The 72,089-nt window shown below is 37.8% G+C and overlaps 2 protein-coding genes across 2 annotated transcripts; both read right to left on the bottom strand.

The window, feature by feature from the left end:
- Positions 1 to 43,512: 43,512 nt before the first annotated feature.
- Positions 43,513 to 44,463, bottom strand: LOC127103709 (uncharacterized). The gene is made up of 2 exons (XM_051040943.1): positions 43,614 to 44,463; positions 43,513 to 43,517 (listed from the first exon to the last, which is right to left on the bottom strand). Exons 1-2 carry the CDS (start codon positions 44,461 to 44,463, stop codon positions 43,513 to 43,515), a joined length of 855 nt encoding a protein of 284 aa, XP_050896900.1.
- Positions 44,464 to 51,406: 6,943 nt separating this feature from the next.
- LOC127103708 (uncharacterized) lies at positions 51,407 to 52,661 on the bottom strand. The gene is made up of 2 exons (XM_051040942.1): positions 51,907 to 52,661; positions 51,407 to 51,794 (listed from the first exon to the last, which is right to left on the bottom strand). Exons 1-2 carry the CDS (start codon positions 52,659 to 52,661, stop codon positions 51,407 to 51,409), a joined length of 1,143 nt encoding a protein of 380 aa, XP_050896899.1.
- Between the last annotated feature and the right edge of the window lie 19,428 nt (positions 52,662 to 72,089).

Below are 72,089 nucleotides of genomic sequence, written 5' to 3'. Positions count from 1 at the left end.
ATTTTTGGAATTTTGACAATGAATGAAAGTTATAGAAAATGTAAAAATAAGAAAATATAAAAAATAATTACCTCATTTGGGTCAAAATTGATAAAGTTATAGGGTAGTGAAGTTGGAAAAATGACCCATAACGTATGGACCTTATTCACCCTTTTCTACTCAAAATTGACCTTTGTGTGTGAAGATAAAATGTTCAAAATGGTTGTAAGATTGAATTTGAAAAAATAAACACCTCATTTGGACAAAAATTGAAGGAGTTATGATGTTTTGAAGTTTGGCTCAAAATCACAAGGAACCAAGGATGACCTGTAATGTTTTCCCAAAATAATGAGGGCTTCCACTCAAAATTGAACTTTGTGATAAAACTAAAACTTGTTAGGGATGTCCTCAATATGTATTTGGTGAAAAGAACCACTCTAATTGGATGCAAATTGACCAAGGTATGGTCAATTGAAGGTGGGAAAAAATCAGGGCACTGAATTGGAAGACCTTCAAAGTCAAATGCTAAACAAGGCAAAATATCTTCTTGAACAATGAATCAAACTGGTAAAGGGTCTCAATTTGAGCATATGTGAAAAATAATGGGCTCCATATGAGAAGTATTTCCCAAGGTATGACCTTGGGAAGTTCAACTTGAAAATCAGGTCAAAACCCTAGACAACTTGATATGTTTTTCCTTCAAACATGGTTTTCCATCCACAATTGGCTATTTACATGTGAGTATAAGTTGTGGATGATGAATATTAGAGTACAATGCAAAAATAACCATATTCATAGCTTGCTTGATGAAAACGTTATGACCTTTAGAAGTCAACCTATCTAGTCTTAGAGCCAATGAAGCAATTCCTTGTGATGACTTGCACCGATAATGACCAAATAATGTTGAGATCCATGCACATAATGATTTTCAATACCAAATGATAAACATTTAATGATTAAGACCACAATTCCCTTTATTTTGATATTGAAATTTCTCAAACCTTGCACCACCTAACTACAAAATATACAAGCATAACACAAGAGCAAAATCTATCTAAATGCATGAAGTTAGTGATGATTGATGCAGATGCAATGTACATACCTTTGACCCAAGTACATAGTGATAATAGACCAATCAATTTAAAGATAACACAAGTAAAAGTAAAAAGCAAAGAAATGGGTGATACAATGAGTGAGATACCAAACCCTAGCTTGAGTAAACAACCAAGGAGAGGTTATCAAGAACAAAATAACTTAGATCCATGATTGTGATAATGTTAGGGTATTTATGAATTGAAATTATGAATGAAATGCTTGATTAAGATGCTATGAAGCTTATGGGTAAAAATTGGGGTATGACAGTTGCCCCTATCTAAGTTCCTTCAGCTTTGAGATATGAAGACTGAAATTCTTCGGGATTGAAAGGACTGAAGGTAGTTAGATACAGAGTACCTTATTTTTATCTCTAAGATTAATGGATGATGATGTAAAAATACAAATTGATGGAGAAATGTTATGTTATGGTGTATGATATGAATGCCATCTAATGCGAGATTCGTTGAGGAAAAGAGAAAAGATGTCGGACTCTCTAGGGAAAGGCCCACTACAAGGGATTCCACTGAGGAATAAACAGCAATACTAGTTACTAATTTTTGGAAAAAGAACCTTCATAGTGAAATAAAGACTAGGGAAGCAAAATTAAATAAGTCTGCCAGGATTCACATAGATCCTTTCACAAAGAAGATAAAGAGATATGTTAACCTTTCTGAACTAAAGGGGTAGCTTAGAACATGATGAACTGGTTAACAAAGTGCAGGTTTGGAATTAGGCGAATTTCTGAGAACGAGACGAAATAACATATACCCCTGGACTTAGATGGTGAGCTAAGAACAGATAAAATAAAAACAACGTCATCGGAACTCGATTGCTTTGCCGAGAACTAGATGAAACAAAAACTTCTGGACTTGGATGGTGAGCTAAAAACATAGAAAATGATCAAATTGTCGGTACTCGATTGTTGTGCTGAATACTAGACGGAACTCATGTTTCTGGACTTGGATGGTGAGCTAAGAACAGAGAAAACGAATATATGGCCTCATCAACTTCACGTACAAGTGACTAATCATTATTCTGCCTTTTCAATCTAGGTATTTCTTCTAGAAAGGCACAAACAAATTTCACCTTGATCCCCATAGATCTTGTGATCCACGAACGATTATTCTTTGCCTGAAAGAAATTTCACTACTTAACACACGAGCATCTGCTTCTTCCTTCACTCCAAGTCTTTCTCTTGGAAAAGGCTTAGACAATTCCATCTGACTCCTTGCATGAGTGGCTTCTTTTATCCTTTTCAAATTATCCCTTTGCTTACTGAGAGAGGTAATAATCTAATGTCATCACATAATTGATGAAGATTAAGCTTTCCAACTTTCTCTACTTTCACCTTGAAAGGGACTCAACTTATTCCAAAAACCTCCCAATTTCCTTGACTTTCATCTAGAAAAGGACTCGGTTTAAATTTCTATTTGGTATGTCACCTGGAAAAGTTCCCTCTGTGGGGAAAATTGTTTTTCTTTGTTGGTTATTGCAAGATTACCTACCTTAGCTTGGGAAAACAATATTTGTTGCTTTGCATAATCTGTTGGGGAAACACTGACACAATGTTCTCAAAAATACCTTGAATGTATAATTCAAAACCGGTAGTCGATTGGTGGGGAGTTGCTTACTCATTGAATACTCAGTCCATATGATAAGCTACTGCAAGGGGACCAAAGTTCAATGCAGAAACGAATTGGAGAGAAAGGGTCAAACAAGACTTTGGCTGAGGAAACAAGCTAAACCGAGGGATATTTCTTCTTTATATTTTGGAGAGGAATTAAACAAGACTCTATTAGAGATTAGTCCAGACAAGATATTTGACAGAGCATAACCCAGATGCAGATAAATGAATTTTGTGGGGATGAAAGATTCTGCCAGGACTCTTTATGAGACTGACTCAATTTGGGAGATCAATCACTATGTATGTGAAAATCTACCAGAGTATGATTCGGTGGGGGATGGTTTATTCCTCCATTATGTATATGAATCTGAAAATGATTTAATTATGTAATGATTCTACTGATGCATTATGATTGTTTAATGCATGCAAATGTTATGCAAATACTGATAAAACTGGCGCGATAAAAAGGTAATGACAACAAGAGACAGTAATGAGTAAATTCCGACACAGGAGGTCCGCCACTTCATATATCCATGAAAGCCTACTTCAGGGGATTCAATATATCATGTTTTTCATTAGGAATGAGTTGCATCACTCTCCATTATGCTTGGGAAAACAGTGTAACAAATTCTGCTCTACTTGAGGAGGTAAAGGGAATACACCCTCTTCGCTAGGGGATAATGATGGAAATCCTCGATTCTGCTTGGGGAAGACATAGATTCAACTTCTTTCCACTTGGCTCGAAGGATTTTACAGATTAATTTCCAAAACTGCCGAAGATATATCCAAACTGGATCTATTGAGGATTCAGAGACTCTATTGAGGAGTATCTCGTGAGATTTATCAGTGCCACAGGGAATTCCTATAAAAAATTGTCCCAATTGATGGGAAAAAGATCCTTCGACATTGGTTCCTTTATTGGGTTATGCAAAACCTGGCCATTGTATGGGAATAAGAGATATGATTTACTTTCGTTGGGGAAATTCTACAATCATCAACCGCTCTAGGGAAAATAAATGATCAAACTCCGAGCAACGAAAAAGTTTGAAGAATTTTATAGATCAATTTCTATGTTTAAACAATGTAGCTGCTGGGGGAAGAGAGGATACAACCTTTTGGCAACCCACAAGACTTCACCGAGGAAGACATGGTTTAAGCAATCGAGAATTCGTCAGGGAAAGATATGATCCGACTGATGTTGCTATCGGGGAACAGAATATTCACTTTTAGCATTCATTTGGACTTTACTGAGGATACAATCCAACTTCTAACGACAAACACTTGAAGGATTTTACGAATACGGGTATCTTTTCTCGATGGATATCAAAATGGATGCCCCATTACATGGCCTTTCGGAAAGCTTGCGAATCACTAATTAAGGTAGTACTAATCCCGGTGTGTAGCCATACTGAATCAGATCCCAACAATTTTCAAAAGTTGAATCAAGACATAGGATCAATTCCATCATCTCGGATAAGTAGTATAAAGTCCTTTCGATCATTCTGTGTCAAGTTATTTGAAACAAATTCATTTTGAAAAACAACAGATAATTTTAAAATTTTGTTGCAAGAATTAACATCAAAGATAAAAGAAAATTTTGCATAGAATAAAAGTAAGAACATATATGAGCATATATTTCAGTTTTATTGCAAGAATGGTAGTTCGCAAAGGGCAGAACTCCATGAATTTCTACAAAATTGGAAAATGGTAATTAAGAAGGGCTATATTGAATCACAATGACCATTATTCTCCCTCCTACTTTGAATGCTCGGGTACAAAGTAGCTGTCTTCAATAGAAGTCTTGTCAAGATGCAGTTACTAGTCATTTGTCCCTTTGTTTTGCGTAGATTACCCCAAGGGATATTCAATCTACCAGGATGATTATTCTATTTTTGTCCCTTTCATTTTGACTGGACCACCCTTTCGGGTTTTCAATCCATCAGGACTGCTCTTTTTTTATTAAGTCGCCCTTTCAGGTTTTCAACTTATCGAGTGTTCTTTTATTTTTAGGCATAGTATTTCTTGACTGCATCTGAGTTGACTAGACGCAGAATCTTTTCTCCATCCATAGTTTGGCATCCATTTGCCCCTAGCATCATGTTGACCGGGCAAGATCTTTTTTAGCACAAGATCCCCTTCGATGAATATGCGAGATTTAACCTTCTTGTCAAAAAGCCTTCTTCAACCGTTGTTGGTACAACTGACCATGACATAGAGCTTTGAGGCGCTTCTCTTCAGTTAAATTCAACTGATCATATCTGGCTTGACACGATTCTGCATCAGTCAACTTCGATTCCATCCAGAATCGTATTGATGGGATCTAGACTTCTATCGAAAGTACTGCTTCCATGCCATATACAATAGAAAAGAGGGTTGTTCCAGTTAAAGTGCGTACTGAGGTATGGTATCCATGCAAAGCGTATGGCAACATCTCGTGCCAATCCTTGTAGGTGACAACCATATTTTTAAGGATCTTCTTGATATGCTTGTTTGTAGCTTCTACTGCCCCATTCATCTTGGGTCTGTAAGGAAAAGAATTGTGGTGCTCAATCTTGAATTCTTCGCACAACTCGGTGACAAGATTGTTATTCAAATTAGACCCATTATATATGATGATCTTGCTCAGCACACCATACCTACTGATGATATTGTTCTTCAAGAATCTGACTACCACCTGCTTAGTAACATTTGCATATGATGCGACTTCAACACATTTAGTGAAGTAATCAATTGCCACAAGAATAAATCGATGTCCATTAGACGCCTTCGTTTCAATCATACTTATCATATCAATGCCCCACATTGCAAAGGGCCACGGTGAAGACATCACATTCAAAGGTGTAGGAGGTACGTGTATTCTGTCTGCATATATCTGACATTTATGGCATTTTCTAGCATACTGGTAACAATCTGACTCCTTAGTCAGCCAATAATAACCAGCTCTGAGCATCTTTCTTGCCATAGAATATCCATTAGTATGTGTGCCAAAAGACCCTTCATGTACTTCTAACATTAACATGTCTGCTTCGTGTATGTCCACGCATCTGAGCAAGACCATGTCAAAGTTTCTTTCGTAGAGCACCTCCCCATTTAAGAAGAAATCAACTGACAATCGCCTCAAGGTCTTCTTATCTCTGTTAGACGCCCCAAGCGGGTACTCTTGCTTATCAAGAAAACACTTGATATCGTAGAACCACGGCTTCTCATCAGTCACATCTTCAGCATTGAAGATATATACAAGTTTATCACATGTCTAGATAGTGATGAAATGCACTTCTCTATGAAAACTCACCTTATACATGGAGGGCAATGTAGCAAGAGCATCTGCTATCTAGTTCTCGTCTCGAGGGATGTGATGGAATTCTACTTTAGTAAAGAAAGTAGACAATTTTCTGTCATAATCTCTGTATGGGATCAAACCTGGATGACCAGTTTCCCACTCTCCTTTAATCTGATTGATGATAAGAGTCGTGTCACCGAACACTTCAAGAAATTTGATACGCATATCAATAGCCTCTTCCAAACCAAGGATGCATGCCTCGTACTCTACAATGTTGTTGGTGCAATCAAAATCTACCCTTGCTGTGAAAGGTATATGTGAACCTCGAGGAGTAATAATTACAACTCTTATGCCATGTCCATATGTGTTGACAGCACCGTCGAACATTAAACCCCAAATGGATCCATGCTCGGGACCTTCTTCAATAGGTGGCTCATCATTGTCTTTCATTCTCAAAGCCATAACATCTTCATCAGGAAAGTTAAACTGCACAGATTGAGGATCCTCAACAAACTGATGTGCCAAATAATCAGCGAGGATACTCCCTTTGATAGTTTTTTAGGTGTGATACTCAATATCATACTCTGATAATAGAATTTGCCAACGAGCAATCCGTTCGGTCAGCGCAGGCTTCTCAAAGATATACTTGATTGGATCCATTCTCGAGATCAACAAAGTAGTATGATTTACCATGTATTAGCGAAGGCGCTTGGCAACCCATGCTAGTGCATAACATGTTTTCTCAAGCATCGAGTACCTTGTCTCACAATCTGTGAACTTCTTGCTCAAATAGTAAATTGCGTGATCTTTGTTACTCATCTCATCTTGTTGACCAAGGATACAACCCATTGATTCATCGAGCACGATAAGATATATTATCAAAGATCTACCCTTAACAGGGGGAAGCAGGATGGGAGGCTCTTACAAATATTCTTTGATCTTATCAAAAGCATTTTGACAGTCTTTGTTCCATACCACAGCTTGATCTTTTCTAAACAGCTTGAAGATCGGAGAGCAGGTTGCAGTCATATTCGAGATAAACCTAGAAATGTAATTCAACCTTCCAAGTAAGTCTTGGACTTGTTTTTCTGTCTTTGGTGCAGGCATATCTCTTATAGCTTTTACTTTATCGGGGTCCACCTCAATACCCCTCTGACTGATAATGAAACCAAGTAACTTACCAGACCCTACCCTAAATGTGCATTTGTTGGGATTTAGACGAAGCTGATATTTTCTCAAGCGCTTAAACAGTTTCAAAAGATGATCCAAGTGGTCTACCTTAGTTTGAGATTTGGCTGTCATATCATCCACATAAACCTCGATCTATTTATGCATTATGTCATGGAATAGGGTCATCATGGTCGTCTCGTATGTTGCAGCAGCGTTCTTCAATCTGGAAGGCATCACTCTATAACAGAATGTTCCCCCGGGGTGATAAACGTTGTTTTTTCCATGTCATCTTACGCCATTTTGATCTTGTTATATCCGGAGAAACCATCCATAAATGTAAAGACACTGAATTTCGCAGTATTGTCTACTAACATGTCTATGTGAGGTAGAAGGAAGTCATCCTTCGGGTTGGCTCTGTTTAGATCCCTATAGTTAACCTTTCCATCCTTCTTCGGTACAGGCACAATATGGGCAATCCATTGGGGATATATAGATGTGATCAGAAACCCAACATCAATTTGTTTTTGCACTTCTTCTTTGATTTTGACAGACATGTCAGGATGAGTTCTTCTTAGATTTTGCTTCACAGGTGGGCATTCGGGCCGGAGTCGCAGCTTGTGTTCAACGATATCAGTGTCCAACCCTGGCATGTCTTGGCAGGACCAAGCAAACACATTAAAATATTCTCTTAGAAGTGTTGTCAACCTGTGCTTCACATCAGATCGAGTAATGCCCAAATTCGCACTTCCTTCTTATCTTCCTCGATGCCCAAGTTGATCAATTCCATCGGCTCTTTGTAGGGCTCGAGAGTCTTGTCCTCTTGTTCTAGCAATCTGGAAATTTCATCTGGAATCTCTTCAAACTATTCTTCCTCTACTTCATACACTGTGAATTTAAAGTCGGGAGAGGGCCCAAGGTCATTGCGTTCAATTGGTTTGTTGAGAAATATGCACATGCATTTATGTTTTTAATTTTTAGAAACTGATCGAAATAAATTGCACATGCAGATAAAAGTTTGTCATTATATTTTTGAAAGTTTTATTTACTTTACCAAATTTTTCCAAATAAAGGAAAAAGGAAAAAGACACAATTGAAATCAAAATGAACTTTTATTTATGCTATTAAGAGTTGCAACAAAATTCATGAATACCAAACAAAAACACCTCTGCCTTGGGCAAAGCAGAGGGAAACTTTTGAAAAATAGAAAAAATAGAAAAACATATTACTCTAACACATGCATGACTTTGGGAATATCTACATATGTACAATTAGGAGTCATCTAGCTTGATCCTCCTCTCGCTACAAAGTTTGGTCCTTCATCAACATCATCTTGTAGGATATCACATGAATGGTCCATAAACCCGCCGCTTCTAAATGCCTCAAAAAGCAGCTTCACCTCTTGAATAGTCCTCGATGCCTTGGTCGACTTCTCATAGGGATTAAACCCTAACCTACTATGGTCTTTGTTATCACTGAGTTGCATAATCTTGCCCCAACCCAAGGTTTGGCCACGACTTGCTGCGCATCTTTCAAAGATGCCATAGAAGTTCCCACCTTATCCTCCTAATCGAGGTCCATAATTCGCACTGCATTTGAAATCTCAAGCCCTTGAAATTGGGTGATGACAGCGTCCTCTTCTATGTTAATGTATCTAAAAGCAGATAATTGACCGATCATCAGGACTTGCTCACCATAAATAATAGAAAGCTTTCCATTTCGGTCGAATTTCAATTTTTGGTGCAAGGTGGATGTGACGGCGCCTGCGTCATGAATCCACGGTTTCCCAAGCAGACAACTGTAACCAAGATTAATATCCATCACCTGGATAAGAGTTTGAAACTGCTACAAACCAACCATCATCGGTAAGACAATTTCACCCATTACAGTCCTCCTAGAACCATCAAAGGCCTTCACAACAACCTCGCTTGGTATGATAGCAGCACCAGTATAGAACAACTTGGCAAGAGTAATCTTTAGCATCATATTGAAAGAAGAGCCATTATCAACCAAAACACGTGAAAGAGAATCTTTTTCATATCCCATGGATATGTAGAGAGCGTTGTTATGGTTTTTACCCTCAGCGGGCAACTCATTGTTAGAAAAGCTTAGTGTGTTGCAAGACATAATGTTTCCAACTACATGGTCAAACTGATCAACCGTGACATCTATATTTACATAGGCTTGCCCCAAGACTTTCAACAGAGCCTTACGGTGCGCTTCAGAGTTTTAGAGCAAAGCCATAACAGTATCTTTGCTGGATTTGAAGAAGTTGATCCACCACCTTATAATCACTCTTACGTATCAGGCGCAAAAACTCTTCAGCCTCGACATCTTGTATGGGTCTACTCTTAGGAATGACCAATGGAGATTTACCATTGTCAGGCTTCTCGACCACAGGCTTACCACCTCAAAGATTAGCAGGAGTGAAAATCCTACCGCTTCTTGTGAGACCGCTTGCATCGGAAATATTAGTGACAACTTTGTTGTTGACAAATGGTTTCTCAACACCATTCACGGTGATAGTGGGTTCGTACCCCCGCGGTACAGCTTTATCAGATTTATAGTGGAAAGGAGATGGCATTTTGATGTCCAAGCGCTTAGTAGATTCGGCAGAAGGTGTATTTTCTCTGGGCGGGCAAAATATCTCCAAAGCCTTGGGTTTATTGAAGATAGGCACTGTGACAGATACTTCATCGTTATTTTTATTTCCACTAACTTGTATTACACTGTTGGAAATCAGCATCTGTATATCTTTCTGCACATCAAAGAAACCTTTAGAGTCCCTCAAACAAATAGAACACTTCTCATGATTTTGCTTTAGAATACAGGCCTTGAACAACTTGAGGTGCACAGGCACTAATGGAGTCTTTACTTTCAGGACATCCATAATCAAGTTCTCATCTTCGGTAATCATATTTACTGCCCCATGCTCAGGAAATGGGTTAATTGCCACATTTGGCATGTCACCGAACTTAATCACCCCCAATCTCACAAGTTCTTAGACTTTTCCTTGAATACAAAGCAATTTTCAGTGTCATGCCCTGGCGCGTCAAAGTGGAAAGAACAATGTTCATTAGGTTTATACCATCTAGGCAACTTGTCAGACACTGGTGGTGCGGCACGCTTCTTTATGAGATTCTGGGTGAGCAGAGAAGGTAGTAGATCAGTGTATGTCATCGGGATTGGACCAAACTGGAATTGAGTCTTCGGAGGATGTGGATTTTACTGAGTAGCAGATGTAGATGGTTATTGTCTTCGCTGTTGTTATTGTTGTTATCGCTGCGGCTGATACTGAGGTGGTGGTTGTTATGGATACTATGGATAAGAATGATATTATTGTGGAAACTGCGGTGAAGGATAAATGGGGAACATCGGGTGCGGTGGCAGGGGAAGATTCGGCATCATAGGTGCCCCTGGTGCCACTGCGGATACCAAGGGTTGTTGATAGTAGCCTGGCATAGGCTGTTGCACTTGTGGAGCTAGAGCTACTTGGGCAGCTGGTTGATGTTGTTGTCTTCTATTGCTTGGTGGATGGTGGGAAGCAGCATTAGCATCTCCTTCTTTCTTTTTCTTCCATCCACCAAACATTTTGGTGCAACTAGTAGGTGTTGTCATGAGGCATGCTCGAAATGAATTTGTTGTACACTGACCCCCACCTTCTCGGTGAAGTCATGAGGCATGCTCGAAATGAATTTGTTGTAGTAAAAGGAGTTTAAGGTCCTCAAGAATAGTTTGCATAGTTATTTTTCTTCAACAGACAGAGTGACTTGGGCAGCAACTTCCCGCCATCTTTGTGCGTATTCCTTAAATGATTCACGCTCTTTTTAGGACATGTTGCCCAATTGAGTACGATCTAGCGCCATGTCCAGATTATACTTATAGTGTTGCACAAATGCCTTATCGATATCAAGAAAATTTTGAATTTTTGAATGCTCCAAGATCATATACCATCTTAATGGAGCACCGAACAAAGAGTCTTAGAAGTAGTGAATCAAGAGTTTGCCATCATCTGTGTAGGCGACCATCTTCCTTCAATACATGACCATGTGCGTCCGAGGACAAGTATTGCTCTTGTATTTCTCGAATTCTGGTACCTTGAATTTAGTAGGGGCCCTTACATTTGGAACGAGGCATATCTCGCATGCGTTCTTGCCAAAAAGATCCTTCCCTTGGAGGGCATTCAGTTTCTTGCTAAGAGCTTGGATTTAACCTTGTATTGCATCCTCGGCAGCGTCTGAGTGGATGCTCGGACCATGATATAAATTGGCGGGGTCCTCTTGAAGAGGGTAAGTTACCACAGCAACAAGTGATATACTATATTCAGGGTTTCCCAATGGCATGGAATGTTGAGCTCCATAGGAATTTGTTCCATAGTATTGCGAAGTGTGCGGCTGAGAAACCAAAGGTTGGGGTCCATAAGGAGCATAAGGACCAAAAGGACCGGTGGGAAAGCCTTGAGTCAATTCTAGTGGACGAAATGAATCCTTGAAATCCATGAGGAGGCCCATAAGGATGACCAAAGGAGTAAGAAAATATGGATGACATGCCGAAGTTGATAGTTGTAGCAGCAGTAACCACAGTTGTGATACGAATTGTAGTAGGTATAGTAGTATCAGAAACAACTGGAACAGACACGGTTGTACTCAAAGTAGTTGAAGGTATGAGTTCCAACCTTGCCATCAAGGTGTCAATCAATGCAGCTTGTCTCTCCTGGCTGGATCGGAGAGTGAAAATCTCTTCATGCAGTTCACAGTTTGCTTGTTCGAGTGCATCCATCCTAAATTGAATATTAGCTCTTGTTGGATATCTTTGACGGGTAATAGGCACTTCTAAAGAAGAGAATAGACAAGAATGAGACCTTTGAAAAGTATTTTATTTTGACAAAATATGACAACAAATGATGCAAATGATGCATGGATGCATATTATTTCTTTTTACTTTATCACTTCTTACTTTCAAGGACTTGATAAGTTTTAAACATTTGCAAACTTCTTTCAAACTGAAAGTAGCATTGCATTACAAGGAAATACAATAAGTGGTTACAAATAAAAGCAATAAAGAAAAGTACAAACAGAAACACAACAAATCAAGGAACCCTAGGCCTAGTCTTCAACTCAGCCTTTAGAGCGGTTTTCTCTTCCAATATTTGTCCAAGAAGTCCTTCGGTATGTAGCAGCTTCTCATTGTGTTTATCGGAAGCAAACCAAGACGCCTTGAGATCTCTATCCAGCCTTTGAAGCTTGGAAAGAGTAGAATCACATAATTCATCAAGGCCATGATTGCCTCAAATACATCATTACTCCCCATGTTGGCATAATGCGAAGCTCTTTCCACTAAGTACTTGATGGGGAAACCAAAAATTCCTCCTTTAGTGGTGAGGCCATTTTCTACTTCGACCTTTGGAACATGTAGAGATTCCTCAATAACGTGGGACTTTGGTACCTTCTCTCCTCCAATAAAAAGGACCTTGTTACGGATCATAATTCCCACAATGTAAGCGAATTCTTCGAGAGTCGGGGATAATTGATAATCGGAGAAAGTGAAACAATGATATGTTGGGTCATAAAAATGTGAAAGAACCCTCAAATCCATGTTATCCACTTTCACTTTCATCAAATATAAGATATTTCTATACCTCTTCCTAAAACCATCATGATCTTCCACATGAACAGACAAGTCTTATAATAGAGACAAATCTGGAATGGGGAAACTGAACTGGAACCGACTCCTAGATTATTTTTCCAAAGACATCCTCTAAACAAATGAGAGAAGTTTACAAATGAGTATACTTTTGAATCCTTGAAACTCAAATGATAACCAAAGTTTTTTGACAATTTTCAATGCAAATGCCTTATCCATCTTCAAGGATCATAACCCAATTTATTTCAAACTTGAAAAATAATCCGGACATCGCAACCTTTAGGGACAAACCGGCGTAACATCAATCCGAGGGACAACCGAGGGATATACCGGTATTTTTTATCAAAGGGACATCGAGGGACAAACCGGTATAATACTCCAAGGACTTTCTTTGTCCAAGTTTGCAATAATCCAAGTAATATTTCCTTGAAAATGGATAAAGGATGTTATGATGCATGAATGCATGAACACATAATGCAAGGTTATTGGTTTAGGATCGCAAGCATGGAGGCAAGGTGGATAATGTCAAACCCCCTCCCACAAGGTATGTGATATAAGTTTAGGAGATAAGTAATCGGGTTCTACAAAGGTGCTTGAATGTTAACAATCCATCTCAAAGTTATTACCAACTTATCACGTAAGTGAGGGTCAATAATAACCTAAAGACAATCCTGTTTAAGTGTGGTATCGTGTATCAATCCCATGAGGCCTAGGCCAAAAAGGTATTATCACGCCACGTTCCTAAATAGGCAAAGATGGGTTAATTGGGTTCTATGGTTCTCGGTGTTCAGACCCAAGGGTCATCCTCCTCTAATACCATTACGACTGGATCATAAGGCCTCGAGAAATCAGGGGGAGTCTCCACCAAGTGCGAATCTCATGTCAACCCTACACCACCTAAGCCAAGGGGGTCTTCATGACTATATCACTTCCTATTCTTATGTTTTTCCTTAAGCTCGGGTCAAAGTTTATCTCACCATATATGTATCACCCATAAAACAAACAACAATATATAAGCAATTTGGCTTGACTTTACTATTGAGGGGCGCAAATAGTATGTCCCCAACAGAGTCGCCACATGTCGCGGAGGAAATTTTGAATGCAAGATATTGGATTATCCTGAATCAATTGAATCACTAAAGCATGAGTCTACATCGAACTTTACTGTATCCAAAGACATCGAAAGGGAAAATATCGATAAAACCCTAAGAAAGAGATCTAGGTAAGCAAGTCGATTATGCAAAGGGAAGGTGTTAGGCACCCTTCGCATCCTTGGTACTCCAAGGGAACCATTGATCATATATTGTTTGCATTATTATGGATATTAAAAGGGTGAGTGGGTTTAAAACAAGAAAAAGGAAAGGGTGAGGTTTTATTTTTTATTATGTTTGCAAATATTTGTGTGAACATCTCATGCCTACGTACCCCCTAAGTGCGATGAGGGATCAAAGCTTCGTAGTTCACCTAAGAGGTTGTTTTTGTTTGTTGGTTGATTTTATTTGAGCAAGTGATAATAGGCCTTATCACTTAAGAGAATGTCTATTATTCATAATTTTGTTCTTGCTTGCTCTTTTGTGGTCCACCCTTGTGGTCGTTTAATTGCGAGGCTAAAAAAGACATTTGGCTTACGACATTGGTTGAGTTCTTGGTATATGGACCAAGTAGATGCATGGGTTTAAAATAAAGTGAGTTTTGTGTTTTTTAATCTTCAATTAGTTTAAAGCCTTTATTAGGTGTCTTACAAAGTGTTTTGACATGCAAAAAGGGTGGCTTACTAAGTTATGGACAAGGGAGGTGAAACGTTTTTCATGCAAGAAAGTAACTTTAGTTTTGAGTGGTTGATTTTAGGTTGGTTTTAGTTTAAGGCATTAAAGAATACAACCTCTAACATACCCCTCATGTAAGGTCCCATACCCTTATCTAAATATAGTGTTCATAGTATCCTTATTACATCATTTTGAAAAGCAAGAAAGATAAATTATTCCTAAGGTGATATTTCCCTTCCACACATGGAATCTCAAAGACAAATAAAAATAAAAAAGAAAGAAAATAAATAAATGAAGAGATAAGGCATATCTTGGTATCTTGATGGTCTCACTTGATTTGATTGGCTCTTCCTCTTTATAATTTTCTTTTTCACCATGTTTGAATGGAATACTTGAATGTAACAAGAAGAGAAACAATACTAATGCAATGACTTAATGAATTTTAAACTATAACATAGAATCAAAAAATTTAGTAAACATAAAAAAATGAAATGGGGAAGTATGAGTCCAAAATGACATATTTTTTTTGGTATTTTTATCATGCAAGGAAAAGCACATTTGAACATGATTATCAAAATAAGTCACAAATGGAATGCAAACTAAACATGCTTTCTAAACAAAATGAAATGGAAATGGAAAAGGATACAAATACAAAAACACTTAAAATATGAAATGACACATAGTGATGTAAGAATCAAATACAATTTAAACACATCATTAATCATGCAAGTTGACAAAATGGGAATCAAAACAAGGCATGCTAGCAAGGTATAAACACTAATCTACAACATGCTTGAGAATTGAATCAAATGTGCAAGATATAAATATGATATCAAAACATTTTATAAGATAAAATGAATCATAATGATATTGAAAATCAATAACGTTCATAGATTGCATTCATGATGAGTATCAAACAAGTTATGGTTCTAATCATACAACGTATCACTTAAACATGCCAAAACTAGCTCAAATCAAACATCAGATCAAGTGAAAATGAAAAGGACCTAAAAATGCAAAGTGGACAGAAGAAAACATGTTCCAAAATATCATACAAACATAAATATGGAATCATAAATCAAGCATCAAATTTGGAGTTCCATCCTCAAGTAAAAAACAAACATAAACATAAAAATCAACACCTAAATGAGAACTAAATGAGAAAGGCTTCAAATGAAAAAACTTTCAACAAAAGAAAGTCTCCAAATATCAAATTAAAACCAAGGATGCAATTATTTCACATTGATCATGCATCAAGGATAAGTTACAACTTGAATCAAGCAAAAGGGGAAAAAGGAAAACCCTAATTTTGAACTTTAAGAAATAAGCTTCAAATAAAAAAGTGTTCAACACAAAAAATGTCACCGATCACCCAAGGAATCCAAAAGTGTAACTCTATACCATTTATGAACCAATTTGAACCGCTTAGGTTTTTCAAACTTTAGAAATAAATGGATAATAAACCCTAAAAATCAAACTAAATGAAAAATGCTTCAAAATAGAAAGCTGAAAGAAGGAAAAGTGTCACCTATTGTATAAGCTGAAAAATACATTAAAAATAACATATAAAAGAAAGAAAATTGATTTTCAATTTTCTATTGGTCAGAAAACTAAACAAAAATCATATTATGGAAGAGAAAATTATTCCAAACAACTTTCATGTTGGACATTTTTCCAAATTCCAAAGGGTTTGAGAGATATTAAATAAACAAAATAATTAAAACAAATAACAAAAATAATTAAAATGTAATTCAGTGGAAAATAATGGAGCAAGGTCTATGGTAAGCACGCGCGCAGATCTGTCCATTTTCCTCATTAATGAGGTGGCTCAGTGTGAGCCAATGGATCTAATGCAAGCCCACCATAAGGCGTGTTTCTTAACGCACGGGAACACAACCGAATTTGAAATTTGGAGGGACGACATGTCACACTCCCATTGGTCTATTTTTGAATTTTGGAGGGAGGGACGTGTGGTCGCCTGAGAAGACGACAGGACCATCATGGACGGTGGCCGATTTCTGGAAAAAATTAAAATAGCTTAAAATGTAAAACTCAAAGAAGCAAAGTTGCTCAGAATTTCATGGCGAGTAAGATGGTGGAATCCAAAATCATTTATGAGTACTCATTAAGGCCAATCGAAGATAGGAACAAAATGAAACCCTAAATTGAAAATCAAGATTAAATGCCACTCAGTTCATGAAAATGAAATCAAAAGCTATGTTGATCATCAGGAACAAGTTCTCAACAACATGGCATCAAGAAATTTAAGGTTTGGTTCAGATTTTATACCTCTTAAAGATCACTTGAGTGGCTAATTTCAGAGAACTTGTTCTTCCTCTACAGGTCACTATTTTCCTTGCTTCAAGTTGTCACACCTCCACCATACTTCAGTGAACCTTGCTGAGCCAAAGGAATAGCTTGAGGATGTTTGAGATTTGAAACTTGATTCAAAGTTCAGAGGTTCGGTAAGAAATTTTGTAGAGGTTCAATGGCTCTCTAAGCTTGAGAATGGCAGTGCAGGAGCCTCTATTTATAGAGGGGGAATGTGTTAATCACTTGCTGAATAACCTCAATCAGGTTAGAGGGTAAAATTGAATTTTATACAATCTTACAAATCAAGTTTTGGTGAGGTGGCCTTTATACCTTTGCTAATGGCATGTGCAGACACACTACACTCTTCACTCGTCTGTTTTGATTCAAACTCGTGGTCAACTGTCCTTGCCCTTGGTCATTTTGTGACTTGCTTCAAAAAGGTGCATCTCATGGATGAGTGCAAACAGCAAGTGCAATTGGGCTTCTCATGACCTGTTTGAGGTCCAATTGTAGCAAGGTTGATTGGTTTGGGAGAAAAGAGTTTTTGGCCAAAATCACATTATGGCTTGGGTTTGGAGAAATTTCATGGTGTGAGCCCTCAATTATGGAACACACTCATTCACGCAGACACCACATAATTGATATGTAATGGAATGACACAAAAATTTGAGCTCAAAGGTGTTTAATTTGGAAAATGGCTATGTGACATAAATGAATAACTTGAAATGCAAGGTACAATATGGTCAATTTGAGTTTTGGCTTGAACCAACCTCAAACAATGATGCATACGATTCATATGAATCATTTGTGAGGTGTTTGAGTTGGAAAACCCCCCAAAAAGTCTTTAGATAAAAACCTCATTTTTTCACTTTTGGACAATTTTGGCAACTTTGAGGTTGCACTACAAGTTCTTGATCTATGTATTTTTGTCTTATTGACAATGAATTAAAGTTGTATATAATGGAAAAATAAGATCATAGCAAAATTAACCACCTCATTTTGGTCAAAATTGAGAAAGTTATGGGCTAGTGAAGTTGGAAAAATGACATATAATGTATGGACCTCATTCACCCTTTTCTACTCAAACTTGGCCTTTGATGTGTGAAGATCAAATGTTCATAATGGTTGTAAGATTTATTGTGCCAAAAAAAACACCTCATTTGGACAAAAAAATGAAGGAGTTATGATGTTTTGAAGTTTGACTCAAAATCATAAGGAACCAAGGATGACCTGTAATGCTTTCCCAAAATAAATGGGTTTCCACTAAAAATTGGATTTTGGGATCAAAAGAAAATTTCTTATGGATGTAATCAAGATAGATGTGGTGAAAATAACCACTCCAGTTGGATGCAAATTGACCAAGTTATGGTCAATTGAAGGTGGGCAAAAACTAGGGCACTGAATAGGAAGACCTTCAAAGTCAAATGCTAAACCAAGCCAAATCTCTTCTTGAAAAATGAATCAAAATTGTAGTTGGTCTCAATTGGAGCATATGAGAAAAATAATGGGCTCCATATGATAGGTATTTCTCAAGTTATGACCTTGGGAAGTTCAACTTGAAAATCAGGTCAAAACCCTAGACAACTTGATATATTTTTTCTTCAAACATGGTTTTCCATCCAGAATTGGCTCTTGACATGTGAAGATAAGTTATATGTGATGAATATTAGAGTCAAATGAAAAAATAACCACATTCATATCTGTCTTGATGAAAACATTATGTCCTTTGGAAGTCAACATATCCAATCTTAAAGCCAATGAAGCAATTCCTTGTAATGACTTGCACCAATAATGGCCAAATGATGTTGAGATCCATGCACATCATGATATTAAATACCAAATGATAAATTTTCAATAATTAAGACCACAATTCCCTTTCTTTAGATATCTTCAAATTTCTCAAACCTTGCACCACCTAACTACAAAAGATACAAGCATAACACAACAACAAAATCTATCTAAATGCATGAAGTTAGTGATGAATGATGCAAATGAAATTTACATACCTTTGATAAAAGTACATATTGATAAGAGACCAAGAAATTTAAATATAACACAAGTAATAGTACAAAGCAAAGTAATGGGTGATGCAATGAGTGAGATACCAAACCCTAGCTTGAGTAAACAACCAATGAGAGGTTATCAAGAACAAAATCAATTAGATCCATGATTGTGATCATATTAGGGTATTGATGAATTGAAAGTATGAATTCAATGCTTGATTAAGATGCTATGAATCTTATGGGTAAAAATTCGGGTATGACAGTTGCCCCTATCTAAGTTCCTTCAGCCTTGAGATATGAAGATTGAAACTCTTTGGGATTAAAAAGACTGAAGGTAGTTAGATACAAAATACCTTATTTTTATCCCTAAGATTAATGGATGATGATGTAAAAATACAAATTGATGGAGAAATGTTATGCTATGGTGTATGATATAAATGTCATGCGATGTAAGACTCGTTGAGGAAAAGAGAAAAAATGTCGGACTCTCTAGGGAAAGGCCCACTACAAAGGATTCCACTGAGGAATAAACAGCAATACTAGTTACTAATTGTTGGAAAACGAACCTTTCTGAACTAAAGGTGCAACTTAGAACAGGATGCACTGGTTAACAGGTGAATTTCTGAGAACGAGACGAAAGTGCAGGTCTGGAATCAGGTGAATTTCTGAGAACGAGACGAAAGAACATATACCCCTGGACTTAGATGGTGAGCTAAGAACATAGAAAATCAAAACAACGTCATCGGAACTCGATTGCTCTGCCGAGCACTAGATGAAACAAAAACTTTTGGACTTGGATGGTGAGCTAAAAACAGATAAAATGATAAAATTGTCGGTACTCGATTGTTGTGTTGAATACTAGACATAACTCATGTTTCTGGACTTAGATGGTGAGCTAAGAACAAAGAAAACAAATATATGGCCTCGTCAACTTCACGTACAAGTGACTAATCCTCATTTTGCCTTTTCGATCCAGGTATTTCTCCTAGAAAGGCACAAACAAATTTTACCTCGATCCCCATAGATCTTGTGATCCATGAATGGTTATTCTTTGCCTGAAATAAGTCTCACTACTTAACACACGGACAATTACTTCTTCCTTCACTCCAAGTCTTTATATTGGAAAAGGCTTAGACATTTCCATCTGACTCCTGCACGAGTGGCTTCTTTTGTGCGTTTCAAATTATACCTTTTCTTACTGAGAGATGTAATAAAATGATGTCATCACATAATTTATGAAGATTAAGCTTTCCAACTTTCTTGGCTTTCACCTCGAAAGGGACTCAACTTATTCCAAAAACCTCCCAACTTCCTTGACTTTTGTCTAGAAAGGGACTCGGTTTAAATTTCCATTTGGTATGTCACTTGGAAAAGTTCCCTCTGTGGGGGAAATTTATTTGCTTTGTTGGTTATTGCAATATTACCTACCTTAGCTAGGCAAAACAATATTTGTTGCTTTGCATAATCTGTTGGGGAAACCCTGACACAATGTTCTCAAAAATACCTTTAATGTATTACTCAAAAATGGTAATCGATTATTAGGGAGTTGCTTACTCATTGAATACTCAGTCCATATGATAAGCGACTGCAAGGGGACCAAAGTTCAATCCAGAAACGAACTAGAGAGAAAGGGTCAAACAAGACTTTGGCTGAGAAAACAAACTAAACTAGGGGATATTCCTTCTTTATATTTTGGAGAGGAATGAAACAAGACTCTATTAGGGATTAGACCGGACAAGATATTTGACAGAGCATGACTCAGCTGTAGACAAATGAATTTTGTGGGGATGAAAGATTTTGCCAGGACTCTTTATGAGACTGACTTTATTTGGGAGATCAATCATTGTGTATGTGAAAATCTACCAGAGTATGATTAGGTGGGGGACGGTTTATTCCTCCATTATGCATATGAATCTGAAAATGATTTAATTATGTAATGATTATACTGTTGCGTTATGATTGTTTAGTGCATGCAAATGTTATACTAATGCTGACAAAACTGACGCGATAAACAGGCAGTGACAACAAGAGACAGTAAGGAGTAAATTTCGACATAGGAGGTCTGCCACTTCATATGTCCATGAAAGTCGACTTCAGGGGATTCAATATATCATGCTTTGCATTGGGAATGAGATGCATCACTCTCCATTCTGCTTGGAAAAACAGTGCGACAAACTCTACTATACTTGAGTAGGTAGAGGGAATACACCCTCTTCGCTAGGGGATAATGATGGAATATCCTCGATTCTGCTTGGGGAAACATATATTCAACTTCTAGCCACATGGCTCAAAGGATTTTATAGATTAATTTTCAAAACTGCTGAGGATATATCCAAACTGGATCTGCTGAGGATTCAGAGACTCTACTGAGGAGTATCTCGAGAGATTTATCAGTGCCGCAGGGAATTCCTATCAAAAAGTTTCCCAACTTATGGGGGAAAAATCCTTTGACATTGGTTCCTTTACTGGGTTATGCAAAACCTGACCACTGTATGGGGATAAGAGACATGATTTACTTCCGCTGGGGAAATTCTTCAATCATCAATTGCTCTGGGGAAAAGAAATGATCAAACTCCGAGCAACAAAGAATCTTGAAGAATTTTACATATCAATTTCTATGTTCAAACATTGTAGCTATTGGGGGAATAGAGGATACAACCTTCTGGAAACCCATAAGACTTCACTAGGGAAGACATGCTTTAAGCAATCGAGAATCTGTCGGGGAAAGATATGATCTGACTGATGTTGCTATCGGAGTGTAGCGGTAATTTCATGACCATTAAGCTATGGATAAACTTAACGTCAATAAAACTAGAGTCGCCATCGCGCTTTTATTGTTTCCAAAGGAAAAGGGAAATGTACGAACAAAACTCAAAGATAAGAAGTTTTCAAATCAAAACTAATAAAATGCCAGAGATTACAGGTAAGGGGAATGGTTACACAGAGGGAAGGTGTTATCACCCAAAGTGTCATAGGTACTCCTAGGGAGCCCTTTTTTATGTGTGTATGTGTGTTTGGTATAAAAGATGTTTGAAACAAATAGAGTATGGGGATAGGAAAAAGAATTCATTGATTATATTTTTGTGTCTGACAATACCTTCGGACTTGTGCCTACGTACCAACATAAAAATGAGGGATCAAAACCTCGTAGTTCGTGGTAACAATTTCAAAATGAGTGGATTGCTTTGAACAAAAGTTTAAATTTAAAAGAGGCATAAAGGGCCCAAAAGTTTGAGCGAGTGTTAGTTCGTTTTTTTGTCTTTTGAAATTTTAAGTCAATATGATTATATTCATTTACAAGTTTGATTGAGAAAGGAGTTTAAAAATGCAATGGTATAAGGCCAAAGTTTATAATTTGCAATATGGTCTAAGTTTAGAAATGACAAGCAAAGAAACTTTTGAAAGGGGGGAGATATTTAAAATTTAAGAAGTGGAAGGAGATGAAAAGACTAATCCTAAGTAGAAATTTAAAAGTTAAGAGTTGAAAAGATCTGACCAATGGGATGCAATATAACATACAAGAATGTCATATAGTAACCCATTTTCCCTTTGGACTTTAAATCAATCAATATCAATAAGCAAGTAGCAAAATGAAGAGCAAGGCATCAAATAAATATAACCACATCCAAGCAAGCAACTTCATAGTCTTCTTCTTCTCATGTATCAGATGACATACTCCTTGATGGGCTCAGAATAAGACATTAGACACAGGTTCAAAGTAACAATTTTATCAATACCATGTAGTAGATTAATTCATGTGGATCCCAATACTTGCATCAGATGAAAGCTCAAATCACAATAACTTGATTTCAGAAATGTTGGCATTGGCCAAGTCCTTTAACATAGGGAATGTTACCTAGTTCTAAGTCCAAGAGTTAAGATCAAATCCAACAGCCCACACAAATATTTTTTTTAGTGTTTTTGATGTTTATTTGAGTATTTTAAGGTCCTAAGACCATAAACACAAGCAAAATACACAAGCAAATATATACAATCACAATATATGGCTCAAATGAGCAAAGTGAAAATGACACAAACATAAACAAGTTAAATGATATGTAAATGACAAATGAAATGGTAAATGGCTTGAATTTAAATTGCATAAAATAAATGACTTGAAATTAAAATCAAGAATAAAATAAGTTAGTCACATGTTAGTTGATTAGATGTTAGTGGTGTTTTGCTTTTTAGTTGATTAAGTCATTCTTTGGAGAACAATCAACCCTCTATTCACAAGCATGGATCCTTGAACCAAGACATCTTCCAAAGGAAGGAAAAAAGGTCAAGTTTCCACACAATACCATAAAAGGGGGGAGACTTACAATCTCACTTACTAGAATGTTATGCCTTTGGGTCAAAATTTAGCGTTATGTTAAACAATCGTAATTAAACTTATGTAGAAGTCACAACTATCTGAGGTCGGGCAATAGAAATTTTGGTGTTAATGCATGTTAGAGATATGGTATAATGAACCATACTCCTAAAACATACCACACACAAAAAGAAAAAGATCAAAGGATGGACTTATCTCATCCATACTTGTATTGGTTCATCTAACACAAAGTTATTGATGAAACAATTAGCCTTAGGATATTGAGACTTCATTGGTTAATGAAAGGGATGGGAAAGAATGGGATTGAAGATAAAGAGGGAGAGAAAATGAGACAAACACAAATTGGTCATGGGATGACTTTTATCAAATTAAAATCATTCATTAATTTTGGAAGATGAAATGTACATTTCATCAATTCCCTAAATCCAATGATTTTAATCCAACAAAAGTCAAATCAACCTTGACCATGGCTCAAACACATAGTCAAACTTCACAAGTCAATAAAAATGGCTCAATATAATTTCTACACAATTAATCAATTAAAAATCAAACTAAAATGCATTTAAATTGAATTATGTTTGATCTAAAACCTAAAACCTCTTCAAAACACCAAATAAATAGCCGAGAGATTAATCCTAGGTCAAACAAGGTCAAAGAACCTTAGGCCAAAAAATTCATAATTTTTGAAAAGTCAAAAGTATTTTTAAACAATTAAAAATATGCACAAAAACAATTAAATCATGAAAAATATCAAAATTAATCCAAAAAATAATTTTAATTCAGAAAATAAAAGAAAAATATTTGAAATTTTTTGGTGAAAGTCCCATATTTTTTGGATTAAAAATGAAATAAATATGAATTAATCAAAATAAAAGGATTAAATGGAAAAATCAAAAAATGAAAAAAAACGAGGGCCATCTGATCTCTCTCATTAATTGAGGTGGCAGATCAGATGGCCAGGAGCGCGCATTCCACAAGGTCCTTAGTCAAACGCGTTGCAGGCATGGTAATCAGATTGGACGCATGAGATTAAAACATTTCAAACAGATCATATGTCCTGGATTGATCCAGCGCACCACCGGAGCCCTAGCTCCGGTCATCTTCTCCGGTGAGCACCACCGGTCTAGTCCAAGCTCAACTCAATGGAAAATGAAAAGTGAATACACTAATTAGAAGAAAGAATGCTCAGGAGCACAAATCTCGCCTCAATTTTCTCCAATTCCAAGTATATAAAAAAATACAAGGATTTGAATTTTGAGGATCATGAACTGAGTTGCTTCGATTTGACCTCAAAGAAACTCAATCTTCTTGCCTACATTGATAGAATTTCAAACAACCAAAAATCAACAAGAATGGTGAAGAATTGAGGGAGAATCGAAGAGATGGAAATTCCGAAAAGTCACCTTCAATGGAGCTTCAGATTGGCACGATCTTGCTTTCAATTATGCTTGGCCTTGCTTCAGATGCTTTTTGTAAGTGATTAGGATCAATGAAAGGTATGGACTCTTGGAGCTTCAATCTCAAAACAGATGGAGATTTGAAACTCGATTTTCAAAGAAAATCTTCAAGCTTATACTTTAATGGTGAGGGTTTGGGGTTGCAGGTTCAAAGCTTGGGCATGAGGTCCTTAATTCTAAGCAATGAGGGTTGTATTTATAGGCCATGAGATTGATTTCTACACACTTCCAAATTTGGAAATTTTGTGAAATTCTCTTTGCATGTTTGCATGGGCATGTGATAGGCCCATCAAGTGATGCAATTAGGTCCAAAATTGAGTGTGAATCATGCTGAAACCATGTTACAAAGCCATGCAATCGTGTATGAAAGTTGAATTTGAATTTGATCATGGAACTTAAATGGATTTAATATCATAAAAATTGAGAAAGTTATGGTCTTGGGAAGTTGACCTCCAAACTAGGGTTCGGACAAAATGACCTATAATCGTTCATCATAAAAAATGACTTTCCAAGAAAAACTAGTTCTTGACTTAAACATGAAAGTTGTTTTGAATCTCATATTGAGTAACTTTGCTCTTGGTATCATTTTCATATGCAAAAATTGTAGGAGATAGGGTCTAGGGAACACCAGTTTTGACTAGTTGACTTTCTCTGGTCAACCACCATGAACCAAGTTGCTAACTTGACATTCTCTTGACCTTTGGGACTCATGGAGGATCATATATGTGTAAGAGGATGTAATGTGAAGTATCCCTTGAAATATTTGATCAGTTGTCGAAGAAACGTGTTGAAGAAGTCACACAAGATACCTAGATGAATTAGGGTTTCCACGGCAAACAAGCTCTAAACTCTTAATGATTTATTGATCAAAATAACATGTGAAGATCACGGGAATACATATATGATGCTTAGAGTCAATGTGAACCAATCCTTGAGTGTGCTCCTTGCATTAAGGGTCTCAAACCCTAGATGTGAGCTTGATAGAGCATAGGTGAACATACACCATACCTACAAAAGCAACAGACTATACATTGACATATTTTTGGTATTTTGGTTAGTAAATAATGAAAAATAAAGTATGATACAATCAAGATGTTCTTGGTGATCTCTCCCATTGCAAACCCAATGAAATAGGGGTAAGGAGGATGCCAATGTGTGATCCCAATGCCAATGCACATGATGAAATAGTATGAGGGATCTTAGGGCTAAAGTTGGGGTCTTACAACTGCCTCTATTTAAGAACGTTCTAGCTGAGGAGATGAAGGTATAAATCTTCGTATCGATTCAGGAGAATGGACTTAAATAACAACAATAGAAACAAATTTTGGTCCCTAAGAGACCTAATGATGCATATGATATGAATGTTAAAAACAATCTTTGTGGGGAAAATATGGCCACAAAGGAAAAGAATTTGAAGAAACTGAAAGTCCGCAGGAGCATGATGCATTCTGTAAGGAAAACTCACTGGGGAGATAGAGACTCTGGGGGAAAAAGTTGTGCGTAGGTCAGGCTATGACTTAAAATTTTTTGGAGACACAAGAGGATTCCATGAAAATAAATCAATGGAAGGACTCAGTCGTGGATAAAAAGAATATTCGCAGGGGAAACAGGTATATTAGAACAAAACTAAACTGCCTGAATCAAACTCAACTGGGGAAGAATGATCTTCAACACAGGAGTACCAGAAATATAACATCTATTATTGGTTACTGGGTAAGGAGATAACATAATCTGACAGGGAGGACATTCGTTATCGATTAGGGTAAACATATCAAGGATGACTCGCTGAGGAAAACAGAAGGTGTATTTTTTACCGGTTACTAGGCAAGAACAACCTGCTGGAGAATATATCAAATGGGATTTACAACTACCGGTTAATGGGCAGAAGACCAAAGGAAGAGAATATTCATCACTAGTTAAAGTGGACATATCAAGGATAAACTCAAAGGGAAGAATATTTGTCATCGGCTAAGATGAATATATCAAGGATAGACTACCGGGGAAAAGTAGGGATTACATATATCAGTTACTAGATAGAATACCAAAGAGAATATCCATCACCGGTTAGGATGAACATATCAAGGATAGACTCGGAGGGGAAAGAAGGATTTATAACTACCGATTATTGGGTAGAAGACCGTAAAGAGGAGGAAATTCGTCATCGGTTAGGATGAACATATCAAGGATTAACCTTCTGGGGAATGAAATAGGGATTACGACTACCTTTCTACTGGGTAGAAAACCAAAAAGGGGAGAATATCCATCATCGATTAGGATGAACATATCAAGGAAAGACTCAAAAGGAAAGAATATTTGTTATCGGTTAGGGTGAAAATATCAAGGATAGACTTCCTAGGGAAACGTAAAACGAATCCGCTGGGGATAACAAAAGGAAATAAATTACAGTTTCCTGGGTACTAGGAAAATGTAATGTACTCAAAAATTGAGAAGAATATTACTAGTTACTGTAATAGACTCTCAGGGGACTAAAAGTGTCTATCTAAAAAAGAGCTAGAAAGAAGATTGTCAAACAAAGACTTGACCCAATGAGGATATAACTCAGGGGGAGTAGTCTCATCCAGATAATCAACTGGGAATGAAGTTGAAGTAATAACCATCCACGAGGAAATAACTCGGTGGGGAAATGAGAAAGGTTAAATTCTTTCTGCTTAATAGGCTGACACTCTACCATTGAGGGAGGACAGACGTACCAAATCTGAGTGGGGAAAGGACATCACCATAGCAGAGGAACAAGGAATCAAATGCGATAACAAACGCATAATGAAATATATGAATGTATATGTATATGTATATATGATTGATGATCATGCTGACAAAACAATCGCAAAGGATACAAATATCGCTGATATGAATCATCGATTCAACACTCGACTAATCTCGACAGGATGGAGGCATCGACTGGAGAAAAAGAGTTGGGGATGGACATAAATCATCCATCTCAAAGGTTCGACCCTGGCTGGGGAAAGAGTACGGATCTGCTGAGGATTTGAATCATCAACTCTACGAGGAATTTTAGGTCAACGCCATATTAAATAGGAGACAACCTCGCAAAAGACCAGAAGTACTTGTTCAAGAAACATCACTACCGGCAGGGATCGGGAGAGAACTCTGCTGGCGACTTGAGGGGAATAAAAGTATGTACTGAACCTATGCAAACCGTTGAGAATATGCGCCTACAAGTCAGCTGGGGAGGAGATCACAAAACTCGGCTGACGAAACTGAATTGTTGAACCAACTGCTTGGAGAAGACCAACAATGCTTTGCATTTCTAAGACTTACCTGTTCTTAGATTGCTGTTGATATTTCTTAATGAAATTGATTTCTCTTTTAAAAGTAATTGCTTTTTATTTTAAGAAAAATGGTTTTTATTATAAAAATTTCAAAATTATCATCATAAAAATTCAATTCTATTTGGATGAAAAATAAATAAGAGTAGAAACAATTGGATAAAAAGCTCAATTTTATTTAATAGAATGGTAGCCTGTAAATGACAAGACTCCATAGATCTTTACAAAAGTTGAAAAATGGTAATTTACATGGAAAAAGGGGCTACATTGAATACAATGATCATTAATCCTTCTACCAACTTCAATATCCATTGTGCTCTTGGCTATGGTTGAGAATGACGAACCCGAGCAAACTGATTTGTTCAAAATGCTTTCAAAACTGGAGTTCAGCCGAATGCAGTTACTTGCCATAATCCCTAATTTTTGCATAGATTGCCCCAAGGTGGGATACTCAATCTATCGGGATAAACTTTTCTGTTTTATGTCTCTAACTTTTGCCTGGATCACCCTTTCGGGTTTTCAATCCACCGAGACGCTCATTTTTGCCTAAGCATCCCTTTCGGGTTTTCAACTTAGCAAGTTGTTCTTTTCTTTTTTAGGCGAAGTATTTGTTGATTGCATCGGCATTCACAGGATGAGTGAACTCTTCACCATCCATAGTTGTAAGAATCAAAGCACCGCCTGAAAAGGCTCTCTTAACAACATATGAGTCATCATAATTAGGAGCCCATTTGCCACTAGAATCGGGTTTGAAAGATAGAATCTTCTTGAGCACAAGGTCACCTTCTCTGAATATATGAGGTCTGACCTTCTTATCAAAAGCTTTCTTCATTCTCTGCTGGTATAACTGACCATGACACATGGAAGTCAATCTCTTCTCTTCAATCAAATTCAGTTGATCATATCTAGTATAACACCATTCAGCCTCAGTCAACTTGGCTTCCATCATGACACGCAATAATGGGATCTCAACCTCTACTAGGAGCATAGTTTACATGCCATAAACAAGTGCGAAAGGGGTTGCCCCTGTTGAAGTGCGGACGGATGTACGGTACCCATGCAAAGCAAATGGAAGTATCTCATGCCAATCCTTGTATGTCACAACCATCTTATGAATGGTCTTCTTGATGTTCTTATTCGCAGCTTCAACAACCACATTCATCTTAGGTCTGTAGGGAGAAGAATTATAGTGTGCAATCTTGAAGTCTTTACAAAGAGTTTCCACCATATTATTATTCAAGTTAGATCCATTATCAGTAATGATCTTACTTGGCACACCATAACGGCATATAATCTGATTCTTGATAAACATCACAACAACTTGCTTGGTTAGATTCGCATATGATGCCGCTTCAACCCACTTTGTGAAGTAGTCAATTGCCACCAAAATGAAACGATGTCCATTCGAAGCTTTAGGCTCAATCATGCCAATCATATCCATTCCCCACTGGAGAAGGGCCATGGATAGGAAATGACATTCAATAGTGTCAGAGGAATATGAATCTTATCGGCATAAATTTTAACACTTGTGGCATTTCTTCACGAACTTGTAGCAGTCAGATTCCATTGTTAGCCAATAGTAACATGCTTTCAACATCTTCTTAGCCATAACATGTCCATTGGAATGAGTACCAAAGGAACCTTCATGGACTTCAGTCATCAACAAGTCTGCTTCGTGTCTATCCATGCATCTAAGCAAAACCATGTTCTCGCAGACTTCTATCATATGGCCCCACTGATCTGTATTGCCTGCTTCAATAGCTCTTTAAGCATCATTGAAAGAAGACATGGGTGCCCTAGTTTTCTTTACTTCATCAATAGATAAGGCTTGGAACGGACTTCCAACCTCCTCCCCGGCTTCCACATACATAAAAGATGACAAATGGCTCACGAAGAGTGCTTTCTCTCCACCAACAATGACAAGCTTTCCATTCTTCACAAAGTTCAACTTTTGGTGTAAAGTAGATGTCACGGCTCCTGCTTCATAGATCCATGGCCTTCCCAATAAACAGCTATAGGTCGAGTGGATATCCATTACTTGAAAAGTAATTTGAAAATCACTCGGACCTATCTTCACTGGGAGGTCCACTTCTCCTATGACAGTCTTGCAAGAACCATCAAAAGCTTTAACAATTACGCCACTATACCTCACCGGGGCGCCTTGGAAGGATAATTTAGACAGAGTCGATTTGGGGATTACATTCAAAGAAGAACCGGTATCAACCAACACATTTGACAATGCATCCTCCTTGCAGTTCATCGAATATGGAATGCCAGATTGTGATTTCTGCCTTCCTCCAGAAGTTCTTCATCACAAAAACTAATATTGTTGCAGGAAGTAATGTTAGCCACAATATGGTCAAACTGATCCACAGTCACGTCGTGCTCCACATAGGCTTGCTCTAGCACTCTTTGCAATGCTTTTCTGTGCGTTTTAGAATTCATTAGCAGAGACAACACTGAAATCTTCGAAGGAGTTTGGAGCAACTGCTCCACCATATTAAATTCACTCTTCTTGATTAATCTCAGTACCTCATAATCATCATTAGGCTTTAGCTTGCTGGATTCACCAGACTGACACGCTGGAGCACTAACTGGGTTTACTGCAGGTACATCAACCTTCTTACCATCCTCTAACACCTCTTTTGGAAAGGCTGAGCCAAATACACGACCACTACGGGTCACCTTCGTAATATCATCTATATTCACCATAGAATTTGTCGTAGGCAACAAAACCTCTTGACCATCCTACACCATCGTGGCATTATACTGGTAAGGAACAACTCTATTGGATGCATACGGGACGGGGCCCGCTAACCGTATTACCAACGATGATACCGATCTATTGATGTTGTTATTGCTGCTACTATTAAATTGAATGACTACCCACTCAGGGGTTTTAAACATTGGTACTATTACATTAACATCATCTTTATCCCTTGACTGTTGAATCTGGATTACATTCTCATCCATCAACTTCTAGATATCTCTCTTGACGATGACGCACCCTCAAGGGTTTACACTGCAAATTACACAACCATCATGGTCGTGCTCACAATCACTGATCAAACACAAAGTCCTATGCATCTCCACCAAGGACCTACGGATACGTCGCACATCGAAGACTCGAAAATTTCCTGGGCAACCTTCCACCATGTTAATTGAAGCATTCCCATGAGCAGGCAACGGATTGGCTTTCACATTCGATGCACAGTCCTCAAAGGACACCATCCCACTCTTCACAGGTTTTCTGGACCTCGTACTTCAACGGGTAGCAATTCTCAATATCATGGTCGGGAGCTCCTTGATGAAAGGCACAGCGGAGTTCAGGCTTATACCACCATGGAAGTGGTTCTGGAATTTGAGGTGGATTTCTTGGTTGGAGTAGCTTCTTGAGAACCAAATATGGATAGAGTTCGGCGTATGACATAGGAATAGGGTCAAAAGAGACCTTCTTCCTCTCAAAAATTTGTTGTTGTTGATTACTGTTGTAGTTGTTGTAGTTGTTGGTTCTTTGTTGCGGTTGTTGTTGTAGTTGTTGGTTCTTTGTTGCGGTTGTTGTTGATTACTGTTGTAGTTGTTGCAGTTGTTGGTTCTTTGTTGCGGTTGTTGTTGACGTTGTTGTTGAATTGTCCCTGATTGATTGTTTGAATTGTTTGAAAATATTGGGATAACTGATTAAACTTGATGTTGAAGCTGACGCGGTTGTGGATTTATTCTGAAATGAGGCCTCCTCTGCCTCCTTACAGATATTGCATTGGTTTCTCCTTCCTTCTTTCTAGCAAAACCATTTCCATACTTATTACTAGACGACACCTTTTCCTTAGACAAACTTCCAACACGGACTCCTTCTTCTAACCTCATCCTCATGTTTACCATTTCGGTAAAGTCACTAGGGGCACTTGCAATCATGCGTTCGTAATGAAACGAACTCAGGGTCTTCAGGAAAATTTTCGTCATCTCTTTCTCTTCCAACGGAGGATTAATTTGAGCAGCAAACTCTCTCCACCTTTGGGCATACTCTTTGAATGTTTCTTTCTCCTTCTGGGACATAAGCTTCAGCTGGTCTCTATCAGGCTCCATGTCCATATTATACTTGTACTGTTTCATAAAAGCTTCTCCCAAATCATTAAATGTTCGAACACTTGCACTATCTAGCCCCATGTACCATCTTAGAGCAGCACCAGTCAAATGATCTTGAAAGTAGTGAATCAATAACTGGTCATTATCAGTTTCAGTTGACATTTTTCTGGCATACATAACAAGGTGGCTAAGTGGAAAAGTATTTCCCTTATACTTTTCAAAGTCAGGGACTTTGATCTTCATCAGGGTCTTCATATTTGGTACCAAGCAGAGTTCAGCAGCACAAGAAACTGATCCTTCATTTCATCCATTTTCTCATAAACATATGGGCCCTCAGATGGCTCAGAATGGTAGACGGTGTCTTCAACACGAGGAAAGGAATGAACAACTGGAGGCGACACAGACATGACCACGCTAGATGCTGGCATAAAAGCAAATGTACGTGAAAACCCTTCGGGCATAAAATTCGGTGGCATTCCCCACGGGAATCCAGCGGGCATAAATGGACCATATTGAGTAGCAGCAACAGGCACAGTTGAGGTAGCAACCTCTGAGATGACAGTCCTTTGAGGAGGAGGAGTTGAGGGAGTTGGTGAAGACGGATTCTACGCAGCAAGAACAGACTCCATCATAGAAGACAGACGAGCAATTTCATCCTTCAACTCTCTCTATCTTGTTCCAAGTGCTCCATAATTCTGGGTTGATTGGCGCGAGTGTTGTATCGGTGAGTCAGCTTGGCTGAAGCATAAAACAGTAACTAATAAGACATCTGACAGAAGAAAACCTGTTATGCAAATGATGCATGAAAATGTAATGTTTTTGTTTTTTTTCAGTTTCAAGGAACATACAAAGTTATATTTGCAAATATTAAATAATAGTAACAATTTCATTGACCACAAGAAATCTATTTTATTCATAAAATTTGGAAGGATTACACTGAGTGCAATTTCAGAAACCAAAGTACAAATATAAGAGAAAAGGAAACTTATCATCCTAAGGATCCCCTAGCAACGGTGTCAGATGATTTGGCTGCAGACGCGTACTTCCTTCGGATGCGTCGAGTCTCTGACTCAAAGGATGTCTTCATCTGAGCCTTCTCGAGGACTAACTGATCAACAATCTTCTTCCAAGCACCGGAAGGCTGAAGCATACTAGAGGAAAGTAGACCCTTTGGTTCTCTCTGCCTCTTTATTGCTCGGTCTTCAAGAATTTCAATAGGCGCGACATCTTTGTATTTAGACTCAAGCTGCAACTCCTCATGCTTTCGACTCAAAGCATGGAATCGCTCTTCCCACATATCTCTTTCCTGCTTCATCTGTGCGAGTGCGTCTTCCAACTCCTCTACATCTTGGTTAGGTAGAGTTGATGGCTCAGCCACAACCAACGAAATAGGTCTCTCACAAGCATACGACATCTTCAACTTCAAAGCTTTCTTCCTCACCCAAGTAGTGTAAGCTTCCAAAGCTACACAAGTGCATGGACTAAGCTCGGATCTTCCTTTTCTATGCATATTATGCCAAGCATGAACCATCTTCTACTTAAAATGTTGGGGATATTTACCCTCTTGATAGAAAAGACCTTCTAACAGAGTGTTATTAGGTTTTTCTCTCAAGGGGAACCCAAGTTGACGACGAGCCAAAGCAGGGTTGTAGTTGATTCCTCCTGTGTACCCATGAGAGGTACATTAGAGAACTCACCACAACTGTTAATAATATCCAATCTACTTATCATAGAATCATACCAAACAATATCATCATTAGTGAGAGACATGAGTCCCTGAGACCATCGTAGACATTGCTTGTTCTCCACAAAAGCAGACGTCTGAGGCAAGTGAAAAATAAACCACTTGTACAGAAGAGGAAAACAACACACAATAGTTCCACCACCTTTAGAATTCCTCAAATGTAAAGAGAAGTACATATCACCCAACAAAGTTGGAACGGGATTCCCAATCAAGAAGATTCTAATGGCGTTAACATCAACAAAATCATCAATGTTAGGGAACAAAGCCAAACCATAGATGAGCAACACAAAGATGGCTTCAAAAGCATCCACATTACCGGCTTGAGCAAAGGCAGTAGATTTCCTAATAAGGAACTCAGAAGTCAACCCAAACATTCCTCATTTCTTTACCCAATGAGCCTCAATCTCAAACTTCTTCAGATGAAGAGCTTCATCTATGAGATGAGATCTGAGAATCTCCTCCAATCCACTAAAAGGCACCTTGTGAGAAATGGGTATTCCCAAGAGGTGGGCATACTCCTCTAACGTAGGCATAAGTTGATAATCGGGAAAAGTGAAGCAATGGTAGAGAGGGTCATAAAACTGAACCAACACACTCAAGAGTCCTTCAACCACATCAGCAGATAACACAGATAGAAGCTTCCCATGACGTTGCTTGAAGTCTAAGGGATCTAATAAGAAAGATGATAACTTCTTTAACTCTTTCATGTCGGGACATCTGAAACTGTACTTCTTAGTGTTCCTTCGTCCATAATCCATGGTCTGAAAATATTTGCAAATAAAACCTCAGTTCCTTGAAGTTATTTCGTGTGATGAATGTTATGATGCGCATGAATGCAACAATCACAAATAAGGGATCACACACAAGGCAAACAAACAAAGGTCAAGGGATGAATCAAGTCATTGTCAAGATCAATCATCCATTTTGGTGGATTATGGTTTTCACCTTATCAACACCCAAGTTCCATTGATATTGACAAGACTTGATTGGATCAACCAAGAATCAAAGCCTTTGTTGTGAGTCACAAGCATGGAGTCAGGTTAAGAACCATCCCAAAGGAGTGTACAAAGGATAAAAACATGTAGATCATGTTCTAAAAAGTTCCCAAAGTCTTAATTCCATCTATCGGATATTATAGGTTAGGATGATTGACTTATCAACCTATAATATTCTCAAGAGAAATTCATCTGAGTGTAGTATCACGTAACAATTGTTATCAAGTCTACACTTGAACAGTCTTTGCACTATGTCCTAAATAGGCCAAGTTGGGTTAGATATTCTACGGTCCTCAGCTTCTCGGACCCCAAATCAGAGAAAGAAATGCCTAACCAAAAATGACTTGTGTGACATTAGTAACTCCAAAAGGGTCTCCACTGAGTAGATGGGTCTCAAGCCAACTTGTTAAGGACTACTCCACACAAGTCGAACATGAGTATACCATCCTCATATCTTAATTGTACTCAAGTTCAGGTTAGAACTTATCTCACCACTCAAAGATCATCAAGCACAACAAGCAGATTATATCATACAAATATTAAATATACAATTATATACACATAAAGAAAAGTAGGCTAAACCCACTGAGGACTACTCCCCAACAGAGTCATCACTTAATTTCTATAGCGGTAAATTCATGACATTAAGCTATGGATAAACTTAACGTCAATAAAACCAGAGTCGCTACCGCGCTTTTATTGTTTCCACAGGAAAAGGGAAAAGTACGAATAAAACCCAAAGATAAGAAGTTTTCAAATCAAAACTAATAAAATGTTAGAGATTACAGGTAAGGGGGTTGGTTACACAGAGGGAAGGTGTTAGCACCCAAAGTGTCCTAGGTACTCCTATGGAGCCATTTTTTATGTGTGTATGTGTGTTTGGTATAAAAGATGTTTGAAACAAATAGAGTGTGGGGTTGGGAAAAAGAATTCATTGATTATATTTTTGTGTTTGACAAGACCTTCGGACTTGTGCCTACGTACCAACATAAAAATGAGGGATCAAAACCTTGTAGTTCGTGGTAATAATTTCAAAATGAGTGGATTGCTTTTAACAAAAGTTTAAATTTAAAAGAGGCACAAAGGACCCAAAAGTTTGAGTGAGTGTTAGTTCTTTTTGTCTTTTGAAATTTTAAGTCAATATGATTATATTCATTTACAAGTTTGATTGAGAGAAGAGTTTAAAAGTACAATGGCATAAGGCCAAAGTTTCTAATTTGCAATAAGGTCTAAGTTTAGAAATCACAAGCAAAGAAATTTTTTAAAGGGGGGAGAGATTTGAAATTTAAGAAGTGGGAGGATATGAAGAGATTAATCCTAAGCAGAAATTTAAAAGTTAAGAGTTGAAAAGATCTGACCAATGGGATGCAATCTAACAGACAAAAATGTCATATAGAAACCCACTTTCCCTTTGGACTTTAAATCAAGCAATATCAATAAGCAAGTAGCAAAATGAAGACCAAGGCATCAAATAAAGATAGCCACATCCAAGCAAGGAACTTCATAGTCTTCTTCTTCTCATGTATCAGATAACATACTCCTTGATGGGCTCAGAATAAGGCATTAGACACAGGTTCAAAGTAACAATTATATCAAAACCATGTAGCAGATGAATTCATGTGGATCCCAATACTTGCATCAGATGAAAGCTCAAATCATAATAACTTGATTTCAGAAATGTTGGCATTGACCAAGTCCTTTAGCATAGGGAATGTTGCCTAGTTCTAAGTCTAAGAGTTCAGATCAAATCCAACAGTCCACACAAACATTTTTTAGGGTTTTTGTTATTTATTTAAGTATTTCAAGGTCCTAAGACCACAAACACAAGCAGAATACACAAGCAAATATATACAATTATAATATATGGCTCAAATGAGCAAAGTGAAAATCACACAAACATAAACAAATTAAATGATATGTAAATGACAAATGAAATGGTAAATGGCTTGAATTTAAATTGCATAAAGTAAATGACTTGAAATTAAAAGCAAGAATAATAAAAGTTAGTCACATGTTATTTGATTAGATGTTAGTGGTGTTTTTCTTTTTAGTTGATTAAGTTATTCTTTGGAGAACACTCAACCCTCTATTCATAAGAATGGACCCTTGAACCAAGACATCTTCTAAAGGAAGGAAAAAAGGCCAAATTTCCACACAATACCATGAAAGAAGGGAGACTTACAATCTCACTTACTAGAATGTTGTCTTTGGGTCAAAATTTAGCGATATGTTAAGCAATCGTAATTGGACTTATGTAGAAGTCACAACTATCTGAGGCAGGGCAATAGAATTTTTTTGGTGTTAATGCATGTTAGAGATATGGTATAATGAATCATACTCCTAAAACATACCACACACAAAAAGAAAAAGATCAAAGGATGGACCTATCTCATCTATACTTGTATTGGTTCATCTAACACAAAGTTATTGATGAACCAATTAGCCTTTGGGTATCGAGACTTCATTGGTCAATGAAAGGGATGGGAAATAATGGATTAAAGATGAAGAGGGAGGGAAAATGAGACAAACACAAATTGGTCATGGAATGACTTTTATCAAATTAAAATCATTCAGTCATTTTGGGAGATGAAATGTACATTTCATCAATCCCTTAAATCCAATGATTTTAATCCAACAAAAGTCAAATCAACCTTGACCAAGGCCAAACCACATAGTCAAACTTCACAAGTCAATAAAAATGGCTCAACATAATTTCTACACAATTAATCAATTAAAAAATCAAATTAAAATGCATTTAAATTGAATTATGTTTGGTTAAAAACCTAAAACCTCTTCAAAACACCAAATAAATGGCCAAGAGAATTATCCTAGGTCTAACAAGGTTAAAGGACCTTAGGAAAAAAGTTTCATAATTTTTGAAAATTCAAAAGTAGTTTTAAACAATTAAAAATATGCACACAAAAAATTAAATCATGAAAAATATCAAAATTAATCTAAAAAATAATTTTAATTCAGAAAATGAAAGAGAAAAATATATGATTTTTTTTGGTGAAAGTCCCATATTTTTTGGATTAAAAATGAAATTAATATGAACTAATCAAAATAAAATGATTAAATGGAAAAATCAAAAAATCAAAAAAATGAGGGTCATCTGATCTCCCTCATTAAGTGAGGTGGAAGATCAGATGGCCAGGAGTGCGCATTCCACAAGGTCCTTAGTCAAACGGGCTGTAAGCATGGTAATCAAATTGAACGCGTGAGATTAAAACATTTCAAACAGATCAGATGGCCTGGATTGATCCAATGCACCACTGGAGCCCTAGCTCCGGTCATCTTCTCTGGTAGGCACCATCGGTCTGGTCCAAGCTCAACTCAATGAAAAATGAAAAGTGAATACACTAATTTGAAGGGAAAATGCTCAGGAGCACAAATTTGGCCTCAATTTTCTCCAATTCCAAGTATATAAAAAGATACAGGGATTTAAGTTTTGAGGATCATGAATTGAGTTGCTTCAATTTGACCTCAAAGCAACTCAATCTTCTTGCCTACATTGATAGGACTTCAGACAACCAAAAATCAACAAGTATGGTGAAGAATTGAGGGAGAATCGAAGAGATGGAAATTCTAAAAATTCACCTTCAATGGAGCTTCAGATTGGCACGATCTTGCTTTCAATTATGATTGGTCTTGCTTCAGATGCTTGTTGGAAGTGATTAGGATTAATGAAAGGTATGGACTCTTGGAGTTTCAATCTCAAAATAGATGGAGATTTGAAACTCGATTTTTAAAGAAAATCTTCAAGCTTATCCTTCAATGGTGAGGGTTTGGGGTTGCAGGTTCAAAGCTTGGGCATGAGGTACTTAATTCTGAGCAATGAGGGTTGTAATTATAGGCCATGAGATTGATTTCTACACACTTCCAAATTTGCAAATTTTGTGAAATTCTATTTGTATGCTTGCATGGGCGTGTCATAGGCCCATCAAGTGATGTAATTAGGTCCAAAATTGAGTGTGAATCATGTTGAGACCATGTTACAAAGTCATGTAATCGTGTATGAAAAGTGGAAGTGGAAATCATCCAAATGGTTTTTCATGTTGCACCCATGCGCAAGTCCTTCGTCCTTTGGCCAAATGAGATGATCTTGGACTTTTTTGGAAAGGTGAGATCAAGGGGCACAACTTTCATGTTGAACACGTGTTTATTTGAATCTTGGATCATGATGAATTTTGAGGTGGAAGTTTAGGAAATCAAACATATTTGAAAAGTTTCTAAGTCCCAAGTCAAATGTTCACTTCTTCCATCTTGAATAACTTTTTCTATGGACTTCAAATGAGAAACGTTCCTTCATCAAAGTTGTAGCTCTTTGAAAATTATTCAATTTGGTTACAAATTTGACCTTATTTGGATTTGGCATCAAGGTGTTATGCATCTTAGAAGTTGAGGAAAATCATTTGTTCAATGGTATTGGCCCAAAATGACCTATAATGTTTCCTCTTGGCACATGCATTTGAAAGTTGAATTTGAACTTACTCCAAACATAAAAGTTGAATTATACATATTTAATTTTATCATGTAACTTTAATGGCTTTCATCTCATAAAAATTGAGCAAGTTAAGGTCTTGGGAAGTTGACCTCCAAACTAGGGTTTAGACAAAATGACCTATACTCTTTCACCATAAAAATTGACTTTCCAAGAAAAAAAAGCTCTTGACTTCAACATTAAAGTTGTTTTGAATGTAATTTTTAGTAACTTTTATCTTGGAATCATTTTCATATGACAAAAATTGTAGGAGATAGGGTCTAGGGAACCCCAGTTTTGACTAGTTGACTTTCTCTGGTCAACCACCATGAACCAACTTACTAGCTTGACATTCTCTTGAACTTTGGGACTCATGGAGGATAATATATGTGTAATATGATTTAATGTGAAGTATCCCTTGAAATATTTGATCAATTATTGAAGAAACTTATTAAAGAAGTTACACAAGATACCCATATGAATTAGGGTTTCCAAGGCAAACAAACTCCAAACTCTTAATGATTTCTTGATAAAAATAACATGTTAAGATCATGGGAATCCATATATGATGCTTAGAGTAAATGTGAACCAATTCTTGATTGTGGGAATACAAAAGCAACAAACTATACATTGACATATTTTTGGTATTTTGGTTAGTAAATAATGAAAAACAAAGTATGATACAATCAAGATGTGCTTGGTGATCTCTCCCAGTGCAAACCCAATGAAAGAGGGGTAAGGAGGATGCCAAGGTGTGATCCTAATGCCAATGCACATGATGAAATAGCATGAGGGATCTTAGGGCCAAAATTGGGGTATTACACGGGGAAGAGATGATTCACTTTTAGCAGTCATTGGAAATTTACTAGGGATACAATCCAACTTCTAACAACAAACGTTTGAAGGATTTTACGGATACGGGTATCTTCTCTAGATGGATAGCAAAATGGATGCCCCATTACACGACCTTTCGACTAGCTTGGGAATCACTGATTAAGGTAGTATTAATCCCAGTGTGTAGCCATACTGAATCAGATCCCAACAATTTTCAAAAGTTGAATCAAGACATAGGATCAATTACATCATCTCAGACAAGTAGTATAAATTCCTTTAGATCATTATGTGTCAAGTTATTTGAAACAAATTTATTTTGAAAAACAACAGATAATTTTAAAATTTTGTTGCAAGAATTAACATCCAAGATAAAAGAAAATTTTGCACAAAATAAAAGTAAGAACATATATGAGCAGATATTTGAGTTTTATTGCAAGAATGGTATTTCGCAAAGGGCGGAACTCCATGAATTTATACAGAAGTGGAAAATGGTAATTGAGAAGGGCTATATTGAATCGCAATGACTATTATTCTCCCTCCTACTTTGAATACTCCGGTACAAAGTTGATGTCTTTAATAGAAGTCTTGTCAAGATGCAGTTACTAGCCATTTGTCCCTTTGTTTTGCGTAGATTACTCCAAGGGGTATTTAATATATCAGGATGATTATTCTGTTTTTGTCCCTTTCATTTTGACTGGACCGCTCTTTCAGGTTTTCAATCCATCAGGACTGCTCTTGTTTGACTAAGCCTCCCTTTGAGGTTTTCGACTTATCAAGTGTTCTTTTATTTTTAGGCATAATATTCCTTGACTGCACCTGAGTTGACTGGACGCGGAAGCTCTTCTCTATCCATAGTTGTAAGAATTAGGGCACCGCCTGAGAAAGATTTCTTGACGACATATGGGCCTTCATAGTTTGGCGTCCATTTTCCCCTAGCATCATGTTGACCGGGCAAGATATTTTTTAGCACAAGATCCCCTTCGATGAATATGCGAGATTTAACCTTCTTGTCAAAAGCCTTCTTCAATCGTTGTTGGTACAACTGACCATGGCACAGGGCTTTGAGGCGTTTCTCTTCAATTAAATTCAACTGATCATATTTGGCTTGACACCATTCTGCATCAGTCAGCTTCGCTTCCATCAAGACTCGCATTGATGGGATCTCGACTTCTATTGGAAGTACTACTTCCATGCCATATACAAGAGAAAAGGGGGTTTCCCAAGTCAAAGTGTGTACTGAGGTACGGTGTCCATGCAAAGCGTATGGCAACATCTCTTGCCAATCCTTGTAGGTGACAACCATCTTTTGAAGGATCTTCTTGATATTCTTGTTTGCAGCTTCAACTGCCCTATCATCTTGGGTTTGTAAGGAGAAGAATTATGGTGCTCAATCCTGAATTATTTGCACAACTCAGTGACAAGATTGTTATTCAAATTAGACCCATTATATGTGATGATCTTGCTCGGCATACCATACCTACTGATGATATTGTATTTCAAGAATCTGACTACGACCTGCTTGGTAACATTTGCATATGATGCGGCTTCAACCCATTTAGTGAAGTAATCAATTGCCACAAGAATAAACGAATGTCCATTAGACGCCTTCGGTTCAATCATACCGATCATATCAATTCCCCACATTGCAAAGGGCCATGGTGAAGAGATCACATTCAAAGGTGTAGGAGGTACGTATACTCTGTCTGCATATATCTGACATTTATGGAAATTTCTAGCATACTGGTAACAATCTGACTCCATAGTCAGCCAATAATAACCAGCTCTGAGCATCTTTCTTTCCATAGAATATCCATTGGCATGCGTTCCAAAAGACCCTTCATGTACTTCTGAGTGTCGTATTTCCGCAATGATGTCGTTTGTGTGAAAATCGAGGAGTCTGTTGTTGTGTCGAACCCGGAAACTTGTCGGAATAATTATTGATCGTGAATTTAGTGGAGGTTTGAAGAACTTGTTCGAATGGAAAGCGATGTGTCCGCGAAAAAATATGGTGGTGGAAGGGTGAAGAACAACGGTCACGGTGGCGGAAAGTATGGTGTTCGGTCATATTTGATACGGAGGTGATGGTTGTTTCACCGGAAAATAGAGGTAGAGGCGGAGAAGTGGATGAATTAGATCCGAAGATATCGTCGGCATTGTTCGGTGGTTGCGAAGGAGGGCGAGTTTGAAAATGGCTTGAGCTTGTTGTGAAGATGGTGTATGCATGGTGCTTTTGGGAGTGGATTATAGGTGAAGAAGATGGTGGGTTCGACTGTTGGCTGGAAGCGGAAGATGCGGATGGCGGAGCGATGGTTTTGATTTGTGTGGTCTATATTGAAGGAAGAAAGAAGAGGTGGGTAGTGATTTTTCAGAGAAAAGACTGCTAATGACCCTCTCTTCTATTTTGGTTTTCTTTTCTTTTTTATTTTATAGAGAGAGTTATCTTTCACTTTCTGCAGCTCATGAGAGACGTTGGGAAGGAATGTCGTTTTTGCCTTTACCGAAAATTGGGCCTTTTTTCTTTATGAAGAGGATCTCCTCTTTTTTATTCTTTTTCTTTTAAAACCAATCCTTTCCTCATGAGCTATCACCAAATCCTTTTCATCAGTTTTCCCTTGGTGTGGTAATAGACGCCCCCAAAAAATATCCGTTGGGAGTGGAGTCAGATTGGAACGTGTGTCCTCCTCCTATTGGATGAAGAGATTAATAATATTTTTTTTCATATTTTAATATTATTATTTAATCTATTATTATTTAAATCTTAATTTTTTGATTGGGTAATGGAATAAGACAAGGATTGCAAATGAGAACCATGGATTAATTTGAATCGAGAATCCTGATTAATCCAAAGAAGCACAAGCAATTTTAAAATGTCCAATATGCCCCTTCTATATGATTTTAATTGATTTAAAACAATTTAAATCATCAAATCAAATAAAATTCGCATCTCTCTAAATACACACGATAAAAATAAAATGAGAATACGGAAAATTCTATTTATTTCTTTTGAACATTTTGGCGAAAGAATAAAAATAAAATGATTGAAAATGAATAAATGTCGTGCAAAAATTTGCTCGAAAAATTAAATCAGACGCACTAAAATGATCAGCGCCAAATATACTTATTGAAAAACTACAGTGTTTCTTTTAATTCTGAAATAAATTTTGACCGATTAAAAGGCTCAGACGGACCAAAATGCAACCTGAAAAAGTCGCCGAAAAATATAACAAGCACACTAGGTTAAACTACGCGAACCCGTAGGCTAATAATACTGGCGTCTGGAAGCTTGATTTCGAAACTTTTTACCCGCTTATTTTGTACGTGCTTGAGGACTGATTTAACCAATTTGTCTGTATATTCAAGAATTTATTCCGACTGATATTTTAAGTATTATTCATGATGAAATACATATTATGCTGTACATATGATGCAAACTGAAGTTAAAATCGAATTTATGAAAGTTTTAAAATGCCCAGATAAAATTAGGGTATGACAATATGCAGGTTTATCACCTTTCTGGATATTGATGGAAGGCACTTCTCTATGCAAATTCACCCTATACATGGAGGATAGTGTAGCAAGAGCATCTACTATTTGGTTCTCGTCCCGAGGGATGTGATGGAATTCTACTTCAGTAAAGAAAGTAGACAATCTTCTGGCATAATCTTTATATGGGATCAAACCCGGATGACGAGTTTCCCACTCTCCTTTAATCTGATTGATGACAAGAGTCGAGTCACCGAACACTTCAAGAAATTTGATATGTATATCAGTAGCCTCTTCCAAACCAAGGATGCATGCCTCATACTCTGCAATGTTGTTGGTGCAATTAAAATCTACCCTTATTGCGAAAGGTATATGTGAACCTCGAGGAGTAATAATTACAGCTCCTATGCCATGTCCATATGCATTGACAGTATCGTCGAACATTAAACCCCAAATGGATCTAGGCTCGGGACCTTCTTCAATAGTTGGATCATCATTGTCTTTCATTCTCAAAGCCATAACATCTTCATCAGGAAAGTCAAATTGCACAGATTGAGGATCCTCAACAGGCTTATGTGCCAAATAATCAGCGAGGATACTCCCTTTAATAGCTTTTAGGGTGTGATACTTAATATCATACTCGGATAATAGTATTTGCCAACGAGTAATCCGGCCGGTCACAACATGCTTCTTAAAGATATACTTGATTGGATCCAGTCTCGAGATCAACCAAGTAGTATGATTCACCATGTATTGGCGGAGGCGCTTGGCAGCCCATGCTAGTGCACAACAGGTTTTCTCAAGCATCGAGTACCTTGTCTCACAGTCTGTGAACTTCATGCTCAAATAGTAAATTGCGTGCTCTTTCTTACCCATCTCATCTTGTTGACCAAGGATACAATGCATGGATTCATCGAGCACGGTAGGATACATTATCAAAGGTCTTCCCTCAACAGGGGGGAGCGGGATGGGGGGCTCTTACAAATATTCTTTGAACTTATCAAAAGTTTGATAGTCTTTGTTCCAAACCACGGCTTGATCTTTTCTCAACAGCTTGAAGATCGGAGAGCAGGTTGCAGTCATATTTGATATAAACCTAGAAATGTAATTCAACCTTTCAACGAAGCCTCGGGCTTGTTTTTCTGTCTTTGGTGCAGGCATATCTCTTATAGCTTTTAGTTTATCGGGGTCTACCTCAATACCCTTCTGACTGACAATGAAACCGAGTAACTTACCAGACCGTACCCCAAATGTGTATTTGTTGGGATTTAGATGAAGCTGATATTTTCTCAGGCGCTTGAACAGTTTCAAAAGATGATCAAAATGGTCTACCTCTGTTTGAGATTTGGCTATCATAGCATCCACATAAACCTCAATCTCTTTATGCATCATGTCATGGAATAGGGTTGTCATGGCCCTCTAGTACGTTGCACCATCGTTCTTCAATCCGAAAGGAATCACTCTATAACATAATGTTCCCCATGGGGTGATAAACGTTGTTTTTTCCATGTCATCTTGTGCCATTTTGATCTAGTTATATCCGGAGAAACCATCCATAAACGAAAAGAAACTGTATTTCGCAATATTGTCTACCAACATGTCTATGTAAGGTAGAAGGAAGTCATCCTTCAGGCTGGCTCTATTTAGATCCCTATAGTCCACGCCCATCCTGACCTTTCCATCCTTTTTCGACACAGGCACAATGTTGGAAATCCATTGGGAATATATATATGTAATCAGAAACCCAATATCAAACCGCTTTTGTGCTTCTTCTTTGATTTTGACGGACATGTCAGGATGAGTTCTTCTTAGTTTTTGCTTCACAGGTGGGCATTCGGGCCGGAGTGGCAACTTGTGTTCAACGATATCGGTGTCCAAGCCTGGCATGTATTGGTAGGACCAAGCAAACACATCAACATATTCTCTTAGCAGTGTTGTCAACCTGTGCTTCACATTAGAGTCGAGTAATGCCCCAATTCGCACTTTCTTCTTATCTACCTTGGTACCCAAGTTGATCAATTCCATCGGCTCTTTGTAGGGCTCAAGAGTTTTGTCCTCTTGTTCTAGCAATCCGAAAATTTCATCTGGGATCTCTTCAAACTCTTCTTCCTCTGCTTCATACACTGAGAATTCAAAGTCAGGAGAGGGTGCAGGGTCATTGCGTTCAATTGGTTTATTAAGAAATCTACACATGCATTTATGTTTTTTATTTTTAGAAACTGGCTGAAATAAATTGCACATGCAAATAAAAGTTTCTCATTATGTTTTTGAAAGTTTTATTTTCTTTACCATTTTTCCGAATAAAACAAAAAGGAAAAAGACATAATTGAAATCAAAATGAACTTTTATTTATGCTATTAAGAGTTGCAACAAAATTCATGAAGCCCAAACAAAAACACCTCTGCCTTGAGTAGAGCAGAGGGCAACTTTTGAAAAACAGAAAAAAACAGCAAAACATATTACTCTGACACATGCATGACTTCAGGAATATCTATAGATGTCCAATTAGGAGTCCTCTAGCTTGATCCTCCTCTCGTTACAAAGTTTGGTCCTTCATCCGCACCATCTTGTAGGATAGCACATGAATGGTCCATAAACCCGCCTCTTCTAAATGTCTCAGAAATTAACTTCACCTCTTGAATAGTCCTCGGTACCTGGGTCGACTTCTCATAAGGATTAAACCCTAACCCACTACGGTCTTTGTTATCACTGAGTTGCACAATCATTCCCCAACCCGAGGTTTGGCCAACGGCCACCACTTATTGCACATATTTCAAAGATACCATAGAAGTTCCCACGTTATCCTCCTCATTGAGGTCCTCAATTCGCACTGCATTTGCAATATCAAGCCCTTGAAACGGGGTGATGACAACATCCTCTTCTACGTTAATGTATATGAAAGCAGATAATTGACTAATCATCAAGACTTGCTCACCATAAACAATAGCAAGCTTTCCATTTTGGATGAATTTCAATTTTTGGTGCAAGGTGGATGTGACGGCGCATGCGTTATGAATCCACAGTCTTCCAAGCAGACAACTGTAACCAATATTAATATCTATCACCTGGAAGAGAATTTGAAACTGATGCGAACCAACCATCATTGGTAAGATAATTTCACCCATTACAGTCCTGTTAGAACTATCAAAAGCATTCACAAGAACCTCGCTTGGTCTGATATCAGCACCAATATAACACAACTTGGCAAGAGTAATCTTTGGCATCACATTCAAAGAAGAGTTGGTATCAACCAAAACATGTGAAAGAGAATCTTTTTCATATCCCATGGATATGTAGATAGCTTTGTTATGCTTTTTCACCTCGGCGAGCAACTCATTGTCATAAAATCTTAGTGTGTTGTAAGACGTAATGTTTCCAAATACATGGTCAAACTGATCAATCGTGGCATCTGGATTTACATAGGCTTGCCCCAAGACTTTCAAGAGAGCCTTGCGGTGCGCTTCAGAGTTTAAGAGCAAAGCCGTAACAGATATCTTTTATTGGGTTTGAATAAATTGATCCACCACCTTATAATCACTCTTTCGTATCAGGCGCAAAAACTCTTCAGCCTCAATATCTTGTATGGGTCTACTCTCAGGAATGATCAATGGAGCTTTACCATTGTCAGGCTTCTCGACCACAGCCTTACCACCTCTAAGATTAGCAGGAGTGAAAATCCTACCGCTTCTTGTGAGACTACTTGCATCGACAATATTAGTGACAACTTTGTTGTTGACCAATGGTTTCTTAACACCATTCATGGTGACAGTGGGCTCGTACCCCCAAGGTATAGCTTTATCAGACAAACAGAACACTTCTCATGATTTTGCTTTAGAATACCGGCCTTGAACAGCTTGAGGTGCACAAGCACTAATGGAGTCTTTACTTTCAGGATATCCATAATCAAGTTTTCATCTTCGGTAATCATATTTACTACCCCATGCCCAGGAAATGGTTAGTTGTCACATTTGGCATGTCACCGAACTTAATCATCCCCAATCTCACCAGTTCTTGGACTTTTCCTTTGAATACAAAGCAATTTTCAGTGTCATGCCCTGGCGTGTCATAGTGGAAAGAAAAACGTTCATTAGGTTTATACCATCTATGCAACTTGTCAGGCACTGGTGGTGTGGCACGCTTCTCTATGAGATTCTGGGTGAGCATAGAAAGTAGTAGATCAGTGTATGTCATCAGGATTGGATCAAACTGGAATTGAGTCTTCGGGGGACGTGGATTTTGCTGAGTAGCAGATGTAGATGGTTGTTGTCTTCGTTGATGTCGTTGTTGTTGCCGCTACGGCTGATACTGAGGTGGTGGTTGTTGTGGATACTATGGATAAGGCTGATATTATTGTGGCAACTACAGATATGGTGAAGTATTAACGGGGAACATCGGGTGCGGTGGCAAGGGCAGATTTGGCATCGTAGGTGCCCCTGGTGCCACTGCGGCTAACAAGGGTTGTTGATAGTAGCCTGACATAGGATGTTGCACTTGTGGAGCTGGAGCTGCTTGGGAAGTTGGTTGATGTTGTTGTCTTCTATTGCTTGGTCGGTGGTGGAAAGTAGCATTAGCATTTCCTTCTTTCTTTTTCTTCCATCCACTAAACTTTTTGGTGCCACTAGCAGGTGCTGAATTATCACGAGCCACTCTTCCTTCTTTTACCCCTTCTTCGAGTTGTACACCGGACCCCACCATCTCGGTGAAGTCACGAGGCATGCTAGAAATGAATTTGTTATAGTAAAAGGAGTCTAGGGTCCTCAAGAATAGTTTGCACAAATCTTTTTCTTCAACAGGCGGAGTGACTAGGGCAGCAACTTCCCGCCACCTTTGTGTGTATTCCTTAAATGACTCGCGCTCTTTTTAGGACATGTTGCCCAATTGAGTACGATATGGCGCCATGTCCAAATTATACTTATAGTGTTGCATAAATGTCTCACCGAGATCAAGAAAGTTTTGTATTTTTGCACGCTCCAAGCTCATATACCATCTTAACGGAGCACCGGACAAAGGGTCTTGGAAGTAGTGAATCAAGAGTTTGTCATCATCTGTGTAGGCGGCCATCTTCCTATAATACATGACCATTTACGTCTGAGGACAAGTATTGCCCTTGTATTTCTCGAATTCTGGTACCTTGAATTTAGCAGAGACCCTTACATTGGGAACGAGGCACATCCCGCCCGCGTTCTTGCCAAAAAGATCCTTCCCTTAGAGGGCATTCAGTTTCTTGCTAAGAGCTTGGATTTGACCTTGTATTGCGTCCTCGGCAGCTTCTGAGTGGATGCTCGGGCCATGATATAAATTAGCGGGGTCCTCTTAAAGAGGGTAAGTGACCATATCAGCAGGTGATACAGTATAGTCAGGGTTTCCAAAGAGCATGGAAAGTTGAGCTCCATAGGGATTACCGCCATAGTATTGCAAAGTGAGCGGATGAGAAACCAGAGGTTGGGGTCCATAAGGACCATAGGGACTAAAAGTACCGGTTGGAAATCCTTAAGTCAATTCTAGCGGAGGAGTGAATCCTTGAAATCCATGAGGAGGGTCATAAGGATGGCCAAAGGAGTAAGCAAATCCGGATGACATACCGAAGTTGGTAGTTGTAGTAGCAGTAACCACAGTTATGATAGGAATTGTAATATGTATAGTAGTATAGAAACAACCAGAACAGACAGGGTTTTACACAAAGGAGTTGAAGCTATAAGTTCCAACCTTGCCATCAAGGTTTCAATCAATGCAGCTTGTTTCTCCTAGCTGGCTCGGAGAGTGAAAATCTCTTCATGTAGTTCACAGTTTGCTTGTTCGAGTGCATCCATCCTTAATTGAATATTAGCTCTTGTTGGATATCTCTGACGGGTAGCAGGCACTTCTGAAGAAGAGAATAGAAAAGAATGAGGCCATTGAAAAGTATTTTATTTTGACAAAATATGACAATAAATGATGCAAATGATGCATGGATGCACATGATTTCTTTTTACTTTATCACTTCTTACTTTCAAGGACTTGATAAGTTTTAAACATTTACAAACTTCTTTCAAACTGAAAGTAACATTGCATTACAAGGAAATACAATAAGTGATTATAAATAAAAGCAATAAAGAAAAGTACAAACAGAAATACAACAAATCAAGGAACCCTAGGCCTAGTCTTCAACTCAGCCTTCAGAGCGGTCTTCTCTTCCAATACTTGTCCAAGAAGTCCTTCGATATTTATCAGCTTCTCCTTGTGTTGATCGAAAGTAAACCAAGATGCCTTGAGATCTCTATCCAGCCTTTTCCTCTTGGCGACCCCTTATTCTAAAGCTACCCTTTGTCAAACAATCACATCTTCCTTCTCTTGTAGTTGACTACGGAGTTTAGAACATTCTGAAATTCTAGTTATCAGACTTTAGATGTCACACGGGTTGTTATGACATCCAATTCTGCACAGACAGGAATTATGCAGAACTTAAAAGTAAGTGCAGTAAATAACACAAGTAATTGTTTACCCAGTTCAGTCCAACATGACCTACATCTGGGGGCTACCAAGCCAGGGATGAAATCCACTATTAGTAGTATTAATTCAAAGATAAACTCACCCGTTTACAACTTATCACTTAATCCCTACCCAATGCAATTTCAATCTTACACTAAGATCAGAGTTCCTACTCACTCCCCCTCAATCACCTCAGTGATTATTACCTTTAATCAATATTAAAGACAATTTGAAGTCACACTTCAAACAACTCTTGATTGTGCTTCACAGCTTTAATCAAGATACACAGCACTCACGCTTAAAAGCTTTGAGCGACACAACACTTACAACTCAATGAACACCCTATGCCACAACAATCATCTACTTGATAATGGCTTAGCTTACAAGATACGTCTAATACAAGACTCACAAAAATACAGCAATGAAGTATGATGGACACACAAAATCTTCACGCCTCAAAATCCCCGAAACTGAATGAAGGAACGCCTTCCTTTTATATTGCAGTACCTGGGCTTTTGCACCTGTATTCTCCTGAATTTAAGGTCACGCGAGTTCCCATAAATTCAACATTTTGGTTACTAACAAATAGGCTATTTGTTAGGTTCATTAAATGTAGCTTGGTTGTTGATTTCCTGGATTTTCTCTCAGCTGTTGAATCCCTGAAGAATAGCCTGAGAAAAACCTGAAACAGAAAACTGAACAACCTACAATATAGCATATGCTGTCAGGAATGAATGTCACGACATTCAGCTTGACATCAAGGTCCATATGCTGAGTCTGTTTTTCCAGAAAACAGACTGTACAATTTTGCTGACCTGTACATGATCAAAATGACCATACTACAGTAACAGCTTACATTAATAAATGTCAAAGTGTCCAATTTAACATTTACACATTTGGCCTTAAGTTAGTTCTGTTATTCTCTTGAAGAACAGACTAAGTAACATGCTGAAGTATAGCAGAACACCACTCTGTCTAATGTTCAGTAGCTGCTATCAATGATGAATGTCATAACATCCAGTTTGACATTCAGTCAGTAGGCCTTATGCCAGGTCTGGTCTTTCCTTGATAACCAGACTGGAAATAAATACTAAGTTCTAACAGAACACCAGCTGTTCTATTCCTTAGTATCTGCTGACAGGTATGAATGTCACAGCATCCAGTTTGACATTCAATAAATCCTGTGTTAGCTAATCCTGCAGTAACTACTCAAGTGTGTCATGACATCAGTCAAGACATCAGAGTACAGTTAGATATTCTAACCTACAATGTAGTCACACATACATACCATGTCATGACATCAGTCAAGACATTAGTAACCAGCTAGTGTTTTACCATATAATGCAGCCAATTAAGCACCTACACATTCCCCATTAGCAAAGTAGAATTTGTTCTCCCAAATGTCTCTATATTTCACTAATTGGGCGTTCTCTTCCTTTAGCTTCTTGAATTCCTCAAAAGAGTCATGAGCAGGTTTCACGAGCTCGCTACCCAGAGGTGGTGGAGGTAGGTATGGCATTTTGTACTTGGAAGCCCAACTTTTAACCCAAGTGGTATAAGGCTCTTTTGCCACACAGTTTTGAGGACCTAACTCGGAGTTTTTCTTACGAGAAATATGAGACCAAGCCTTCACAACATCCCTTCTAATATTCACATTCTCTTCACCTTCTCGAATGATAACAGGAGTAACCAAAACAGACTTAGGCTTATCATCCAGGAATAGCCAAACTGACAGTATGCTAAAGATGGATTATAGGTAATAACTCCCTTGGTACAAATAAGAGGTAGGTTAGGGAATTCTCCATAACTCACTACAATCATCCCAATATCATAGGTCACATTGTACCATACTATATCCCTAATAGTAAGAGCCATAAGCTTTTTTGACCACATGAGATTTCCTTGTTGTAGAGAGTGGACTGCAGCAAGTGCGAAATAAAAAACTTGTACAATATAGGTGCACCACAACGGACCCATCCACCTTTCTTCTCGGTCCTAAAGTGGATGAAGTAATAGACATCTCCTAGAAGAGTAGGAACCATATTACCAGTCATGAAAACCCGAATAGCATCCATATCGACAAAGTCTTTGAAGCTTGGAAAGAGTAGAATCCCATAAATCATCAAGGCCAAGATTGCCTCAAATACATCATTACTCCCCATGTTGGCATAATGTGAAGCTCTTTCCACTAAATACTTGATGGGGAAACCGGAAATTCCTCCTTTAGTGGTGAGGCCATTTTCTACTTCGCCCTTTGGAACATGTGGAGATTCCCCAATAACATAGGACTTTCGTACCTCCTCTCCTCCAATAAAAGGGACCTTGTTACGGATCGTAATTCCCACAATGTAAGCGAATTCTTCGAGAGTCGGGGATAATTGATAATCAGAGAAAGTGAAACAATGATATGTTGGGCCATAAAAATGTGAAAGAACCCTCAAAGCCATGTTATCCACTTTCACTTTCATCAAAGATAAGATATTTCCATACCTCTTCCTAAAACCATCATGATCTTCCATACGAGTGGCCAAGTCTTGTAATAGAGACAGATCTGGAACGGGGAAATTGAACTGGAACTGACTCCTAGCTTCTTTTTCCAAAGACATCCTCTAAATAAATGAGAGAAGTTTACAAAAGAGTATGCTTTTGAATCATTGAAACTAAAATGATAACTAAAGTTTTTTGACAATTTTCAATGCAAATGCTTTACCCATCTTCAAGGATCACAACCCGATTTATTGCAAACTTGGAAAATAATTCGTACATCGCAACCTTTAGGGACAAACCGGCGTAACATCAATCCGAGGGACAACCGAGGGATGTACCGGTATTTTTTATCGAAGGGACATCGAGGGACAAACCGATATAGTATTTCAAGGGAATTTCTTTGTCCAAGTTTGCAATAATCCAAGTAATATTTCCTTGAAAATGGATAAAGGATGTTATGATACATGAATGCATGAACATACAATGCAACGTTATTGGCTTAGGATCACAAGCATGGAGCCAAGGTGGATAATGTCAAACCCCCATCCTACAAGGTATATGCTATAAGTTTAGGAGATAAGTAATCGGGTTCTAAAAAGGTGCTTGAATGTTAACAAGGCATGCTAGCAAGGTATAAACTCTAATCTACAACGTCCTTGAGAATTGAATCAAAGGTGCAAGATATAAACATGATATCAACATTTTAGAAGAGGAAATAAAGCATAATAATATGGAAAATCAATAATGTTCATATATTTCATTCTTGATGAGTATCAAATAAGTTATGGTTCTAATCATACAATGTGTTACTTAAACATGCCAAAATTAGGTCAAATCAAACATGAAATCAAGGGAAAATGAAAAGGACCAAAAAATGCAAAGTAGACAGAAGCAAATGTGTTCCACAATGTCATACAAACATCAATATGGAATCACAAATCAAGAATCAAAATTGGAGGTCCATTTCAAGTCAAAAACAAACATAAACATCAAAATCAACACCTAAATGAGAACTAATTGAGAAAGGGTTCAAATGAAAAAACTTTCAAAATAAGAAAGTCTCCAAATATCAAATTAAAACCAAGGACTCAATTATTTAATATTGATCATCTATCAAGGACAAGTTGCAACTTGAATCAAGCAAAAAGGGCAAAAGGAAAACCCTAATTTTGAACTTTAAGAAATAAGCTTCAAATGAAAAAGTGACCAACATAAAAAATGTCACCAATCACCCAAGGAATCCAAAAGTGTAACTATATACCATTTATGAACCCATTTGAAACACTTAGGATTTTCAAACTTTTGAAATAAATGGATAATAAACCCTAAAAATCAAACTAAATGAAAAAATGCTTCAAAATAGAAAGCTCAAAGAAGGAAAAGTGTCACCTATTATATAAGGATCATACACAAAACGTTTGGTATTTTTATCATGTAATCTGAAATTACTATGATTTAAATACATTAAAAATAATACTTAAAAAAAAAGAAAAATGATTTTTAATTTTCTATTGGTCAGTAAAATAAACAAAAAACATATTATGGAAGAGAAAATTATTTCAAACAACTTTCATGTTGGACATTTTTCAAAATTCCAAAGGGTTTGAGAGATATTAAATAAACAAAATAATTAAAATAAATAACAAAAATAATTAAAATGTAATCTAGTGGAAAATAAGGGAGCAAGGTCTATGGTAAGCACACGCGCAGATCTGACCCTTTTCCTCATTAATAAGGTGGCTCAGTGTGAGCCAATGGATCTAATGTAAGCCCGCCATAACGCGTGTTCTTAACGTATGAGAACACAACATAATTTGAAATTTGGAGGGACCACATGTTACACTCTCATTGGTCCATTTTTGAATTTTGGAGGGATGGACGTGTGGTCGCCCGAGAAGGCGACCGGACCACCATGGGCGGTGGCCGGTTTCTGGAAAAAATAAAAATAACTTAAAATGTAAAACTCAAAGAAGCAAAGTTGCTTAGAACTTTATGGCGAGTAAGATGGTGGAATCCAAAATCATTTATGAGTACTCATTAAGGCCAATCGAAGATAGGAACAAAATGAAACCCTAAACTGAAAATCAAGATTAAATTCCACTCAGTTCATGAAAATGAAATTAAAAGCTATGTTGATCATCAGGAACAGATTCTCAACAACATGGCATCAAGAAATTTAAGGTTTGGTTCAGATTTCATACTTCTTGAAAATCACTTGAGTGGCTGATTTCAGAGAACTTGTTCTTCCTATACAGGCCACTATTTTGCTTGCTTCAAGTTGTCACACCTCCACCATACTTTAGAGAACCTTGTTGAGCCAAAGGAATAGCTTGAGGATACTTGAGATTTGAAACTCGATTCAAAGTTCAGAGGTTTAGTAAGAAACTTTGCAGAGGTTCAATGGCTTTCTGAGCTTGAGAATGGCAGTGCATAAGCCTCTATTTATAGGGGGTGTGTTTATCACTTACTAAATACCCTCAATTAGGTTAGAGGGTAAAACGTAATTTTGCACAATCTTGCAAATCAAGTTTTGGTGATATGGCCTTTATACCTTTGCTAATGGTATGTGCAGACACACTACACTCTCCCTCGTCTGTTTTAAATCAAAATCGTGGCCAGCTGTCCTTGCCCTTGGTCATTTTGTCACTTGCTTCAAAAAGGTGAAAAAATGCAAAAATGAGAAATATGGGACATATTAATGGTGCAGCTCATGCATGAGTGAAAACAGCAAGTGCAATTGGGCTTCTCATGATCTGTTTGAGGTCCAATTGGAGCAAGGTTGATTGGTTTGGGAGAAAAGAGTTTTTGGCAAAAATCACATTATGACTCGGGTTTGGAGAAATGTCATGGTTTGAGCCCTCAATTATGGCACACATTGATGCACACACACCATATAATTGACATGTAATGGAATGACACAAAAATTTGAGCTCAAAGGTGTGTAATTTGGAAAATGGCTATGTGACATAAATGGATAACTTGAAATGCAAGGTACAAGGTGGTCAATTTGAGTTTTTCTTGAATCAACCTCAAACAATGATGAACATAAGTCATATGAACCATTTGTGCGGTGTTTGAGTTGGAAAAACGCCCAAAAAGTCTTTAGATAAAAACCTCATTTTTTCACTTTTGGACAATTTTGGCAACTTTGAGGTTTGCACTACAAGTCCTTGATCTATGAATTTTTGGATTTTTGACAATAAATGAAAGTTATATATAATGGAAAATAAGATCATAGCAAAATTAACCACCTTATTTTAGTCAAAATTAAGAAAGTTATGGGGTAGTGAAGTTGGAAAAATGATATATAATGTATGGACCTCATTCACCCTTTTCTACTCAAACATGGCCTTTGATGTGTGAAGATCAAATGTTCATAATGGTTGTAATATTGATTGTGCCAAAATAAACACCTCATTTGGACAAAAATTGAAGGAGTTATGATGTTTTGAAGTTTGGCTCAAAATCATAAGGAACCAAGGATGACCTGTAATGCTTTCCCAAAATAAATGGGTTTCCACTCAAAATTGGATTTTGGGATCAAAAGAAAACTTGTTATGGATGTCATCAAATGTGATATGGTGAAAATAACCACTCCAGTTGGATGCGAATTGACCAAGTTATGGTCAATTGAAGGTGGGCAAAAATCAAGGCACTGAATAGGAAGACCTTCAAAGTCAAATGCTAAACCAAGCAAAATATCTTATTAAACAATGAATCAAACTTGTAGAGGGTCTCAATTTTAGCATATGAGAAAAATAATGGGCTCCATATGATATTTATTTCCCAAGTTATGACCTTGGGAAGTTCAACTTGAAAATCGGGTCAAACCGTAGACAACTTGAGATGTTTTGCCTTCAAAAATGGTTTTTCATCCATAATTGGCTCTTGACATTTGAACAGAATTTATAGATGATGAAGATTAGAGTCCAAGGCAAAAATAACCACATTCATAGCTTTCTTGATGAAAACATTATGACCTTTGGAAGTCAACCTATCAAGTCTTAGAGCCAATGAAGCAATTCCTTATGATGACTTGCGCCAATAATGACCAAATGATGTTGAGATCCATGCACATCATGATATTAAATACCAAATTATAAACCTTTAATAATTAAGACCATAATTCCCTTTATTTTGATATTCAAATTTCTCAAACCTTGCACCCCCTAACTACAAAAGATACAAGCACAACACAAGAGCAAAATCTATCTAAATGCATGAAGTTAATGATGAATGATGCAAATGAAATGTACATACCTTTGAGCCAAGTACATAGTGATAAGAGACCAAGAAATTTAAAGATAACACAAGTAATAGTACAAAGCAAAGTAATGGGTGATACAATGAGTGAGATACTAAACCCTAGCTTGAGTAAACAACCAAGGAGAGGTTAGCAAGACCAAAATAACGTAGATTCTGTTGGTGTAAGCCCTAGAGGCCAATACTTTTGGTACTTGTATCGAATTATTTATTAATAATAAAAAGGCTTTTTCTTTATTATGTTTGTTTAATAAAGTCCCTAGAATAGATAGTCCGTTTAATGTATCAAGTGTGACTTGATCATGAGAGCACATTAAACATAGGGACACTATTCTTAAAGTATCCGTAGTCGAGCTTTATTGTGAAGTGGGACAACATTAAAGCATTAAGACTATTATGTTTGTAGATTGATGATCACATCTCATGGATCATGGATAAAGAGTTATCAAGTCTTAAACATAGGTATGAATATTAAGAGTAATATTTATACCGGATTGACCCGCTATGAGAATACTATATAGAAAGTTATGCAAAGTGTCATAAGTTATTCTCATGGTGATAATGGTGTATACCACTCTTCGACCTGAAACCACTATGGATCCTAGATGTAGAGTCGAGTGCTTTATTGCTGATCCAACGTTGTCTGTAACTGGATAACCATAAAGACAGTTGATGGGTACTCCACGAAGCATGCTGAGGGACATAAGTGACCTAGATGGAATTTTCCCATCCTGCATAACAGGATAAATGTCTATGGGCCTAATATTGAACTGGACAAGGATGACACGGTCTATACCTTGTGTTCAATATAGATATAAGGGCAAAAGGATAATTATACACATAATTATTATCACAGGAGGTTTTGTCAGATCACATGACATTTTCGTGACTTGGGTAGCAGTGATGTGTTGCTAGATACCGCTCACTGTTTATTATGTTAAATGTGTGATTTAATATAATTGCCAACGTCGCGAAAACCTACAGGGTCACACACAAGGACGAATTGATGAGAAATAGAGTAACTAAGAAACACCGTAAGCTACGATGCACGTAAGTGGGAGACGAAATATGATAAGGTACCAAATACTTAAGTGATTTTGGCATATTATGAGATATGGGCCAAAACACACTTAAGTGGGCTTTTTAGCTTGAAGCCCACACAAGTGGTTCTATAAATAGAACCCTTGGGTAGAAGCATTATCACTCAGACTCAACTCAAGTGAAGACTTGGAATTTTGTTTCCCTCTCTCTCTCTCACTCATAGCCTTCATTCGTACCAGCTAGCACTGAGATTGAAGGAATCTGTTCGTGTGGACTGAGTAGAGACGTTGTCATTGTTCAATGTTCGTGATCGCCACAAGAGGTAACGATTCTATCACTGATCATGCCCATTCGTAAGGATCACTAAATGGAGAATTTTTTAAATTCCGCTGCACCTTGTATGGCAATTATCCTTCAGATTCATACTTGTGATCACATTAGGGTATTAATGAATTAAAAGTATGAATGCAATACTTGATTAAGATGCTATGAAACTTAGGGGTAAAATTTGGGGTATGACATTGTTGATTGAGTTTACATACAACAATAGTTTCCATTTGAGTATTTGAATGGCACCGTTTGAGGAGTTGTATGGTTGAAGGTGTAGGACACCTTTATGTTGGTATTAGTCGGGAGAGGGTGTTGTGATTGGACCTGAGATTGTCCAACAAACCATTGAGAAGATCAAAGTGATCCAAGAGAAGATTAAAGCTTCACAGAGTTGCCAGAAGAGCTATCATGATAAGTGAAGGAGAGCACTTGAGTTCCAAGAGGGGGAGCATGTGTTTCTGAGAGTTACTCTCGTAAATAGTATTGGTCGAGCATTGAGATCTAAAAATCTCACTTTATGTTGCATCAGTCTGTAATAGATTTTGCAGAGGATAGGAGAAGTATCCTATCAGATTGCTTTGTCATCATTGCTTTCTAATCTTCATGATGTGTTTCATGTGTCTCAATTAAGGAGATACATTCCAGACCCGTCTCATGTGATCGAAGTGGGTGATGTACAGGTGAGAGATAACCTGACTATTGAGGCATCACCCATGTAGATAGAGGATCGAGGAGTGAAGCAGATTTGTGGTAAAGAAATTACCTTGGTGAAGGTAGCTTGGGGAGGACCGGTTGGTGGGAATGTGACTCAGGAGCTTAAGAGCTAGTTGAGGGAGTCATATCTGAATCTATTTACTTAAGCTAATTTTTTAGGGAGAAATTATTTAAGTGGGGGAGACTTGTAACACCCCAGTTTTTGAATTGTTATTTTATGTATTTTTTCATGATTTAATTTTAATTTAATTATCATGTGCGATAATTGAATTAATATGGGTGTTAGGGGTGTGTGACCTTGAAGTGGGAGTGTAGAGAGTCATTAGAGATTTGTAAAGGTAGGCTAGAATTATTAGAGTCTATTTTAATAATTAAATAATAATATTTTAATTAAATTATTTAATTTAGATGGGAAAATAGAAGGTTTGGAGCCAAAGTGTGAATTATTAGAAATAGAGGGGAGGAACGAGAGAGGATGTTAGTAAGTGAGAGGTGAGTTTGTAATTTCAACTAGATTAACCCTAATGATATAAATTAGGAACATAACCTAAGTTTAAGAGTTTTGTCGGTACATAGAAACTTTGGAAAAGAGGCTAGAGGAAAAGGGAGAACTTTGAGCTTTGGCAGAGAGGAGAACATTCAAACCAATTCAAATTTTAGATTTCTTTCTAGGAACTAAGGTAAGGGGGAGAATGGATTCAATAATGGGTATATGCTTAAGGGTAGAATTAAGGATTCATTAACATCCAATAGACTTTGTATGATTATGCATGTTTTATTTTGATTATATGTTAATCTAAAATTTGCTAATCAATTGGTGTTGTAATATATTTTTCATAACGAAATTCGTGTAAATGCATGTATGAGACTTTCTGTTTTAATGTGTTTATATGTTTTCACCATTGTTGGGTTTTGAAGGTTTTTGGGATCATGATAAAAATGGGGAATAATTGATAATTATGCTTGCTAATTGATAGATATAGGTTGTGTGATGTTAATATGTTGATTCCATGTTGTTTTCTGATTGATTTAAGTGCGTGAAATGGAAAAACGAAGTTCTAATGTGAACTCCATCACATAAATGAAATTATGCATTCTATAGGTCACTAGTCGGCTCTATCGCCATGTTAGGCGCCATCTCCATGACGGCCACTGTGACGGTGTATTCGTCGCTATATGATTTATCGATTAAATCATAAGCAAGAGATACAATGAAATTTCGAGTCGCCACCGCACTTTTATTTATCCAAAGGACTGGCTAAAAAGCGAACAAAAGCCTAAGAAGTTTTACACGTAGAAAACTAATAAAAAGATCAGAGAGTCTGGGTAAGGGGTAAATTATGCAATGGGAAGGTGTTAGGCACCCACTACGTCCTAGGTACTCCTAGGGAGCCCTTTTCACACTTGTTGTAAAAGATTGTTATTTGTTATGACATAAGTATTGTGCAAACATGATTGGGATGATGAGAAAAGAATATACAATTTTTATTGGGTTTGAACGGATGAACCCGCTGCCTACGTACCTTCCATCAAAGGTAAGGATCAAAACGCCGTAGTTCGGCTAAAAGATTTCCAAAAGTTGGTGGATTCAGTTTTAAACACAAGCACTGAGGCTTTTCATTATCAATGGGAGAACACTCGACCAAAAACAACATCCACCATGCGAGGATAGCTTCGACGTACTAGAGGGGTTAGCCCTGTTTTCAGTACGGAAGTCTTACTGTCGACTCACTAAGGATAGGCAAGATTTACATCAACCACAAAGATAATTGAAACCTATGGCTAATGCATGAAAAGATTAACAATGGACAAAGCCAAAATAAGTGAATGAGTGAAATTAATTGATTGTGATTTATGAAAATGAAGTCAAAGTATGATTAAGATTGATTCAAAAGAAGTGTTATGAAAATGGAGTTTGAAAAAAAGTCAAGGACTTGGGGTCCAGGTTTTTAGTTAGAAAACATGAAGATGTTTGCACAATATCTATGTCAAGTTTGAGAGTAATGTGTGAAAAGGTCTAGGACATAATGAATGATGAATGGATGAGGATGGAAAGTAAAACTTCTTAGAAGGTTCACTTCTTGAAATCATATAGCAGATGATTCAAGTGTGTCCTTTGGAATAGCAATGGGTAATAACAATCAAACAAGAAAGTCAGCAAAAAGCGGATATCAGATGCCAATCACTGGGCTTATACCAATCTCCTAAAATAAAACTGGATATCAGATGCCACTCAATGGTCTTACACTAATCTCCTCAAACAAAGAAATAAAAGGCGGATACCGGATACCAATAGATGGATTTACACCAGTCTCCTAAAACAGAAATGGATATCAGAGGCCACTCAATGGACTTATACTAATCTCCTAAAATAAAATGAAACTTGGATACCGGATGCCAATCTGTCTGGGCTTACACCAATATCCAACATATGATCATAGGAAAGCAAATGCCAACTAGCAGGGACTTACAGTTGCAACCTCACATAAACAAGCAGAAGCAAAACATGGAAGTCAAATGCCAATCTATCTGGGCTTACTCTAACCTCCACAGTATGGTCCTAGGAATACAAATGCCAACTTACAGGGACTTACAATTGTAACCTCACATACAAACAGATAAACCAACTTATGATCACAGGAAAAGCAGATGCCAACTTACAGGGACTTATAACTGCATCCTCACATACAAACAAACAAAGCAACATGTGATCATAGGAAAGCAAATGCCAACTTACAGGGACTTACAATTGCATCCTCACATACAATCAAATGCATCAAGCAAAGATAAGATGAGTGGCCAAGGTGATGGTCTTACAACTCACTTCCATATCATAGGAGCAATGGCCAATGGATGGTCTTACAATTGTCCTCAATGGGTAAACAACAATGACAATATCACAAAGACAAATGAGATGATTATGCATTAATGGCAATTGATGATGATGATAAAATGCATGAAGCATACAAGCAAACATGTGCATATGAAGCAATCAATCAATCAATGAGAATCAATCAGCACACTCTATATCCAAACAAGGAGGCTCATACAAGAGGGTTAGGCACTGAGGCCAACTGGAATAGGGTCAAAGATTTGCTCTTAACCTTGCCATTGAGAGGCTAAGGTGAAGCAGATGAAAGGAGATGAGGGGTGTGCCTCATTGCTCTTATCCCTGATCAGGGAGAGCATATCAGAAAGTGTGGGAGTTCAGAAAGTAGGAACTCTCTCCACATATTGACTCGATAGATCTTGGGTTTTTATCTCGATGCTTCAACCATGTAATGGGAGCAAAGAGAGGACTCACTGAATAATAGGGGATAGGCTACTTATCCCTTTGATCTACCAATTGCCTTACTTGAAGGACTTTTCCTGCTTGGGACAATTTTAAACACACACAAGCATTGCCTCTTAAGGAGGACTTCAGACAGTTTGCCCGGCCAAATAACAGACCGGGTCTCCAGACTACATGAAGAGAGAGTAATTATACCTCAAAAGCAATTGCTAAATAGCAAAGCAAAGCAAGTTCAAAGAACTTAAGCAACTAAAGTACCTGAAAAAGTCAAACCAATTAGTAAACAGTTCAACAGTTTAAAACAAAAGGAATGGATAAACAACAGTCAACCACAGAGGGACCAATGTGCAAAGCACAAGACTCAACTATATGAGTCACACCTACAAAACAAGGGTTAGCACATGATATATATAATCCAACTCAACCAAATTGGCAAGGTTTCTTTGAAGCACTATGCTCAACCTGAAACAGATGAACTCAACATAAGTCCAAAGGACCACTAGGGCAAGCATAGGGTCAAAAACAAATAAGAAATCCAAAACAGCAAGCCACATTCAATCAAAACCAAAATCAATCATTTAAGAAGCAAGCACAATTGGATTCAAACTCATATCATGCATCATTGTCATTTCATAGACCAAAGAAGTCAAAACATGGCAAAAGGAGGCACACAAAAGGTCAACAGCAAGACCAAGCTCAAAAGCAAACATAATCAATCCCAAAAATCATGAAATAAATCATACTCAATCACAATCCATAACATAGCATGCATATAAAATTTTAGCTCAATTGGATCATGGGAAGATAGTCAAATAAAATCAGGAAGTCAACACAATTTCAAATGTGCACAAAGAAGTCAACAAAACATGTATCAACTTCAAAAAATCATAACAAATTGAAAACAGATGAGAAATGTATGGGATCAACACCAATGCAAAGCTCAAGATGTCTAGTATGCACATGTGAAATTTCATGATCATACAATAAGATATGAGAATTTCACAAAGGATTTGGCAACATGTATCACATAAAGTCAACAATTGACTAGGCAGGGAAGAAAATTCTCAAACAAATGGAAAATGGCATCATTAAATCCAGGAAAATTCACACATCAACTAGACATATAAGAGAACAATCATGCAAAAAATTGGATCATTTGGAGGTCATGAAGCATGTGAACAAAAATCATGAATTTGCATATCATTGGTGTGACACAAATTGTCACACCCTACTTCCAAAAATCATATCTCCCACACCACATATGATAAATGCACAAACTTTACATCAAAATGAAGATGAATGAGTGTAGATTAACCACAAAAAATTTCAGGGTCATTGGATGCATCCTCATTATTTCACAAAAGGATTGGCAAAAGGTACAAATTAAGCATACATGTCAAGAAACCTAGAGCCATTTAAAATCCAGCCAACCAAAAATTCAATAAAAATCATGATAAAAAAGTAGACATTCATGTGATCATGATGGAAAAAATTTCATGATTTTTGGATGTGAAATGAATGAATTAGGAATTTTATAAGTTGATGAATCAATTGAGACAACATGAACAAAATAACATGGAATGGGTGAGTCAAACATGTTGACCGATGGCACGCTTGTAAATACCACTTTTACTTATCAAAACGCAGAGTTTAGGGCCACAAAATAGAATGTTCTGATTGGCCAGTTCCTCAATGGAACAGTAAATTCGCAGAAAACCAACAACAACAGCCAATCGCTTTCATGTTTCTGGGTTCAAAAACCCTTAGGGTTTATGCAGCAATGTTTCATCTTCATGCAGTCATCATGGCAAAACGAATTTCAAATAAAATTATGCAAACCACATGGCAACACAATCATAATGTTCATGCAACATATAACAACAGCAGCCAACACTCATGCGTACATGAAACAGGATTTCTGGAAAAATACTAGGGTTTATCACAACAGTATTCATCTTCATCAACCAACAAAAATCGTGAAAAATGAAACTACCCAGAACATGAAATCGAGCATGGCAATCAACATATCAAACATCCAGCATCATAAATCCAACAAGCATTAACAATAATCGAGCTTAATCATCAAGGAATCTTGCAAAATAAAAATGACTAACAACCTTTAAACTCAAATTTCTCCTAGCATATTTAACCAATTCAAGTGATATAAAGTTCACAATACTCAGCAAGGCCAGGACTATCAAAAACATAGCATGGATAAGAGAAAAAAGAGAGTCGAGATTTTACTTGGTTATGAAGAAATGGAGGAAGCAGTTGTGTTTTGAGTGATGCAAGCTCAAACAGGTGGAGATGATGGTTGATAATGAAGGAAACTTGAAGAAAATCAGCTTGAGCAACTCAATTCCACCTTGAATCTACACTTGCCATGGAAATGCCTTGAAGAAACAGAACTCAATGCTGCAGCTACAGTTGAGGTTTCATGCTGGAAATGAGCTTACAATGATGGCTAGGTGATGAAAAACCAAAGGCTGCTCGAGTGCTTTCAAGGTTTTTGCAGAAATTGCAAAAATGCAAGAAGAGTGTTTTTTGAGAGAAGAGAGTTTGCTGTGCGTTTGTGGCTGCAACTAGGTTGTGAAATGACAGAAAATGCCTTATATTGGTCTGTTTAACTTTGGTTTAAGGAGTGGTAAGCTTGATTAGTTCAAATGGAGAGATTTGCAAAATTGCTAACTTTGAACATAGGCATATGGAAGGTGTATGGTCTGCCACGATTTGGGCTTCAAAACAGGCTGCAAATGACCATTATATTTGCTGTTTTATGTCTGCTCATGAAGTGTTACCAAGGATTTACTCTAATGAAGCCATTTGCAAGTTTACTTATTTTGACCAAGTTGGCAAGGAGGTGCATGGTCTGCCCGAGTTTGGGCCTCAAACAAGTGTCAAATGTCACTCTAAACAAGCTCCAATTGGCCAAAATGAGTAAAAATCAATAAATCAAAAAGTCAACTTTTGGTCAAACTTGAATTTTAAATGAAACAAGTCAAAAAATGCCATTTTGATTGGCAAGGTTTTGGTTCATGAAATTTAAATTTTTGGAAAGAGGGGATGAAATGTGGTTTGTAGGAAAAAACCCCACCAAATTTGGCCTTGTGGTTCATGAGATATGGCCATTTGAAGTTCACAAATTTTTGAAATTGAATTGATCATATCTTGCAAACCATCCATGGGATTTGAGAGTTCTTGGACTTTTTGAAAATGGGAGAACAAGATCTTCAACTTTCATGTTGGGCAAAAATTCATTTGAAGCTTGTATCATGATGTAAGTTTAAGATCAAGAAGTTTCCATTTTTGGCAGTTAAAATTACAGGTCCACTTTCTATTTTGGGAAATTTCTGATTTTACTTCAAATTCTTCCATGATGAGGTTTGACATGATATATGAGGCTTATTGGGACATGAATGAACTCCTTCAAATCAATTCTATCCATCAAATCACTGATTAAATCCACAGTTGACCAAGTTTGACTTTCTGTTGACTTTTCTAGGGTTTTGTATGATTGAACCACTTCTGATGAATTCCAAACCCTAATTCCTTGAGAACTTGACTTCAAATGATGTCCCAAGATATATGAGCTCTTGATTATTGATCATGGTGCCCAAATTCTGCAAGAATGGCCACCATCCACTGCAATGACTGACTGTTGACTGTCTTTGACCTAATTGCTGATGATTGCTTCAACTGCAAGCAACAAGGTTAGACTGACAATATTTTTGTACTTTTTTGGTTAATAAACATATGAAAGCAAAGATATACAAATGCAAAGTATGCTTGGTGATCAAGAAACAACCCACAAGGCAACCTACCCACTAGGAGGGGAGCTAGGGCATGCAGTGATCCTTGAGGCCATGACATGAGATGATATGGGCCATGAGGGATCTTAGGGCCAAAATTGGGGTCTTACAGATGCCCCTATTTAAGGTCATTCTAGCCGGAGAAGTGAAGTTTAGAAATCTTCATCTCGACGCGGTAGAATGGGCTTAAATAACAGTAATGAGACAAATTTTGGTCCCTAAGAGACCTCATGATGCAAATGTATGTATGCAAAAGACACAAATTCTGTAGGGAATATGGTTCACACAGAAGAAAAGACGATCCATCGGAGTAATACACTCACCAGGAACAGAGACTCTGACAAGACTCTAGTTGGGAATAAACAAAACTGACACAGCGTGAACAAGACACGACTCTGATTAGGGAAACAGAAAACAGACTGGAGAACTCACTGGGGAGTGAAGGACTCACACTGGGGGGAAAGAATTCCAAAGGAAAATAAATCCATTGGAGAGACACAAGCTGACTCCTGGGGGAGAAGCAACAAGAAAACTTCACTGAGGAAGCACCAAACAAATGAGATGTTATCGGTATAAGGGTAACAAAAAAACAGGAAGGAACACCAAGGATACCGGGTTGTAGGTATGTAACAGGTGACCGACCAAAGACGTGAATTGGTGTGTGTTCCAAAACACTCATCATCCTGAAGAGAGCGAAAGCAAACTTGTTTATAGGATGGATATTTGATTCTGTAAAGAATGCAAATCTTACTCAGTTGGGGAAACAAACCAAGTGTTCGACAAAAGAGTGCATGAGATATATTATTCATAACCGTCAAAACGTAGATAATGTACTCGCATGGAAAATTATCCTGAACCGGGTTGTAGGTTGTTTATAGGATAAGATCTGAAATCGTGAATTGGTTTGTGTTCCAAAACACTCATCACCCTGAAGAAAGCTAGAACAGCAGACTTGTTTATAGGATGGACAAAAAAAACGTGAATTGGTGTGTGTTCCAAAACACTCATCATCCAAAACGCAAACTGGTTAAAGGATGGATATAAAAACGTGAATTGGTGTGTGTTCCAAAACACTCATCACCCTGAAGAAAGCTAGAACAACAGACTTGTTTATAGGATGGACAAAAAACGTGAATTGGTGTGTGTTCCAAAACACTCATCACCCTGAAGAAAGCTAGAACAGCAGACTTGTTTAAGGATGGACAAAAAAACGTGAATTGGTGTGTGTTCCAAAACACTCATCACCCTGAAGAAAGCTAGAACAGCAGACTTGTTTAAAGGATGGATATTCGATTCTACAAAGAATACGAATCTTACTCTGAGGGGAAAGCAAAAAAGGATTGACCCAAGAGTGAACGAGACATATTATTCATTACCGGCAGACCGTGAATAATATACTCGAAAGGAAAATTATCCTGAACCGGTTACTGGGTTGTTTATAGGATAAGATCTGAAGACGTGAATTGGTTTTCACTTCCAAAACACTCATCACCCTGAAGAAAGCTAGAACAGCAGACTTGTTTATAGGATGGACATTCGATTCCACAAGGAATGCGAATCTTACTCGACTGGGGAAGATCAACAAAGGACTCCAACCAAAGAGCGCATGAGACATATTATTCATTACCGGCAGACCGTGAATAATATACTCGCATGGTAAGAAACACCAGGGATACCGGTTACTGGGTATATAATAGGTGATCTACCGAAAACGTGAATTGGATTTCACTTCCAAAACACTCATCATCCGAAAGGAGGGCTTGAAAAAGCAAATCGACTTACAGGATGGGCATTCGAATCCACAACGGGAAAACGAATCTTACTCAACTGGGGACACAAACCCAAAGAGTGCATGAGATACAATATCCATTACCGGCAGACCGTGGATAAGAATACTCGCATGAGATATATTATCTATTACCGTCAGAACGTAGATAATAAACTCGCATGGTAAGAAACACCAGAGATACCGGTTACTGGGTATATAATAGGTGATCTACCGAAAACGTGAATTGGATTCCACTTCCAAAACACTCATCATCCAAAACACAAACTGGTTAAAGGATGGATATTCGATTCTACAAAGAATACGAATCTTGCTCAGTTGGGGAAAATCAACAAAGGATTCCAACTAAAGAGCGCATGAGATATATTATTCATTACCGGCAGACCGTGAATAATACACTCGAAAGGAAAAGACACCAGGGATACCGGTTACTGGGTATATAATAGGTGACTATCCAAAACAGAGAGACAATCGATACCAAGCATCCGGGTAAACGAAAGACAACTCAAAGGGATAAATTGCAAGCATCCGCCAATTATCCAACAACAAGAATATTCGACTCCACAAAGGGAAAATAACGAATCTTACTCGACCAGGGAAACGCAAAAGGCTTCGACTGAAGAGTGCATGAGACATATTATTCATTACCGGCAGACCGTGAATAATATACTCGCATGGAAGATTATCCACAACCGGTTACTGGGTTAATAAAGGATAAATCAACCGAAAAGAAAGGCATCGGGATACCAAACTAGGTATATAATGATGACCAATCGAAAGGGAGCAACAGACATTACCAACAAAAGGGTAAATGAAAGGTGATCTGCTGAGGATAATTTGCAAGCATCCGGCAATTATCCACAGGGACTAGCTGGGGATGTATTGGTATACAACCAATGATCCGGGGAACAAATCACTAGCAAATGGTGGAAGGACCCACTGGGGATAAAATTGCTAGCATATGGCAATTATCCATCAAAGACTCGCTAGGGATATAAGTGTTGATCTGAGCAACTTATCCAAGCAAAGGAAAATCGACATCAAAGACTAGATGAAGATAATCACAAAATTAGGGTTTACATCTACCGAATACGGGGTAGAAGACCAACAACTCCGCGTGGGGATAAAACAAATCACAAATCCGCACGGGAAACCAAAATAGGGTTTATAACAAACCACAAACTGCTGAAGAGCAGGAAAATAGGATTTACAACTACCGGGTATGAGGTAGAAGACCAAAACTCTGGCTGGAGAATAAAAGGTGTATAACCACAAATTCTGTTAAGAAAGCCAGGAAAAGTAGGACTTATAACTACCAGTTATGAGGGTAGAGGCCCAAAAACATTCCGCTGGGGAACAACCCACTGGGAAGCACAAGACTTTTGACAAATAGCCAATTCGGGAATGATCCGAAAAGACGGACTGAATCAAGACATGTCCTAATGAGGATATAACTCAAATAGGAACATCCATCCCAATATATGTGTTGGGAGTAAACGGAAGAAACCGTCATCCACGAGGATATATCTCGGTGGGGAACTGCAGAAGGAAAGACAAACATTTTCTGCTTATGGGGTTGACTCTATATGGAGAGATTTATAACACCCGACATCTGCTTGGGGAGATCTGTAAAGAGATCTATATCACCATAGCAGGAGACACGACAAACAAAAGATATATGGCAAGAAATGCAACATGAATATCTGAATGTTTATGAATATGCATGAATATGCGTGATTTATGTTTGATGAATGCTGACAAAACAGACAATTCTAACACAAACGAGTTCAGGAACTGAACATCCGGTATTATACTTCCAGGGGAACAAACCAGCTGGAGAGCCAATCTGCGGAGATCTACATGCTGTAAAGCAAAGATCTGCAGGTACTGCTGAAGAAGCAGAGGATCGGAGATATCAGGAGACGACCCAATCAGGGTACAGAAAGTCACAACGGGCAAAACAGCCACCAAGACGTATCTGTAGGGGAACAAGAGAAAACCCAAAATATCTGCAGGGGATCTCAGTGTCAACTGAGAAACAAAAGGTGCATTGCACAAGCACGAACTGCTGTAGAAGCAACTCCACACAACTCCGCTGGGGGAATACCCGCTGAGAGAGAGTGATATCATCCAAATAGAATCTAACTGCATAAGCAACTCTATTGGGGAAAACTGTCGGCTACTCTCTTGGGGAACAAACCACTGAGGGAGGACAGATCAAACAAGTAGATTCTGCAACGAACCACTCCACTTGGGGAGAATATACATAGCAAACTGATCACAACAAGTAGATTCTGCAATAAGCCACTCTACTGGGGATCACAAACAGTCAGGAAATCAATCCATTCTCTGGAGGCTAGAGCCATCATCCGACCATGTTGGGGATTGAAAAAGTATTCAACAGGCGAAACTGCCACAACAAAAACTCTGCGGACTATGCTGAGGAAAAGATGGTTGAAATACTGGGATATCAACCCAATCAACCACTGAATAGGAAAATAAATCCTGCTCTGCTGAAGAGAAAAACTCTGATGGAGAGATAGCAACAATTCCGCAGACGACTTCGCCGGGGAAAAGGTAAAGTACCGGGTATCAAACCACTGACTTACCAAGTCTTCAAAAAGAAAGCGATCGTGCTGAGGAAACAGACAATTCCGCTGGCAACTGCACTGGGAAGAGTGACAACAACTCTGTTCGCGATTCCGATGGGAATATCAATCAACAGCTATACTCATGACTGTGCTGAGGATGCAAATAAAGTCTGGGGCAGGCGACCCACTGGAGAAAGTAACGGGGCACCAAGATGACAAACCATCAACCGCCGAAACTTCACAAGAAAGCACCCATGCTGGGAAAACTGCTGCTGGAGAAAACGAAGTCTTCAACAACACTCTGCTTGTGACTATACTGGGGAACAACCCCAACAACAAATCTGTTTGAGGAACAACCCCAACAAAGATCTGAAGAAAGAAGATACAACCAAACCAGGAATACGCACAAATGTCTTACCTGTTGGGAATCATGCCACCCTCGGGAGAGCACTGAGATATTCTTGAGTATCCTTTCAATCTTGTGAATGTTCACTTTGTTTGAAAAAATGATTTTGAAAAGATTTGTTTTGTTTAAAACAATGACATTTTATCAATTTAAAACATGCAAAACATTTGTTGAATTGAAACAAATAAGAGTGCAAATAATTGGATAAAAAGCTCAAATTGATTTGATAGAATGGTAGCCTGCAAATGGCAAGACTCCATAGATCTGTACAAATTTGAAATCAGTGATATATATTGGAAGAGGGCTACATTGAACATAATGATCCTTTCTCTACCAATTTGAATCTCGCTGTATCCGAAGCTTCGGTTGACGACGAATCGAGAATCTTCTGACGAAATGACGACTGACGAACAGAAAGTCTTGTCAGGATGCAGTTACTTGCCAAATCCCTAATTTTTTGCCTAGATTGCCCCAGAGTGAGGTACTCAATCTAGCGGGATGCAAATATTCTTTTTTTTTTCAAGTCTCTAATTTTTGCCTGGATTACCCTTGCGGGTTCTCCACCGAGACGCTCATTTTTGCCTAAGCCGCCCTTTGGGGTGTTCAACTTAGCGAGCTATTCTGTTTTTTTCATTTGCATATACTTTTTTTTTTTTTTTTAGGCAAAGTATCTCTTGACTGCATCTGAATTCACAGGACGAGTGAAATCCTCCCCATCCATTGTTGTAAGCATCAAAGCACCGCCTGAAAAGGCTCTCTTAACAACATATGGACCCTCGTAGTTTGGAGTCCACTTGCCCCTGGAATCGGGCGCGAAAGACAAAACTTTCTTGAGCACAAGGTCACCTTCTCGGAACACACGAGGCTTGACCTTCTTGTCGAATGCTTTCTTCATTCTCTGCTGATATAACTGACCATGACACATGGCAGTTAATCGCTTCTCTTCGATCAAATTCAATTGGTCATAACGACTTTGAATCCATTCAGCATCAGTCAACTAGGGACTTGAGGGTATGATTTTTCTTTTTTTATGGAAAAAATTTTGAAAATTTTTTCCTGACTTTTGATTTATTTTTTTTGATGCCCCAGTTTGACTGTTTTGCTGATTCTCATGATACAGCTGAATGAGCTCCTTTGGTGCTCAAGAAGGCGGGTAATCTCATCAGGAATCCCCTTCAACATCATCTTCCTCCGCCTCAGATACAAGGACTTCAAGATTGGGAGATGGCGTTGGATCATTATGTTCAATGGGTTTAGAAATCCCTGCATAATAATTCTAGATAATGAAAAGCTTTTGAATTTTAGACAAGCAAAT

Source organism: Lathyrus oleraceus, chromosome 7 (assembly GCF_024323335.1).
Source record: "Lathyrus oleraceus cultivar Zhongwan6 chromosome 7, CAAS_Psat_ZW6_1.0, whole genome shotgun sequence".
NCBI lineage: Eukaryota > Viridiplantae > Streptophyta > Magnoliopsida > Fabales > Fabaceae > Lathyrus > Lathyrus oleraceus.
Note: the sequence above shows the minus strand (reverse complement) of the source record. Positions and strands in the feature narration are given on the sequence as shown.

Bases quoted from the DNA above. Each gene is read 5' to 3' on its own strand.
- LOC127103709 (XM_051040943.1), bottom strand. From the start codon at position 44,463: ATGGGTAAGAAAGAGCACGCAATTTACTATTTGAGCATGAAGTTCACA.
- LOC127103708 (XM_051040942.1), bottom strand. From the start codon at position 52,661: ATGTCTTTGGAAAAAGAAGCTAGGAGTCAGTTCCAGTTCAATTTCCCC. The intron at 51,795-51,906 runs GTATGGTACAAT...ATCCATCTTTAG, and splicing joins CTCTTACTATTAGGGATATA to CATACTGTCAGTTTGGCTAT.